Source organism: Nicotiana tabacum, chromosome 24, assembly GCF_000715075.1.
Source record: "Nicotiana tabacum cultivar K326 chromosome 24, ASM71507v2, whole genome shotgun sequence".
NCBI classification, from domain to species: domain Eukaryota; kingdom Viridiplantae; phylum Streptophyta; class Magnoliopsida; order Solanales; family Solanaceae; genus Nicotiana; species Nicotiana tabacum.
In genome coordinates, this window is record NC_134103.1 from 107969392 (window position 1) to 108041480 (window position 72089).

The following is a 72089-nucleotide window of genomic DNA, read 5'->3' on the forward strand; positions in this document are numbered from 1 at the left end:
CCGTGAGATTGTCAGGCTTCATGGAGTACCGATATCTATTATCTTTGACTAGGGTACACACTTTACATAACGGTTCTGGAGAGCCGTACATCATGAGTTGGGCACTAGAGTAGAGCTGAGCATAGAGTTTCACCCTCAGATGGACGGACAGTCCGAGCGTACTATTCAGATATTAGAGGATATGCTCCATGCGTGTGTGATAGAGTTTAGAAGGTCATGGGATCTGTTCTTGCCACTTGCAGAATTTGCCTACAACAACAATTATCAGTCGAGCACCCAGATGGCACCGTATGAGGCTCTGTATGGTAGCCGGTGTCGCCCTACAATGGGTTGGTTTGAGTCGGGCGAGACCAGATTATTAGGTACAGACTTGGTCCAGGATGCCCTGGATAAGGTGAAGGTGATTAAGGATCGACTTCGCACAGCTCAGTCCAGACATAAGAGTTTTGCAAACCGGAGGGTTCGCGATGTAGCATTCATGGTTGGAGAGCGGGTCTTGCTCCGGGTATCGCCTATGAAGGGTGTTATGAGGTTCAGAAAGAAGGTCAAGCTGAGCCCAAGGTACATTAGTCCTTTTGAGGTGTTGCGGCGTCTTGGGGAGGTTGCTTATGGGATTGCCTTGCCTCCCAGCCTTGCAGGGGTTCATCCGGTATTCCACGTTTCTATTCTTTGGAAGTATCACGGTGATCCGGCTCATGTATTGGATTTCAGCTCAGTCTAGTTGGATAAGGATCTATCTTATGTTAAGGAGCTAGTGGCTATTTTGGACAGGCAGGTCAGAAAGCTAAGGTCAAAGAACATTGCTTCCATGAAGGTACAGTGAAGGAGTCAACTGGTCGAGGAGACGACTTGGGAGACCGAGCAGGATATGCGCGACCATTATCCTCATCTTTTAACAGCTTCAGGTATGTCTCTATACTCATTCGAGGACGAATAGTTGTTTTTAGAGGGGGAAGATGTGATAACCCGGTCGGTCATTTTGAGAGTTATAGCCCCGATCCCCTGTCTACTATTTCCCAGTATCATTTTCTGCTTATGTGTCTTGCTGGGAGGTATTGGTCGGGGTTTCGGAGTGTTTTGGGACACTTAGTCCCTAAACAGAAACTTGAGCCTTAGGATTTTGACCGTAGTCAGAACTGTGTGAAGACGACTCCGGAATGGAGTGTTGTCGGTTCCGTTAGCTCCGTTAGGTGATTTTGGACTTAGGAGTCTGTCCGGATTGTGTTTTGGAGGTCTGTAGTTCATTCAAGCTTAAAATGAAGAAAGTCCAAGTTTTGGAGATTTTGACCGGTAGTGGAATTTTCGATATCGGGGTCAGATTCCGATTCTGAAAGTTGGAGTAGGTCTGTATTGTTGATTATGACTTGTGTGCAGAATTTGCGGTCAATCAGACGAGATTTGATAGGTTTTTGCATTGGTTGTCGAATTTGGAAGTTTCAAGTTCTTTAAGTTTGAATCGGAGGATGATTCGTGATTTTAGCATTGTTTGATGTGGTTTAAGGGCTCGACTAAGTTCTTATAGTATTTTAGGACTTGTTGGTATGTTTGTTTGAGGTCCCGGGGGCCTCGGGTTCATTTCGGATGGTTAACGGACCTTTTGAACTTAAGAAAAGATAGCAGATTTCTGGTGTTTTTATTGCAGACAATTCTTCATCGCGTTCGCGAGAGAGGTCTCAAGATTGCGTAGAGCATCTGGGAGGCAGCTCAAGTTTGTTCTTCACGTTCGTTCAAAGGATCCCGCATTCGTGAAGGTATGGTCAGTGGAAGCATCGCGAACGCGAAGAGTGGAACATGTTCGTGTAGAGGAAGTTAGGCAGCTGGGGACCCGTCATTTGGTCTACATGTTCGCGTAGTGGGTATCGCATTCACAAAGGACCAGAAAGTAAAATGTACGCGTTCGCGAAGAGGAAATTTGGTCAGTGGAATTTTTGTTATACGCGAACGCGAGAGAGTGGCCGCGTTCGTGAAGAAGGGAACACCTGGGTAGATTTAAAAGTTCAGAATCAAGGGTTTATGTCATTTTTTACCATTTGGACTTGAGAGCCCAGAATTAGGCAATTATTTGGAGGGACTTTCACGTGGGTGTTTGGGGTAAGTGATTCTTACCTAGTTTTGGTTAATTCCCATGATTATGTCTTTAATTTCATCATTAAATTAGTGATTCGGGTTAGAAAATTGGGGAAAAGTTGAGAAAAGTTCTTAGGCCGAATTTTGGGATTTTGAACTAGATTTTTGTATCAGATTTGAGTAATTTTGGTATGAGTGAACTCATGAGTGAATGAGTGTTCATATTTTGTGACGTTGACCCGATTCCGAGTCGTGGGTCCAGGGAGACCGTTTGGGGCTATTTTCTAATTTATTGCTTTAGCTTTGATTTCATTAATTAGATTAATATCTTATAGTTGTATTTATAGTATGTAATTGATTTTGGATATATTTGTGTCATTCAGAGCTAGATATTCGTGGAAAAGGCATTGTTACCGATTGATTGAGCTTGGTTCGAGGTAAGTGGCTTGCCTAACCTTGTGTGGGGGGAAATTCCCTTAGATTTGCCTAACATATTTACTTTTGAGACTACGAGGCGGTACCTCATGAGATCTCCTTGCACTTTTATTTTGGGACTATGAAACGGTATCTTGGGAGATCCCCTGCTGTTTATCCCTGTGTTCTGCGTTTCTACTTTTCTTTGTTCTCTTTGTTTAAATTCTAGTCTCTTATTATATCTGTGTATTCTCCTACTTATTTATTATATACATGTAAGGCCTTGACCTGATCTTGTCACTAGTCGGCCGAGGTTAGGCTCAGCACTTACTGGATACCGCTGTGGTGTACTCACGCCCTTTCCTGCACATGTTTTTGTGTGCAGATCCAGGTTCCTTTTACCAGCTTCGTCCTTAGTTGAAGTCGCTGCTGTTTCGGAGAACTTCAAGGTATATCTGCCCATGCCCGTAGATCCTCGGAGTCCCCCTCTACCCCCCCAATGTTGATTCTTCTCTTACTTCTATAGACACTGGTGTATAGAACACCAGTTAGAACTTTGTAGAAGCTTGTGACTTACGGTGTTCTGGGTCTTGGGAGTGTCATGTATATTTTGAGAGTTGAATATTGTATATGCCGAGCGACATCTCAATTGCTAATATCTATTACTGTTAGTTGTTAATTTTCATGTTTTTCATTTCATTTCCGTAAGTGTTAGGCTTACCAGTCGTAGCGACTATGCGTCATCACGGAAATTCACGGAGGGAGAATTTGATCGTGATAATGACTAACCTTGCGGTCTTAAATTTTCTTCCTTTAGACAACTAGGCCGACATGAGTATCTTTTGGAGCAACCTTTGTATTGCACGAATCCTCAAGATATGTCGATTATAACAACCGAGTGTGTTGCCCAAATTTACTTTGTGCAAACGAAAAGTTGGTAGTAGATTTTGAAATCTTTTCTTGCTTGTTTTGACAAGGACTGACTCAGAGCGAAGGACACAATGATGCAAAGAAATAATAGTAACAAGAAATTCCCATGTCGGGAAGGAAAGAAGGAGGAGCTTTTTCTTTTTTCTTTTCCCCCCAATAACTAGCCTTAGTGATCATAACATACATTTTGGACTCAACGTCTGATCTATCAAACTGATCTAATCTTTACTTTTACCATTCTTATGACCTTTGAAGACAGGCTTGTTTATGCCAATTCATTGCATCAACTTTATGACTCACTTTCGACTAGTGGTGCCCTGAGAGGTTTTCACCAACAAGTCTCTCTCATTTATTTATATCTACTTATCGTTGTCTTACAGTACCCATGATGATTTTCACTAGTAAGACTCTCATTTTTTCTTCTTCTATATATATATATATATATATATATATATATATATATATTGGTTTTATTTTTCTTTCTTGTGGGAGAAACTTGACATTGTTCTATGTCGTGTGACAAGTGTTGCTCATTACATGCTTCTCTTGGCATTCTTGAAGGCTTATTAGGAGGTCTTATTGAGAAGGTTTTTGGATATGGTTGGAAAGAAAGGACGACATAAAGACTCAAAGTAGACTCAATAGTCAATATGATGTGTTGTACATTTACAACTCTTGGAATCAATTCTTTCAACAAATACTAAAACAAACTCATGCCCCAGTTTTAGATACTAGATATTTTTTGAATTCTTATTTGGTTGGACCGAATCTTAGAGTAAGGCTGTCTACGTATCCTTTTTAAAGGAATCAGTTCAAACGTAGTTTAGACATCTGACCTAACTATTTTCTATTTTATTTTTTTAATCTTTCTTTCTGTTTCTCTTTTTATTTCCTTTTTTTTGTCTTCAAAACAAGTTTCCCCAACTTCTATTTTCTGGGGGCATAGACCTTTGATTGTTCTTTTCTTATTCTTTCTTTTTTTATTTGAATCTTCTAAGAGTTGTCCCAGTTTGTACTCTTAGGGCATGGACTTTTCTATTCATTTATTTCATTTTATTTTTTATACTTTTAACTCTAAACTTTATTCCAAAAAAGGGTGGTCAAAGAAAATAACACATACTCAAAAAGGGAAACGAAGGGTAAAAAGTGTTTCGATAGGAGAAAAAGGGCCTCCCAGCCTTAAGAACGCCAAACATAGTATCTTTAACGACCCCACCGGTCCTTTTGAGCATTTGCACTTCGCTTGGATCAGAAAGCTTTATGATGGCCCTTATGCGACTTGGATTGATTGCCCATTCTCACTGAAGGAGCAAATTTCAATAAATTTAAGGTATAAATGTTCTTTTAAACAGTTTAATAATTTATATTTATGATGTTTCCATCTAATATTTAACTTTTGAAATACAGAGCAAGTGTGTATGGGAAGACCGCTATAGCACGGAAGTGGCTGTAAATTTTCATCATAAAGCTCGCAAGAGATTGGCGGATGCTTTCTCGGATGCTAGAAAGAAGAACAAGAGGCGTGGCTGGTTACTTGAGAATTTGTGGAATGATTTGCAAAGGCAATGGCTTACCGCAGAGTTCTTAGAGAGGAGCGAAAAAGGAAAGAAAGCTCGCATATCCGAGAAGGGAGGCTCCTTGCACACTGGAGGTGCGATCAACCTAGGGACAATAAAAAGAAGATTGGTACGTAATTGCTTAAATTATTTTACTTTTCTAAGTATATCTATTCTGTTTATTAACTAAATTAATTTATTTTCAGGAAAAGAAGTATGGGCGTCCAATGAGTCATGATGAGTTATTCAAGGAGACGCATATTGTGAAGAAGAAGAAGAAAGGGGGGGATCAAGATAGGTGGGTTGAGGACCGGGCCTCGACTGCATATGTAAGCTTTTAATTTTCTTTAAGTATTATAATTTACTTTTATAAAAAAATTAAAATACTGATTTAATTTAAAATAATATAGGGTCGCTACCAAAGTAACGTGGAGGAATTCATCCGTAGTCATCCAGCTAGTGAATCGGGTGAGCCAACCCAACCTTCGGACGAGGATGCTGAAAGAATATGATTGGAGTTTGTTGGCGGTCCAAAATGGGGGAAGGTATACGGGCTTCCTACTAAAAACTTTCATCGCTATAAGTGTGGAATGCGAGGAATAGGGACTGCCTCGCAAGGCGAGCAACTTAATAGGGAGAGCCTCTCCGCTATGCGGGAGACAGTGACAAAGCTCACATCCGAGCTAGAAGCGGCCAAGGAAAGATAAGGGCTTAGAGATGCTCAATTCCTTGGCATGCAAGCTCAGATCAGAACTCTCCTATCTAGTGGAGCTTTTCCGTTGCCCCGATCTCGTGAGTCATCTCCAGAGGGCCGACCTCCACGTGATCGTTCCTCCCGTCCTGCTCGTGATTGTTCCTCCCGTCCTCCCCGTGATCGTTCTTCCTGTCCTCCACAAGACCGTTCTCTATACCGTCTTGTAAATGAAAGTTCATCAGACGGTGATGATGATGTTGTAGAAAATACCCCTTGACTTTTATATACTTTGAACTAGACAAATAGAACCAGTTTTGAACTAGTTGTAATTAGTTTTAACTTGGTTTTGGATTTTTATGTTCAATTGAACTTTAATTTGTTAGTTTTAAAGTATTTATTGAATGTTTTGGTTGTTGTTGTGTTGTTGTTGTTGTTGTTGTTGTTGTTGTGTTGTTGTTGTTGTTATTAGGTGTATTGGTATGCTGGCAGGTGGTGTAGCTGCCAAAATAGACATTTTATGCTAAAATTAAACCCAGAAAAACCGACCAAAGTTGGTCGGTTTTTAATATAAAAAAAATTATTCCAAAATACCGACCAAAGTTGGTCGGTTAATGAACATTGAATTCCCAGAATTCAACATTACCAACCAACTTTGGTCGGTATTTTGCCTGCACTGTTGAGATTACCGACCATAGTTGGTCGGTAATGTTTAATTTTAATTATTTTAAAATATATATATTTTTTCAATTACCGACCAAAGTTGGTCGGTTTTTTAAAATTTTAATAATTAATAAAAAATATAATTTAGTTAAACCGACCAACTTTGGTCGGTAAAATTAAATTAATAAAATATGTTTCCGGCCAAAGTTGGTCGGTAAGTACTTAAACTTGTCAGATGGTCGTTTTCGGTAATTTCCGACCAACTTTGATCGGTAAGCCATTCCGACCATCAAAACACCGTTCACACCCTAATGGTCGCGTTTTGGTCGGTAATTGGCCATAACCGACCAACTTTGATCGGTTTTTAGCGAATTTCTAGTAGTGTCAGAAGAATATGTCTAGTAAATTATGGTAGTTGCTCGGAAGAGAATTATGGCACCCGAAGTACTCACGATAGGTAGAGAATACTTAGGCGAAATTGAAGAAGATGTAGCGGGAAGGATTCCGACAATTAGGGAAATCATAACTCTAGACCTCCTTAATCTTGTCTCCAACCCTTAGTATCCCTAGTTGTTAATCTACTAATTTAATTTGTTAGTTAATTAGATACAATAATCTTAATATTTATAACTTAGGAATTGTCCGAACTTGTCTTCTTAGTGATTATAAACAGTTGTAGCTAAACCTTAGTTCTCTGTGGGATTCGACTCCGGACTTTTAGACCAGAATATATTTACAGCGATCGCTAGACCTCTTAGGAGGCATAGTTGGGCGTGATCAGTGGACACGAGAAAGATACTGGTATATATAAGAAAGCAAACTTTAGAACCTAGTTCCATATTTTAAGACCATGCAATCAGAAAATATCACTTGTGATTTAAGCTGTTAGATTTGGAAATGGACTGTTAAATTTGACTGACATGTTACAAACAAACATGATTTGGTTATCACCGAACACAGGGCCGATCTCTGGCGTATTCCTAAACACCAATGAGAAGAATGATATTTTCTTTTAATATGATAGGTGAATTATCACTGTCAACCTGCGTTGCTCTGATTAGCAGACAAGCAAGACGAAAGCAAACCAACACTGGTGTGATTAACGTGGTAATTTTGAGCAATATTGTGTGGGCAGGATCCTAAACTGATAATTACTGATCAAGACAACTCAGTCAAAGCAGTTATTAAAGAAGCATGAGTTAATCGAATTTTTCAGCAGGTGTATATATAATTAAGCCACTAACTAAACAATTTGATTTACAGTGGAAGTTGGTCAGTAGATTTTAACTACAAGAGAATGATAGTAATATAAAAGATGACACTAATGATAGTAATAATGGAATAAATAAGCGAACTAAGTGATGAAAACAGTTGCAGCACAGAAACTGAAAATCACTAATAAATAATTATATTGAAAACTCAGCGAATAATAATATCATATGGTTATTACATCAAATATCTAGCTTCTGCATTATGTCAAAACAACCGGTACCCATTTTCACCGGCAACCCTAGGCAAATTCTGGAGGATGGTGTCTCCAAGTTGTCAGTCAAACCATGAGATGCTGCTTCAACTATGAATTTTGATGCCGTTTCAAAAGACATCTTAAGGAACGGTGACAAAGACTCGGATATGCTTCCATGTCTGCTCATTGGCTGGTATCCACCCGTATGAGTCATGTAGTCAGCTATTAGGCTCAAATGCCGGAAATCAATCTCAACCCCATATATTCCAAAAACAGTCTTAACCTCTCGTATGATTGCTGCCCGAGCAGCTTCAACGCCATAAGTATTCAGCATAGAGCGAATATTATTTGTGTATATTCGATTAACATCAATGTCATCTTGCATTTCCCAAAAGGTACCAAAATCTACTCCAGCTGCCTTCAGGGCCCAATAAGCAGAATCAGTGTCTTGGCTTTGATTCTTTATTTGCTTTACATCCCACATCACAGTATTTTCACTAACATCATACTTGACCATTCTGCATTGCTCGATTTTACCGGCGTTCTTAATATATACTTTCTTTGCAGTCTTTTGGGCAACCTGCATGAGTTAGAAATTTAGAAGCTATCTCAGTGCAGCGCCACGTAGAGCATTTTGTATATGAAGGGTATTATAAACCACAAGAGTTCAAGGCAAACAATTTGCCAAGAGGTGCGCAATGATCAGACAGAAAATAACATTTGCACAATGAAGATCCAGTTGATCAACTCATGAGTCTACTCAACATAAGCTAGCTGACGGATGATTATATGGTAGGTAGTGCATAGCAAAGTGCTCAATTAAGTGCGGATTTAGGAAAAGAATGTAAGAGCATAAAAAGAAGGGTATGCAATGTCTTTCTTTAGGTAATAACTGAGAGAATAACAAAATTGATTGAAGATACCTGAGCTAACAAGATATGAGGTTCATTGACGAATCTAAAGTGGACCTCAAAATGCAATCCCTCCACAGCAATAAAGACAGACCTGTCTGAATCCTTTTTGCTACGTGTTTCCTTCTTTTTCTTCTGTTGGACAGTTGTTTTGGTCTTTGACTTAGCTGTTTTGATATTTGATTCCTCAGAGTGCAATTTAGTCGTTTGCTCTTCATTGCCATGGTCTCCAGTTTCCTCTTCATCCCCATTTCCAATCTCGTGTGTTTGGTCACTTTTCTCATCTTCAACTTCAGCAGTGGTCTCAGCTTCACTAGCTTCATCTTCAGGACCATCATCATAATCCATCTCATCAGTGGTTTGCTGTTTTCTTTTTTGTGCATCTGAACTAAGATCTTCTTCAGTTCTTTCGTCCTCAGCTTCATCATCATCATCCAACATCTCTTCTTCATGTCTGGTGCTGGAAGCATTTTCTTCAGTCTCATGTGAAGCCACTGAATCTGAGCTTGACTTGAAGTTCTTTATACCATTAATTTTAGAGAGCAAGGCCAAATGACTTTCTATTGCATCCTCCAACTCCCTTAAGAACACATATTTTAGGGTATAATCACAATCTTCTGATGACACAAACTCGTGCTCTTTGAGCTTAACTGTGAGCTTGTAAAGTTGAGAAACTTGATGGTTGTATATTGACAGTGGCAAAAGATTAACTTCCATACTCTCAATCATATCAGCGACAGTGATCTTCTTCACTTCGGCCAAAAGAGACTGGGCATCATCCCTGATGATCACTTAAATCTTTTAGATTTTGCAACAGATTTCAAGGAAGTGTCAACAAGAAAGACTACATAGAATCATTATCCATGAGAAAATGCAGTGTCTTTATATTGTCAATGTGGACTAGAGAACTATCAGCTCAAAGGGTTTCCAATCCAAAGACATACTTTACCCATCTCCAAACAACGAAGAGATCAATTCAACTTACTTTGATTTCCAGCCAAGGAAGGGGCATGTCATGATGGGAGTCTTAATAGCATCAGAGGCAGTCATCAGAATCTCCTGAAGACGTGGAATTCCAAGAGTGACATTCATTTCTCCACGGCCGGCAAGATGAAAAGTGTTCAGTCTGGAAATGATAACAGCATTTAATACTTTAAGGTTGCATTTGGATAAGTGAATTTCAAAACATTGTGTGTATCTGAAAACACTACCACTGTGATCTTCAATATTTAGGCAAAACACATGTTCCAACAAGATACCATTATCAATGAATCCCTGGAGATGCAAGCACAATATCTAAAATGTTTCGTCTATGACTCAGTGCATTCAATATTTTTTATTTCCATCTCACTTCGCCTTTGTGATATCAATTTTAACAAACTTTCACCAGAATTCATTCACAGCAGCAGTACTTTTGCACACAATTTCAATTTGCCAGTAATTGGCAAGTAAGCAAAATAATTGGGATGGCTGGGTGGAATTTTCAAAAAGTTGGATGACCAAGCTTCTAGACAGACTTTAATAGCTGACAATATGAAACTCTGTAACTAGAGAAAATCAAAATTTCACCAATACTGGCGTACAAAATCCTCAAACATCATGAGAACCATTTTAATATCAGACTAGATCGGATCAAAGCAGGCCACAATAATTCAAGCAAGTGTATCTGAAATGCATCAATCCAACTGGACATAGAGTCATAGAAAGCAGAAATTTAAAATATTGGACCAGCAGAATGGTCACTGATCGAAAACAAGAAAAACAGGCACACCCATAGACACACGGCCTCATTGTTTCTCATCGAAAAACAGGCACACCCAAGGTATTAACATGCAGAACGAACAATTAAGCCACTAAACAAGTTGCACATTCAGGGAAAGAAAAGATAAGAAAAAGAGGTTTGAAGCAGTGAAATACTAAATATCCATATAATTATTCTTCCATACACCTTTCTCCAGCTCTGATTATCTATTGGAGCAGTACAAACAAATAATTCAGTCACTATATTAATCATGTAGCTTCTAAAACCGACAGAAGCACTAAAGTCAGCAAATAATATTGTCTAATTTAGACCCAGTTAGAATTATTTCAAGTTCATAAACATTACATCCTACGAATAACATACATATTTGTACCAGTTGTTTTGTAAAGCTGCTACCAGGCTTCCCTCTTCTGCATCTTGTTACTTTCATTTTCTTTCGTGTGAATGTTAGAATGGGAGTGTTTAATTAATGCACTTCACCACCTTTAATGTTTTAGCAAATAGTAGTTGAAGTACAACCACAGTAACTTATTCCACAGACAGTATGTTACAAGAGCAATATTGGAGCAAAATGCCTGAATTCAAGTATTGATTGTTACAGTAACATGACATTTTGCCTTAATTTCATTTTATTTGCATCATATGTTAGCATTTCCATTAGGAGATATCAATTTCCGTTGCCATTTCCATCTCAACATCCCTCATGGTTCAAAAGTACTTAATAATAACAGAGTAAATAACCTATGTAGAGAAGAAAAGAGAAGCATATTGACTTACGTCATCTGGGTTGACGGTTCACCTACAGACTGACCAGCAAGGACACCAACTGGCTCTCCTGAATCTGCCAAACTTGAGAAGTATTTTTGTCCCACTAATTCTAGAAAGTCCACCTCCTCCTTTTTCAGTTGCTTCGATATCTCTTCCTTCTTCACTTGCTTCTCTAGTTTCTTCTCTAACTTTTTTGCTTTTTTACCCCAGAATTGCTTCACTTTTTCTTCCAGGCCATCAGGCAACCTTTCAATATAGGAATTGAGCTTCCGTCCTTGCCGCAACTTTTGGCAAATAGTTTCTTGATTCTAAAAATCAATAAATGGATAAATGAGTCATTTAATAATTCTGTCAATGACAAACTTCAATTATTACATGCTAAATACACAATTCCTCCCAGCAAGTTTCGAGCTTGAATAAGTCGCACTAGTTTGTACTGATCCTTTCTTTATATTCACTGTAGTATCTTAATGTACACTTTACTCAAATATCTTAGGTAATTATATTTATGCTTATTAAAAACTTACGAAATGTTAACATCCAGAATATACAACTTTGTTCAATAGAGTAACTGAATAAGTCCTTAAGAATTGTTTACATCTTCATCCAGTTTCGTAGGTACTTCACTGTTGCATAAAGTAAAATTCCAAAAATTCTAAATTTGAGAACTGTTATAGATTCATAATATCAAGATACTAAAACAAAAATGACTAAATGATGTTATACACAGCATTTGACATGAATTTTTACAACAACTAAATACAAATAATCAAAAGTGTGATGCATCGTTAAAGTTAATAAACTATTAGTATATTGGGAAAAAAATTGGATTATCTGTATGGCAAATCTTACACAATCAGCACACATTTTATTAGTCAATAAAGGAATTCGAAATCCAGTTCTTACATCTTTCAGTGCTTTGAAGTTTTTGAGAAAACTTGTTCGATGTACATCAACACCGTCTTCTCCATAATAAAATTGGATAATTGAACCATCTGCATCACGGACAGTATAATCATAACAGACTTTAAGAGATTCCAGATTTTTTATCAAGCACCTTTGTAGATATCCACTGCGAGATGTTTTGACAGCAGTATCAACTAATCTGTACACAAGGAGCCAACAGTGAGGCAAGTAAATGCAAATATGACCAACAGAACAGTGATTGATAGAGAACATGGTAATGGTTATCCATAAACACTAAATAAAGAGATATAGGTAGTCTCCAACCTTTTCCTCAGTAGCGGAAAGAGAATGGAATAAAGAAGTATTCTAAGCTATGGGTGTTAATAAATAAAAAGTCAAGCCACCATTCAATAACTAGATTATTCATATGCTTCAACAAAACATTAGAAGTAGCATACATAATGCCAAATCCTTAGAGAACCTAGGTAAGAGCTAGCTTTTGGGGTTGAGTTAGACCCTTGGTCTCCTTATATAACCTTGGGAGATCCTCAATGCAAGAGCTAGCTTTTGGGGTTGAGTTAGGCCCAAGGTCCATTTCTTTATCATAGGCTTGAAAAAGGATTTTGGAAATAGAATTTCACTTAGCAGTTCTACAAATAGAATTTATCGCTCAGCAATTATTAAATGACTCATTTATCCATAAACCCTCACCATATATGGGAGTTGATCCACATTTTTTGTACAGTTCATTTACAAGGCACTAAGTTTTATTCAGCTCATCACTCTTTAGAGTAATCTTCCCATTGAATTTTACTGCGCTTGGTGTAGCAGAGGAATATAGAGCCCTACCATCTGTACAAAAAGGTCTGGCTTCATTTTCTTAAATTACATGGCAAAGGCTCCTCTCAAATGAGAGCCTGAGCATACAATTGCTACATTTTTCCTGACCCAAGTGGGTAGAAGCCACAATGATAAATTCAAGAGGGAACAAATCATATATTTACCCTTCACGACCAGCCATGCAATGAAAGTAGTACTCCTGGGGACGAAGTCCAGAAAGAAATCGATCACTGACATAGCCTCCTGCCCTAGAAGCAAAATCCCATGGTGGAAAACAGGGCAATGTCTTTCCAGAAACCATCCGTGGCACTCGTTTTCCTTCCAACTCTTGTTGGCCCAGATAAGAGGAAATTTGTTGAAAATTAACCTAAAGAAATGACACAAAATCCATCAGTACTCAGCAAAGACAATGTGAAAATGACAGTTACGATAAAGCTGAACTAACAGTGTAGGCAAAATGATATGGAAATTTTTCTGGTCAACAATCGTGAGTCGTGCAAAACCATACAGATCATCCTTAAAAAACCCTACCAATCTGTGGCATGCAGCAGACACAAAAATGTGTACAATCATAAAGTCTAGCATAACAATATCCAAAACATAAAAGTGTGCACTGCTACAAATTTAGTTGGAAAGCATACTAACTATCAAAACCTATGTGAAAGTTAAAGGAAAACAAAAGCACTTAAATGATAGAGTTAACCATTTACTTTAAGCTTCAAAACAAAGTGTTTCCGGTTACGAACTTTTAGGTCGTGCCAAACAACATGTGACTCTTTTCTTATTAATTGCACCTTTTTTGTTGTATCAGAGAGCTTATGTAAATCATTACCCATTCCAGTACTTATTATCTAAACACACCTATTCCTCAAGAGGAACATCACACTAGTTAATAGATGCTACATGTGTCAACACCAGTCAGAAAGTGTAAACCACCTATTCCTCCAGTGCTCAGTTGCAAAAGAAATTTGGAACTTCTTCTACACTACCTTTGGTCTGAAATGGGTTATGTCACAATCAACAAAGAAAGCTTTTGAAAGTTGGTATCTTTGGAGAGTTGACAAATCCATCAGAAAAATCTGGAAAATGGTGCCGGCTGCAATGTTTTGGTGTATTTGGAAAGAAAGGAACCGAAGATGTTTTGATGGCATATCAACTCCACTCTACTCCCTCAAGGCTGCGTGTTTAATTAACTTATTAGCTGGAACTATCTCACCCCTATTAATAGTGCTGATACTTTTGTGGATTTCATTAGCTCCCTGATAGTAGCATAGGCTTTTGTAAATGGAGTTAATTATCCTATCTCTTCTGTACTCTTTGCATCTTCTTGATGCCTTTTAATGAATCTAATTTACTTCATCAAAAAAATCTAAACCCAGGCAATTCATAAACATTTTCACTCGAAAGCCAAGTTGCTCCGACATGGAGGTTTAGGTGCTGCACCCGTGTCGACACGACACTAGTATGGGTGTGGGTCTGGGATCCGTACCGGATCTGGTCAAACAATTTGGGTACTTTGACCACGACGGATGGAAAAATTCGAGACAACATACAATTTGATTCTCGAAATCAAAACCAAAACTGGGGAAGAAAATAGCTTACCGTATCTATGAAATCAATCTTTACTTATCTACAACTTGAGAATAAAAAAAAATCCACACTTTACAAGCTATACGTAAGTATTCATCAAAAATTGCTTATAATTTAGAGATATTTTTATATTTTTATTTTCTTGAATTATTTTTAGCCGGATCCTTGCACCCGTATCCGTACTAGGATCCAAATCCCCGAATCTTAGAAATTTACATCTTGAAGGATCCGACCTCTAGATCCGCACCCGTGTCCGAGCAACTTAGCTCGAAAGCAATCAGGAAGATCATGAACAATTAGATCTTCTCAAAGTATTTTTATCTATTCAAATGTGGAAGGTAGTTCACTATCAATTTATGACATTGACGATTTCTTCTAGGACCTAATCTAACCTTTTCAATTTTATAACAAGACACAAACATACAGTTGTTTACATGAGCTCCTAAATCTATTAAGGAATTCTGCAGACAGTGTAACAGGCAAGCTTCTCCAGAACACGGATCTACGTTCACGTAACATTTTATGAAAACCATAACTGATTTAAGCAGAACATGCAGCTATTACATAAATAGAGCAAGACAAAAAAATATCTGACAACTCAAGCAATATGGCAGCAGCAAAGCAAAAAGTCACCTTTTTTTTGGATACGCTAAGAAGTCACCTTACTTTCCCAAGCTTTTCTTTTAGGTTCAAGAACATGCTCCTTATAAGGATTTTGGACACTTACAGCCAGACACTATAAAATCATGTATCAAGAGTTTTTACCCCGTACTCACTCTTTCACTTAAAATACCACACTCATAAGCAAGATGTAACAGAAACAATACAGAAAATAATTATAAGTGTTAGTTTATAGATATGTATAGTGTAGTCTTGTCCCACATTGAAAAAGGAGTAATATCTCCTTGTAGTGTATAGCTATAAATAGGGACCTCTTGTATTGTATTTATCATCTAATATCAATAGCATCTTTTCTCCCGTGCCTTCTCACATGGTATCAGAGCATTAGTGAGAAAAGATCGATGTGCGTCATTCCAGCGTTAACCGGGAAGAAAGAACTTAGTCATCATGTAATTTTTCCGGTGACCTAAGGCTTGTCCAAGTGAAAGTCACTTTCTGTCGGTGTTGTGCTAAAACCAACACCACCACGAGGTAGATTACCCTCCGACTACCAACCCCTGAAATTTTATCCGGCAGAAAAGTCGCCACGCTCCTCCACGCGCCGGCAACAACTTTTCCGGCGAGGGTTTCGGCCACTTTCCGGCCATTTTTTCGCGAAGCTTCTTCAGGACAGTGTGCTCTCCTCAAAATTTCGAGCCTACCCATCTAATTCAAATCAAATTCCGGCCATTTTTATATTTTTCCGGCGTGAACAGTGACCTTTCTGGCCATTTTTTGAAAATATTTCTTCAAGACAGCTTGCTCGCAAAGGAATTCCGAGTCTATCCATCCTGGTTACAACAAATTCCGATAACTTTGGAATTTTCCGGCGAGCTACAGTGTTTCCGGCGTGAACTACAGTATAAAGCATGTAAGCAGACATCTTCTGAGATAGCTTCTGTTGTTCAAACAGGTAATAGCGTGACTTGTTTCTCCCAATCTTCATCCTCTGAGTCTTGGGTCATTGATTCAGGTGCATCAGATCATATTTCTGGTAACAAATCTCTTTTCACTACTATTTCGTATTCTCAATCTCTTCCAAAAGTCACAATGGCCAATGGGTCTCAAACCATGGCAACTGCAATAGGTCAAGCAAGCCCACTTCCTTCCTTACATTTAGATTCAGTCCTTTATGTTCCCAATAGTCCTTTTAATCTCATAGTTGTTAGTCGCTTAGCCAAATCACTTAAATGCGCTGTTTTATTTCTTGATGACCATGTTTTTATACAGGAACGCAGTACGGGACGGATCATTGATACCGGGCGTGAATCAAACGGACTTTATTACCTTATCCTTGCTAAATCACATGGACTCACATCTTGTCTTCCTTCTACAACTTGTCCTGTTACAGATTCACCAGATTTATTACATAAACGGTTGGGACATCCCAGTTTGTCAAAACTTCAGAAAATGGTATCTGGTTTATCTCACTTGTCAGCTCTAGAGTGTGAGTCATGTCAGCTCGGTAAGCATACCCGCTCTCATTTCCCTCGGCGTCTTGATAATCGAGCAGAGTCACCTTTTACTTTAGTCCATTCAGATGTTTGGGGTCCTAGTCGGGTCAGTTCCACCTTAGGATTCCGCTACTTTGTCAGTTTCATTGATGATTATTCCAGGTGCACTTAGATATTTTTGATAAAAAAATCGATCTGAGTTGTTTTCTATTTTCCACACCTTCCACGCTGAAATTCAAAATCAATTTGGGGTTTCTATTCGCACATTTCGTAGTGATAATGCCCGAGAGTATTTGTCTTTCCCATTTCAGCAGTTTATGAAATCTCATGGGATTATTCATCAAACATCTTGTCCGTACACATCTCAACAAAATGGGGTAGCTGAAAGAAAGAATAGACATCTTATTGAAACTGCTCGTACCCTACTCATACAATCTCATGCTCCGTTGCGTTTTTGGGGATGCAGTTCTTACATCTTGCTATCTTATTAATCGTATGCCATCTTCAGCTATCCAGAACCAAGTTCCATTCTCTGTCATGTTTCCCCATTTACCTTTGTTCTCTCTTCCACCCCGCATCTTTGGAAGCACTTGTTTTGTCCATAACCTTACTCCAGGAACAGATAAGTTAGCTCCTCGTGCTCTTAAGTGCGTATTTCTGGGTTTCTCGAGAACACAAAAGGGGTATCGATGCTACTCTCCTAACCTCCAGCGGTACCTTATGTCCGCTGATGTTACCTTCTTTGAAACCCAATCATACTTCACAGGTTCGGGTCATCACTTAGATATTTCTGAGGTACTACCAGTTTCATCTTTTGGAGATTCAGTCACTCCAGCTCCACCACCTACAGCTCCAGTTGTAGCTCCACCACCTATAGCTCCAGTTGTAGCTCTACCACCTATAGCTCCAGTTCCACCACCTACAGCTCCGGTTGTAGCTCCACCACCTATAGCTCCAGTTCCTCCACATAATCCAGTTCAACCTTCTGCAGCTCCACCACTCTTGACTTATCATCGTCGTCCACATCCAGCATCAGGCCCAGGTGATTCACGCCCCGCATCAGATTCTGCACCTACTGTGGACTTGTCTCCTCTTAGTCAACCAATTGCACTCCGCAAAGGTGTACGATCCACACTTAATCCTAATCCCCACTATGTCGGTTTAAGTTATCATCGTCTGTCGTCACCACATTATGCTTTTATATCTTCTTTGTCCATTGTTTCTATCCCTAAGTCTACAGGTGAGGCACTATCTCATCCAGGATGGCGACATGCTATGAATGACGAGATGTCTGCTTTACATGCGAGTGACACTTGGGAGCTTGTTCCTCTTCCTGCAGGTAAGTCTACTGTTGGTTGTCGTTGGGTTTATGCAGTCAAAGTCGGCCCGGATGGCCAGGTTGATCGGCTTAAGACTCGTCTTGTTGCAAAAGGATATACTCAGATTTTTGGGCTTGATTATAGTGATACTTTCTCTCCCGTGGCTAAAGTAAGCATCTGCTCGTCTCTTTTTGTCCATGGCTGATGTACGTCATTGGCCTCTTTATCAGTTAGACATTAAGAATGCTTTTCTCCACGGTGATCTTGAGGAAGAAGTTTATATGGAGCAACCACCTGGTTTTGTTGCTCAGGGGGAGTTTAATAGTTGTGTGTGCAGATTGCGCAAGTCACTATATGGTTGAAACAGTCCCCTCGAGCTTGGTTTGGTAAGTTCAGCACAATTATTCAGGAGTTCGGCATGACTCGTAGTGAGGCTGATCACTCTGTTTTTTATCGGCATTCTGCTCCTAATCTGTGTATTTATCTAGTGGTTTATGTTGATGATATTGTTATTACTGGTAATGATCAGGATGGTATTACTAATCTAAAGCAACATCTCTTTCAGCACTTCCAGACTAAGGATCTTGGCAGATTGAAGTATTTTCTAGGTATTGAGGTCGCTCAGTCTAGCTCAGGTATTGTTATTTCACAACGGAAGTATGCCTTAAACATTCTTGAGGAGACTGGAATGATGGGTTGCAGACCTATTGACTCTCCTATGGATCCGAATGCTAAGCTTCTGCCTGGACAGGGGGAGCCTCTTAGAGACCCTACGAGATATAGGAGGTTGGTTGGCAAATTGAATTACCTCACAGTGACTAGACCTGATATTTCTTTTCCGGTGAGTGTTGTAAGTCAGTTTATGAATTCTCCCTGTGATAGTCACTGGGATGCAGTTGTTCGCATTCTTCGGTATATAAAGTCAGCTCCAGGTAAAGGATTACTATTCGAGGATCGAGGCCACGAGCAGATTGTTGGGTACACAGATGCTGATTGGGCAGGATCACCTTTTGATAGACGTTCTACGTCTGAATATTGTGTTCTAGTAGGAGGTAATTTGGTCTCGTGGAAGAGCAAGAAACAGAATATAGTTACTCGATCTAGCGCCGAAGCCGAATATCGGGCCATGGCTATGGCGACGTGTGAGTTAGTTTGGGTCAAACAGTTGCTTAAGGAGTTAAAGTTCGGAGAAATTAGCAAGATGGAACTAGTGTGTAATAACCAAGCTGCTCTTCATATTGCGTCAAATCCGGTGTTCCATGAGAGGACTAAACACATTGAGATCGACTGTCACTTTGTCAGAGAAAAAATACTTTCAGGAGATATTGTTACAAAGTTTGTAAAGTCGAATGATCAACTAGCAGATATTTTCACTAAGTCTCTTACTGGTTCTCGTATTAGTTACATGTGTAACAAGCTCGGTACATATGATGTGTATGCACCGGCTTGAGGGGGAGTGTTAGTTTATAGATATGTATAGTGTAGTCTTATCCCACATTGGAAGAGGAGCAATATCTCCTTGTAGTGTATAGCTATAAATAGGGACCTCTTGTATTGTATTTATCATCTAATATCAATAACATATTTTCTCTCGTGCCTTCTCACTATAAGGAACTAAAAGGTTATCAAGAAATATAATCTACAATTAGTCATAGAAACCGCATGTCTTGAAATTAAGTTAAAAACTTATTGAGACCTTTTCTAAGAACTTTATACATATGATGAGACAGTAACACAGAACCAGCCTTAAAGTATGAGTGTTGTGAACTTTCCCATAATTAAATAGCACGATTTCAAAAAATTACCAACTTACCGTACTCCCCTTTGCCCCAGTAATTGTCATAAGGGCAATGCAGTTTCTGGGAAAAGGTTTCAGCAATCCCTTTAGCAGCAACTCTTTATTAAATTGTGAGCCTTTATTTGCCAATTTATTTTTCATCTTCATATCTAAGGCTGCTGTGGCAGCTTCTTTACTGCTGCTTATGGCTTTCTCAATTTCCAGTTGGAGCTCCAAAGGGCCTGCATGCCAAATTACCAACACGCAACAGTCATTTGATAAGCACATGCCAAGGAAGACTTCAATAGCAAACAATGGTACAGAACACTGATACTATATAACTCTTCATATAGAGCATACAAGACCTAAATGATTAATTTCCTTCATCCATTTTCCTTCAGATTTGATATATATTTGTTTATACAGCACAATGTAACTTAATTTTAATGTCACTATTAAATTCCTCATGCACGCTGGTAATGAATCTAGTTAGTGAAAAGTCAATTTGTTGCCTCCAGCTCACACATCAAAGATAGCTATATAGTAAGGGGTGTGTGTTTGTGTGCCCCCCCCCCCCCCCTCCTCTCTCTCTCTCTCTCTCTCTCTCTCTCTGTATGCAATAAAAAAAGTAATGAAACTGTTACAAAGAAAGCCATGCATAGCTATGATAAGGCAATATGTTTCTCGTCAGTTACCACACAATTCCTTAGCTCAATGAAGATAGAATAACACTTAAAACCTCAAAGAGCTTCATGACATGCTCACCTATTTCTCCAGGCTTGAACTTCACAAAATCACAATGAGCCTCCTCTCCAACATCCCCTCCTTCAAGTTCCTCCTTCCTCCGAATATCGTAATGTGGTAAGATGACAAGATCATCAATACCACAAGTGAAGCCATGAAGCTGAAGAGAATGAGTAAACTTAGATGAAAGATTTACCCAAGCACGCATGAAAAAGAAAACAAACGTGTCAGGAGAAAGAAATAACTAAAACAACATACTGAACCTGCAAGAAAATAGTAAATAAACGACTCAGAGCAGAAAGTAAAATCCCTGCTTTGTTGGCCCCATAAAGCTCCTGAATTGTATGAACTAAACCAAATTTTCCAAACTGAGCCTTGTCAATTACACCACGCACAAGCTCATTTTTCCAAATTAAGAACTTATTTTCAGCGGTTCTATCTTCTTCTTCTTCTCTTGACTGATACTCAGCTAGGCGACTCTGGCTCAGGAAATACGGATATGGAATTTTCCCTTTGTTTTTCACGGTACAAGGTGGACTACCCTTTGTCAGATGATTTAGTAATGCAGTGATGACCTACAAATAAGAAGCTAAAATGATCAGTTCACTATGAAGTTGACTTTTATGATTACTCTCAAATCATGTTGAAAGTCTCAAAATGAGTGCATAATGAGCTTGTTTTTGCTAGTCTTCACCTGCTTCCCTGTCCAAAGAGGCTTTGGTTTCCAGACAGCAGGCAAGATAGTTTGTACAACACCTTCAGAATCTACTACAGAAACTTTATTTGAATGATTTCCAGAAGTTGAACCGGGCCCAGCAGCAAACACACCAGATCCATACAGAAGCTGGTTGAACTCTTGAAGGGTTAAAAAAGTATTCTTCATGGTAAGAAGGACTGCACCTACAATATGATCCTGGAGAAATGAATACAAGTCAAAGAACTATTAAGAGAAATACAGAATAAACAGACAACAAGAACGAATCATAAAAATTTCTGGTGACAATGTCCAGTTTGGTTACTCAAACCTGAATCAGGCCTCTAACTGTATCTCCCTTAGTCGGAACAATGTACTGTTCGTTAGCATTTACAATGTTATATGCTTCAGCACGAGAAATTTCATCTTGTGGAAAGTGGACATTCATTTCATCACCGTCAAAATCGGCATTATAGGTACTGAAGCAATACAAGAACAGATTAGTTCTGGAAAGGTAATTTTGTACCATTACAAACAAGGAAAAACTGATAAGAGTTCCAACCTGCAATTAGCATAGTGCATGCGAAGAGTTTTTTCTCCTTTCAGTACACGGACAACATGAGCCATTATACTGGGCTTGTGTAGCGTAGGCTGCCATCAATTTTTTCCAGTTAGACCATGTGCAGCTATAAAACAACACGTAACAAGGCAACACAAAGGAGCTATGTATACCCTTTTCATTGATCACTGTCGTAAATATTTTTGTTTATGCAAGTGAAGCACCAAAGAGAAAACCAAACAATTATGTACCAAAAACTAGAACCAGCTCATTTTAGCCCGCAAAAGGTTAACACAGCGCAGTTATGGGTATTTTATCACTGTCCTCAATATTTTGTTTATGCAAGTGAAGCAACAAAGAGAAGAACCAAACAATTATGTACCAAAACTAGAAAGAGCTCATTTTAGCCCTGAAAGGTCTTCAACTTGGTCACCACATCAACATAAGTGGACCCAAGTCACACGTCACTGCTTCAAATATGTGAGATCCAAAAAGGAACCACAAGTATTCAGGATGTCCTTTGAATCCTCCAGGCAATTTAAGTGGTGCATTTAATAGGCCAATAGAACAGCTTGTCCAGAATACCTACCCCAAGGCCATGACAACTAATGCAACCTTTTTTAGGCAAGTAGTTTTGATCTACTACATTAATATTCTATCGCAAGCACTACAGTACAGCTACTATGAGGGCAATGAGGGCACTACAGTACCGCAACTATGAGGGCAATGGGAGGTTAGTCATCTAGCTTAACTCAAGATAATATGCAGAAAAGGGGAATTACACTTTGCTACAGATGCTACATATGTGAGGATGTTTTGGAATCTGTCAATCACCTCTTTTACATTGCAATCTTACATGGCAGAATGCTCCTCAACATCTTTGGAGCCAGCTGGTTATTGCAGTTCATTGCAAAGACTTGCAGCTTTGGAGCAGTTCCTATATGCATATTTTGGAGTATTTGTCTTGATCGAAATTGCAGATGCTTTAGTAAGAAGAAAGAGCTTATGTCCTCTGTACATCTAAGAGTCTTTTCTTATGGTGTAAGAAGAAAATGGTCACTGATTTTGCTTTTCTGTCTGAGCTTATGTACTTTTTCAACCTATAGAAGGAACAAAATTTCCTTGTACTACTTCAGTGCCTCCTTCGTACATATTTAATTAAACTTTTACCCTCTTCACAGGGAAAAAAAAAACAACACAGAAAACTGTTTACTATGGAAGGGCTACAGCAAATTCACAGTTAAGAGTGCTTATTCTTTATCGTCTTCTACAAAGAAAATGTTGGCCCTGGAAACATATTTGGAGAGTCTGACTACCATTTAAAGTGGCACGTTTTCCTGGTTGGTAACTAAATAGGCTTACCTGACCCAGGAAATCCGTAAAGGAGGGAAATACAACTAAGCTGCAGATGTTTTTTATGTCATGCAAATACAGAGAATAACAGCCATCTTTTTTTACATTGTAGAGTTTCAGACCAGCTGTGGCAGCTTTTTACTACACTGATTCGCTTCAAATCGGTTATGCCTAAGATTACATATGACCTTATGTGTTGGAATAATGTGGGAAGTAATGTTAGGCAGAAGTGGTGGAAAACAATCCCAGCATGTATATGGTGGACTGTGCGGGAGGAAAGGAATGCAAGGTAAAGAAAACTATGTAGAGGCAGCTGAAACTCTATTAGAATTTTTAGTACCCTAGTATGAAGAGCAAGCTCATATTTTTGCTTTTTAAAATTGTAAATATGGCTCCAGCACAGCCTTTGTGTTGATTATTAATATATTGTTACCTTTCTAAGAGAAATGAACAAGAAACAAAGGGAAGGACCACACGTTTATTGTAATTTTGCTTCGTTTGTGCTATGAATAAATTAATAAAAGCTTAGATACCATTATATTTAATGAGCTAAACTACTGAAATTGTTCCTTTGCATCTAAACCCAGGCAATCACATAGTTATCTCAATGAAATTTGATATCCTTGTATGATCCATGTTATAGCTAGCAAGAGTTACAGTGACATATCCATTAGAACTACTTTTTCCTTAATTACATCACATCATAGTTGCAGATGACTAATCTGTTAAACAACAGGTTATTTTGTTAATTTGAAAATAGTAATTGCACCTCTAGAAGGAAGCGTAAAATACTGCATACAATTGGCTCCGCAAACTGAAGCAAAAAGCTCTACCTGCCGATTCACAAGGACAATATCCCCATCTTGCAAGTGCCGGTAAACAACTTTGCCTTCAAATTCATACTCATCGTTCCTCCCAGACTGAGTCACTGCCCCCCTTGAAGAAGGCAATTTTCTAGATATTGCCATACGGACTTTTTTGATATTTGTACCATTGCCTGACGGCAGTTTCACAGTAGATATTCTATCAGCAAAAGAGAGAGCCCCAGGATGGTTTTCAGGCCCGTTGATGATAGCATCTCTCATTTTACCAGCATTCCAAGGAGTCACCCTCTGATAAAAGAATGAGATATCAGCACAGAACGAGCAAGTACAGGTAATGCCAAAAGTTAAGCATTCAGCTCGAATATAAAAAAAAGATGTTCAGAATGCTACTCTGCTTTTTTACTCTTTAGTCATTTTTTATTTTTCATTTTCTTGTTTTCAGGTAATTAATATAGCCAAATTGAACTACATGAGTATAACCTCGCAAAAAAAGTATAACTCGCTATTGAACAATACAGGCAAAGGGGATATATTTGCTCTAACTGGTTCATTATTCAACCCATGTAAATCGAATAGGAATCCTATAACAATCCTAGACACCTCCATCTAAGCAGCTTAGAAGAATCTCGGACATATTTAAGCAAAGACAATGTTTTCCATGGTTCCACTGTATGAAGCTTCGCTGACATTTATCTTTACAAAGCATCAAATATACCAGTAAATTAACAATTGGAAACCTTCCACTCAGTTGTTATCAACCCTTCCGCTCAACTAAAAGCACACACTGCAGGCGCTTCAACTTTAGAGCCATCATTTTAAAAAACATAACCTAATACCCCCACCTTTTTTCATTTATGATATACAAGCATGACCTTTGAAGACTTCTTGGTCCTGCCAAATAATTGTAATCTCTTCGTAATTTATTTTTTTGAGAAAGGAAACAATAAAGTTAATCTCTTAGTTAATAACACCAGCTTTAGTAGTTTTCTTTCCTGTTACAAGTGCATAATTAAACTAGGGCACATAATCAAGGATGCACAGAATATCTTGATAGATTCAAATCTGTTTGACTAAGAAAATCTTGTTGGTACAGGATCCAACACTATCCCCAGACAATAGCCTTGACAATAGCCTTTTGTCTTTGATTGCTTTTTGGTGCACCCATGAGATCCCTACTTGTGTAGATGATTGGTCCTCTTTCGTAGAGAATCATGTTTTGTTGTAGATTCTCTACCTTTTGATATACCTCCTGTTACGGGAATTTTCCAGTTGTTGATAATATTATTTGCCTTGTCAAAAAAAATCTTTAGTTGGTTTCCAATTGTTTTAGGGAAACAACACACTCTCTAGTTTCGTATTAGTTTAAGAGAAAAATGGAGTTCATTTTATAGCCTTAATGTACACTAGTCCTTCTACCACCCTCTACTCCTTTGCTCCAAAAATATCAGTACCACCAAACTGCCTTTAACCTCATATGAACCACTCGGGGACATTGGTTTTGATTTCACGTACTGTGGTAGCGAGATTAAAGTGTGCATGTAAGAGTTTGAGAAAGTTTTGCACAGGGTTAGAGGCTATGCAAGCCTACTGCGTATATTTTCTTTAATTTAGCCAAGACCATCAAGAAAAGGAATTTGAATACATTTAAGTTAAAGAACAGAGCACGATAAATACATTTTCTTTAATTCAGAATTTTCGCAGAATATGAGGAGAAATGCATATAATAAAAAAAAACCAAAACACAAATAAAAAAGAGATTAAATCTTTTTAATATTGTGCGAGCAGAAAGTTGAAAGTTGAATTTCTTGTTTTTTTAACTTTCTTGATAAATAGGGAACAGTAGAAACAGCACAGAAATTTTAAAATAAGTAAAATTAGCATATTCACCAATACCTCAGGATAGGTTAATCTTAAAGCAAAATATGGTGGAACTCCAATTTCATTGACAGACAAATACGGATCCGGAGATATAACTGATCGGCAGGCAAAATTGACTCTCTTTCCCATCATTTTCTGGCGGAAGATACCTTCTTTCTTTTCCAACAATTGACATATGCCCACACCAACATCTTTTTGACCTGGACCTGCCATTTAAAATAGAAGATGCTGCTAATCAGCCAAGAAAATGATTGTTGTCGGACCAACAGATCAGCAGCAATAGCAAATAAACTACAAATCAGCAGCAATAGCAAATAAACACTATAACAGCAGCAATAGCAAATAAACACTATAACATCATCACGCAGACAACAATGCAGAGAAAATTAAATGTTATTTTCAAAAGGAACACGTGTAGACCCTTGATTTATTTAGAGATTAAATACCCTGCCACATACATGCAAATCTACAGAAAAATAAACCAACTAAAATTCAGATAACAGGGATTCTCAGCTGCGGTCAAGTCTCAAGTCCATTTCTATTTGGATGGTTGTAGACCTAGCAAAGATGTTCACTCTAAAGATTAAACTTTTAGATGAAACAGTCACATAATTTAACATGATATCTAGGCAAAAGTCATGGGATCAAGTCTCATCGTCACCCATTAGCAAAAATATTTTCACGTGCTTGGTACTAGAAAAAAGAATTTAAACCCGTACAACATAAGGGGGGGGTGTTGAAGACCCAAAATAAATCAATAAACGTGTCCCATCTCTAAAAATTTAAATTTTTAAATTGAATATAGACGGATTATCAACAAACTGACAATTTTCCTACTTACGGTGGTCAACACAAGTGAATGCGACCTCTACAATTTTGCAAGACAAATCAGGATATGCCATCATAGGTCCCAACTGCATCACTTAAGGCGCTTACAAAATGCAGACCTAGTTCTCCTCTTCCAACCTACAAATGGCAGCTGTATCTGTCAGACTGTTCTCTGACAGGTTTGGGTAAGATATCTGTTTAGTGATGCCTATATAATAGTCTGGTAAAAGAAGAAGTAACTCCGGGATGTGACCAGCGTTGATAATACTCCGGATAGTATATGTAATAGTGTGTGTGTGTGTGTGTGTGTGTGTGTGTGTGTATGCTAGTTATTAGTATAGTTGTAACTTTTAAGGAGCACATGTGCAAGTCTTCTGTACATCATGGCACTTCCTTGGTGCTCTTATGAATAAAATAAAATTCCAAATTCACAAAAAAGGAACTTTTAAAGAGCACTTAGTACAACTTAAGCTTGTCGTGTAGGGATATTGTTGATGTTACAAATTTTTGCTCATTGATTATCAATTAAGGATTCCAAAACTTACTGAAAATTTCTTAATATTTGAAGAATGGCCATGAGATTTATGTTTACAACCATCCATTATTTGCCAACTAAGTTCTCAACTGAGGCTGGAAACCTAAAGTTCCCAAAATTTAGAACGTCGCCAATTCAAGAGCCTGAAAGATCCAGATGACAAGTATAAGCCACACATGAATCTTCCAGATCCAGAAGAGACGGGCAAGTCAAAGTTAAACTAAATACTGCCTTCCAATGGTTCTAGAAAAAGTACTAACTAACCAGGAAACAACCCCCGAGTCAAACAATTTCAAAAGCAGTGTCTTTTAAAGTGAAAAGCTCAAAAGAGTAACATGGTCCAAGGGTCTTGAAGCGAAAAGCGAGAAGTGAGGTGCACGCTTCTTTAAAGTGAAGCGCGCAATTTAAATAATAACGGAAAGTACCATACATGTATGAATTTAGTAATACGCTAATCAAATTTTCAATTAAAATGACTAATTTCAACATCTCATACACAATAAAGTTGATATTAATCCAATTCCTCAAAGTTGAGATTCAAAGAATAAATCGTTTCTCGTTGGATTACTTTGCGTGTCATTTTGAAGTGCATGCTTATCTAAAGTGCATGGCTTCGCCCATGAAGCGATGACCCTCAGTTTGCATCGCTTCATTGCTTTAAGCAACGGCTTTTAATAACACCGTTTAAAAGTAGCACTGGTAGCACAAAAGAGAAGAATAAACTCACCAGCAGCTGTTTTGCTATCAAACAGCACGTTTACAGATTGTTGAAGATCCATCAAGCGGTTAATGATCTTAGACCTTCCAGCCTGGTTGCTATGGGCATTTCCCAAAGCTATATTTGACTGAAGGACCTTGCCAAGAAGAACAGTATGTGGATGTTCCATAACCTGAAGAAACATCAAAACTTAAATGTAAGTTAACAAGGGATATAATTAGAAGGAGAAAAATTCACAAACCTCCCCTGAGGTTTTGGCAAGCACACAGCAAAGGTTAATTTACAATTAAGTCGTGTTATGAGTCATTGATAGAAGGACTTCCCTAGAAGAACAGTGGCCTACAAAAAGATATGGAAGTCAAATGCACCAACTAAAGTTGCTGTTTTCTCATGGATTATAGCCCACAACGGCTGTCTGATACAGGACAAACTACAGAGGAGGGGATTTCGACTATGTAATAGGTGTTCTTTAATAAGGTAATGTATATTGAAATGAGCGAGCAAAATGCTGGAAAAGAAATACAGGCAAAAGCCGAAAAACATTACAAAGAATGTAAAATGCAAAAATAAAATCAAGCATGGCTTCAGGCTCTTAACACATTTGACATTGCCATGCTGCACCAAAAACTAAGCAGGAATAGACAATTCTGTTTGAGCTTAAGTATATTGCCATTCTTGTCTTTAAAAATTCTAGCATTCCTTTCCTTCCAAATTACCCAGCAGATAGCTGCAGGAATAGTGTTCCACATGGGGAAGGAGGACTTAGCATTTGCTTCTCTCTGCCAAGCCATCAAAAAATCCAGAAGAGGTGGGATATCAACAGATGTGTTCTAGTAATCCCATGATAGATAACTGGCCCTGGAAACTTATTTGGAGAACCAAGCTGCCACCAAAGGTTATCTGTTACACCTGGACAGCATTATATGAGGCATGCCTCACACAAGATAACCGGATGAAAAGGAACTTCCAGTTACCTAACAGATGCTACATGTGTCAAAAGAAAGCTGAAAGTACCTGCCACTTGCTCCTACACTGTGAGGTGGCTTCAGACATATGGTACATGTTTTTTTGCCTTTTTGGTCTCAAATGGGTCATCCCTTACACAGTCAAGGACGCTTATAAGAGCTGGAGTTTATGGAGAGTCGATGAAGCCATCAGGAAAATCTGGTCAATGGTCCCTGCTTGTATTTTCTGGTGCATTTGGACAGAGAGAAACAAGAGATGTTTTGATGGAAACTCAACTTCTATAGGTTCTTTAAAGGCTATGTGTATTGCCAATTTGTTCTGTTGGTCTAGACTGTACCCTATCAACAATATTGATCATCTTTTGGATTTCATTAGTTCCTTAGCTCCATAGCCAATTAAGTATAGGAGCCGGAATACTTTTTGTAAGCTCAAATGCCAAATCATGTACTTCTTGCATCTTCTTGATGCCATCTATTGAAAGATTTGAATATGTGAGAAGATAACTCAAAAAAACTGTAGGCATGGGGACAAGAGGGTAGATGTGAATATGTGAAAGCTTATGAATGAGTTGAGGAGAGAAACATAAAGCTAGCATACCTCCATAAATAGAAACATAAAGCTACAGCTAACATCTACAGTATCCACCAAAAGTAGGGGACAAGACAGAAAAATATTCAAAGATTTTGAAAGATAAATTTCATTACTGCTGCTTACATACAGGATAAAGATAGAGTAGAGAGATTCAAGTAACCGTGAGATAAAGACCTAATGTGAAATATCATTTTTCAGAATCTGTTCATGATATAGCAAATATCAACCAAGTAAGAAGACATACTATACGCAATATGTGAAATTGGCAAATATAGATGCCAAAATAACCTCCAGAAAAGCTTCACTAGTCAAGAACTTTAATAGCATATGTTTTTGTGCTGTAATTATACCAGAAAAAACATTTTTTGACAAGGGACTATTACACACAAGTTTGAAGAGCACAACTTCTTGCAGTACATGATTCGTAGCCAGACTGACAAGACAAAAAGCATAAATACAAACTTAAGAAATTTTGGAAAGGTGTTCAAAATGCTTACTGAATCACCCCCTTTGGCTGGAGGGCGGAACCTGATTGGAGGTACAAGAATGGACTCCAAAAAGAACATAGAGGGCCCAGCCACCTTGATAGGTGTATTAAGGTGCTGACCCTGAATATTACAGAAGAATGCGCAAAGACGAGCTTCGTTTTCCCATAAATGCTCTATAATTTTCCTGACCTGTCAATTATAGCATAAAAAGATTGCTAAAGAGAGCACCAAATGTATATAGCAACTAAGGTATTATTATCATCATAATAATTATGCCAAGGACTATAAGCTAGAATATTGTAACTACTAGCTTATGGCTCACGGTGGAAGCCATACCTGAGATGGTAAATGAGCTACTGAAAATAAGTCTTTCTGCTGCATCACAATATACTCCTCATCCCCTTGCCTTCCACGTGCCATAGAATTTTCTAATCTATCCGAGGAAGCCATAGATAAGCTGGTTTCAGCTTCCCCTAATGGCTCAGTGCCATTTACCACCTCAGGGGAAAGATTTTCCTCGCTTCCACCAGTGCACTGCAGATTGAACGTTTGACTTTTTTTGATATAATTGAAAATAATTTGCTTACTTGAAATATCCTGCAGAAAACCAATTGAGCAGAAAGCAGCAGTTTAATACTTCATAACTGCAAGGTAATCTGTATGCCTGTAGAAGTAGTGCTGCTATTTATTTAATTCGAGAAAACATTTCACAAAAGAAATAAAAAATCATAGCAACTAATAGGCAAACTCCAGAAATTAACAGAAAACGTTGAGGATATATGATGCCTGCATCTGAACATGATCCCATGAGATCATGTTGAAAGCAGGTATTTCTGAAAACATTGTCTACAACAAACATAACAAGAGTTCCCAGACAACCCAATCAAGAGTATCTTCCCTTGTGGAAGTTCCACAGTAGGACAAATTTAAGAAAGGGTAGCTATAGAAAACACAAACATGTGAACTGTTACGCGGCGCCTTCCTGATGTTCTTTGGAAGGGCAACGTAAGGCTAAGCAACCAAGTACCAGTGGAAATGGAAAAATAGCCACAATTAGAACATGTTAATAACAAAAGTTTATCCAAATAGAGAAGCCCCCAGGGCCCTGGTGGCAAAAGAGCAGCTTGTGATTTGTGGGTTAAGCACACGTCACAGGTTTGAACCTTGCCGCAAACAAAAGCCTGGTATTTAAGTGGAGAAGGGTAGAAGGACAGGCTTATTATCCACTGAGTGTTCGAACTGTACAGGACCAAGACAGAATACTTGGAGTATAAGTTCAGCGGCGAGACTCTAGGAGGGAAGGGGGAGGTGAGGCTGGACTCGCAGGTCATCCCTAAGAGAGGGAGTTTTAAGTACCTCGGGTCTATTATTCAGGGGATGGGGAGATTGATGAAGATGTCGCACATCGTATTGGGGGGATGGATGAAATGGAAACTCGCTTCCGGTGTTTTGTGTGACAAGAAGGTGCCACCGAAACTCAAGGGTAAGTTCCACAGAGTGGTGGTCAAACCAACGATGTTGTATGGGGCTGAGTGTTGGCCAGTCAAGATTGCTTATGTCCATAAGATGAAGGTAGCAGAGATGAGTATGTTGAGATGGATGTGCGGGACACCAGGTTAGATAGGATCAGAAATGAGGTTATTCGCGATAAGGTGAGTGTGGCCTCTATTGAGGACAAGATGCGGGAAGCACGGCTTAGGTGGTTTGGTCATGTGAGGAGGAGGAGCACAGACGCCTCGGTGAGGAGGTGTGAGAGGTTGACATTGGAAGGCCTACGGAGAGGTAGAGGTAGGCCAAAGAAGAGGTGGGGAGAGGTGATTAGGCAAGACATGGCGCAACTTCAGCTGACCGAGGACATGACCCTTGATAGGAAGGTATGGAGGTCGAGAATTAGGGTAGTAGAGTAGGTAGCGTAGAATGTTCATAACAAGGACATGACCCTTGATAGGAAGGTATGGAGGTCGAGAATTAGGGTAGTAGAGTAGGTAGCGTAGAATGTTCATAACATTAGTATTGGCACGCATTCTCGTTTTCTGTTGGTAGTAGGTTTTTATGACTAACCGTTATTTTCTTTCATTGTTGATCACTTTACTGTCTTGTTGTTTTATTCTGCTTTTATATGGCTTTTTGATATTGCTCCTTCTTGCCTATATTTTCATTAATGTGGTACTTATACTATCCTGAGCCGAAGGTCTATTGGAAACAGCCTCTCTATCCTCACAAGGTAGGGGTAAGGTCTGCGTACACACTACCCTCCGCAGACCCCACGGTGTAGGATAATACTGGGTATGTTGTTGTTGTTGTTGTTGTTCGAACTGTGCATCACTGGTCCTTGGGATTTCTTGATTATCAAGAAAAAGTTTATCCAAATAGAGAATGTTAAGTTGAACATGTTATAGGCAGTGTTTTAAAAGGCGTGGGCGTAAGTCGAGGCGTTTTACATATGCCTCAGCGAGACGTAAGCCCCGAGGCACGGGGCGTAAGCCCCATAGGTATTTGATTTTTAATATTTTATAAAATAATATAATTAAAGTAAATATTTATAAACATGTAAAATTGCATAAAAATGAAGAAAACTATAAATATGTAATATATATATATGTGTGTGTGCGCGCGCGCGCTCTTCATCCCCACAAAAAACTAGTCAAAACAATCTATTATACGCTACTTAAAAGCTCAAGTAACTTGAGTCGAAAAGAATAAAGTTTTCTACATTGGAGGAACAAAAAGGATGACTAACCTTCAATTTGAACTTTGAACTTGCTGCTATGAAGGAGAATGGAGTTCTCTTTGTATTTGTAAAAAACAAATTGAATATACGTTGCTTTTGAGAGATATTAGTAGACTAGCGGACAAGATAAAGAATTGGGAAAGACCATGAATTGGGGTTTCGATCAATAAAAAAGGTCTTGACTTTTAAATGTAATACATTTTAGTTCCTTTTTAAAACTTTTGAGTAATTACTAAGCTTAATTTTGAAAATTTGGGTATTATATGAAGGATTTATTCAACAAATTTTGTTTTAATTTGAAAAAATCTCTAGGGCTTACGCCTCACTAAAAAAACTCGCCTCGAACGCCCGGGCATACGCCCCGAATTGCTGGGCGTACGCCTCTTGAGACTTTCGCCCCACACCATCGCCCCGGGGCGTTTTTGGTGCGCCTCGCCCCAGGGTTCGCCCCGAAAACGCCTTTTATAACACTGGTTATAGGAAGCTGCAATTATGGAAATTTGCAGGACGGCTAAAGCAACACTTGCAGATATAAACAAATAAATCATGCAATATAGACCGAGAAAAAGAACAGTTGTCAAGCTATTTAGTTCTTCACCTATTGAACACGGTTTTCTTTTTTTTCTTTTTGTTGTACTTTCACTGGGGATCGCAAGTTGCGGAGGGAGGCTAATTTTAAAAAAAGAATTTGTGATAGCTTATACTAGGGAAAGAGGACTTATGTTTCAACCTGAGGCTAAACTCTGTAGGGTTTGAATAAACACCTGTTTGACCACCACTAGATTAACATCTCACCAGTCATGCTCTCGAGGTTAACAACCTTTTTTAATCAGTAAAAGGTAAAATTTTATTTAAAAAAACTGTCAGCCAGTACCAAGATGATACTGCAGCATTCAAAAAATAGCCGACTGGAAGCAGATCCCTCAAACCTGAAGGGAATCTAGGAAATCCAGCATTACATCAACTGAAAAATCAAAAGAGGCACTACACCATAACTTTAGATTCCGAATACATCTATTTTTAACAAAACTGATATTCTCCTTGCTTCCTTTAAAGCACCTATAATTTCTTTCAAATCCAGCCATACTGTCCACACAACCAAGTCGTCTTCTGCTTTTCCTAAAAGGTTGTCCTTGTCATCTTCATAAAGCTTGCTTGATGTTGGCAGGTATCACCCGATGAATCCCCATACAAGTTCAAGAACATACACCATATTTGCCAAACAAACCTGAAATGCAACAGCAGATGATTCACTATCTCCCATTTTTTCTGCAAAAGTAGCACCAGCTGCAAAGATTAAATCCCCTTCTCTGCAAATTTTCCTGCCTCAAACATGCTTCATGTGTTGCAATCACCCAAAGCAAGAAACTTTGCTTGGAGCCATGGTTTTCAAATAACTTTCAAAGGCCACACACCATCATTTCTAGACAATTTCTTCAACAACAGCTTACAACAGGAGCTCGCAGAGAAAATTCCATCCTTCTTTCCTAACAAGAAAAATGAATCCCTTGCGAACTATCTACCACAATACCTTCTGCAGCATTTAGTAGAAGTCCAACTCTTTCTATTTCACAATCACAAAAAAAAACCTTCTAAAGAATTTGGACCATTTCTCGATTTGTGCGTCATCCTTGCGCAGGGGCCATGCTAATCTTAACAGCCTAGTGTACATGTAATAAAGCTTTTATGAAACTATCCATATCTTCAATTGGTTTCTCCCAAGGCAAAGAGGTGGGAAATGGTATTGACTTAAGGAGTATTTATTTGAAGAGGTGAGAGATAAAGTATTAGGAACGGAATGCTGGCTTGAAGAGGTAAGAGAGATTGTATTATTCTACCACATGCCCAACAGTCGATCAGGCAAGAACGAAGAGTAGACGACCATGGGAGATCAGAGTTTGAATCAACCGAGGCAAACAAGTGATTTCTTTCCATCTACTTAAACTAAACTTTAATGGGCAGAGTTACTCGATACTTTTCCTCGTGGAAGGATGTAGCACGCGTTGGACAGTCAAGGTACACGCAAGGTGACCTAGAAACCAACGTCATCCCCCAAAAGAGAAAAATTTGGTAATTCTTCCGCAGAACCATGAATGGCTACAAACTACAAATTTCCCATATGTACCTAAGTGCTGGATTTGTTTCAGAGCACTGTCGGCAATAAAATGATATGGCATGCTATTTTTTAGAAAATGATACGTCAAGCTTAGGACAAAAAGCATCTATTCTATAACACAATCAATACTTCATTCAGTAACATCAGAAGCTCATACAACATGACATCCAAGAAATCTGAACAATGCATCTTTTTTTAAAGGGAATCTGAACGACGCATTAAAGAGACCAATGTGATGCAATGAACCATACCATATGAAACCGTCCAAAACTCGGTTTATTGATCTTTGGATTTTTAGTTTCACAATTGCTGCATTTCTCAGATTTAGTCTTGAGAATTCTATCGATAACTGCCATAGCTTCAGTAAACTGGAAATTGTCCCAAGATGGCCTCTTATTGTACTCAGAACGATCTTGCAAATTTAAATCATCCGTTGTACATGACATATGGCTCCCTTCACTTTCCTCCCGATCAGCAGAGTTATCAGGAGAGAGAACATCCATGGTTTTGGCCCCAATAACGTCACCCTTTGCGATTAACTCTAATTCAGAGACACACTTTTCAACCTAACTCAGACAAAAAATGTAGAGTATTAGTAAGGAAAAAATATATTGCAATACAAGTGCTAAAGGAAAGAACTAATAATACTTTCTTAAAAAGACTTGCCTCTTCTTTTGATGCCCTAAAATGAAAGCAATAAAAGCATGTTCGTTGCAGAAGATTGTGCAGCATATTGAAAAGCAGGGGATTGAAGACCGGCGAAACAAGTTCAATATGACCACAGTGACCAGGGCAGCGAACTGTACCTTGACCACATGACTTACATCTGAACAGGTCATTAAATAGCGAAATCAACAGAAAGACATAAGAAAGAAAAAGCATCCAACAGAACAAGAACAAATTGAACTTCTTTTTTTGAGAAGGTAACATTTTTTGTATATGCATATATTTACTGGACCAAGGTACTACAGTCAAACAAATTGAACATAACGAGCTACAAACATTTTCCATGCACAAATATATTTCTCAAATATATTAACTTAACCAAAAGACAAACAGTACTATAATTATCAAATTCAAATCATTACACCAGCACTTTAGCATAGTGTGGCACTCAATAGAAAATACACTTCCCAATCAAGTTTGGATTTCCATAGAAAGAAATCCAAATAGTTAACAGGTGCTATATGTGTACAGAGGAGGCAGAAACTATCAATCATCTATTCCTATACTGCGGAGCTGCCACGCAGTTGAGGGCCTTGAGGCAATTATTCTTGAACATCTTGGGACTTAAATGGGTGATGTCAAGCATTACTGCTGAGTTACTGTCTTGCTGGAATAGAAAGAGACTATCAAAGCAAATGAAGAAAGATTGGAATACAATACCAGCAGCTATTTGGTGGCGCATACGGAAAGAGAAGGACATGAAAACTCATTCTTGAAGATCAAATCAGACTGCATTTTGTCAATATTTTTTGGTGTAAATATGATTGGACAGATGATAGTGAAACCCTGCTAGAATTCATAGAATCTTTTGTATGGACACACAGGGTTTTCTTTTTCTCTCTTTGGTTATTTTCTGGGATGTAACAACAGCACTCACTCAGTGCTGGTCTTTTGATATCTATAATACCTTACCATTTCTCAAAAAAAAAGTTAAACAGCATCTAAATCCAGATTTTAAGATATAGATGTTTATGCCTGTTAGCATCTTCCTGTAAGCTACAAGATGTGTCTGATGAGAACAGCACGGTTGATTTCGTTGACTCATTACAGGAGCACAAGGGGAGCCCTTTCCTTTTGTTTTTATATAGGGGAGCCTCCCATTTTTGTGATGTCCAGCACAAATTTTGTGCTCGGCTGCTTTCTGTTAATAGAATTTAACTACTGATCAAAAATATATATACACACACATCAATTTACTTATTAAAACAAATGTCAACTTATGATTAATACTAACAAAATTTACAAAAACTTACATCAATTTACCTATCTAAGCAAATATCAATTTATGATTGAAGGTAACAAAATTTACAGAAGCTTACTGAGATCTCTCACTAAGGGGACCCATTGCTGGATCGTAGAGCCCACCGGGCAGTGGTCCGCCTAATGTATCAAGCAAGTTAGGGCTTGTGACTTTTATAACACTATGCTTACGAACTTCTTCATCCGTCATAAAACTGAAGTGAACCGCCTCAACGGCCTCTGATGCACCCTATAAAAGCAGCAATCGTTCTTGTTACATAACCCCAAAAGAATATACATCCAGAATACATGTAGCCTAAAGTATTTTTCAGACAAAGCAGATAATGTTACTGATAGTATACTATCACCCTATTAGCACTTTGGGAATCAGTGGGAGATTATAAGTATAACAAATTAGTGACATGGAGCATTTACGTGAAGCTAACATGTTTCAAACAGTATGGCTAAGTGGTCAATAAAGTTGGGACGAACCATGGAAGACCAAACAACAACAACAACAACCCAGTAAAATCCCACTAATGGGGTCTGGGGAGGGTAGTGTGTAAGCAGACCTTACCCCTACCCCGAAGGAGTAGAGAGGTTGTTTCCGAAAGACCCTCGGCTCAAAAAAAATAAAAAGACAAAATGACAAAAAGGAGACAATATTAGTATCACAACAACAATCATAGGATAAATAGGAACACCATGAAATCTAGAAGAAAGATGCAAAGCAAAAGCGATAGCTAGTAAATAGGACATGCACTGAAAAGCGAAATAGTAAGCCACAACATTGCCACTAGCTATCTTACACAAAAACCCTACATGGCTAGTCCCACAATGGTACGAAGTAAGGCACGACTCAACTACCTCCTAACCTACGACCCTAATACTCGACCTCCACATCTTCCTATCAAGTGTCATGTCCTCGAAAATCTGGAGCCTCGCCATATACTGCCTGATCACCTCTCCCCAATACTTCTTAGACCATGGAAGACCAAGATTTGAATAAAAAACTAGGTAATTCTTCTCATCTGCCAAATTCTTGGTGAACAGAGTTACCGGGTATCTAGGTTCCAGAGGTAGGTGAGAGGAGCAACTACCAGGTGGAGGTAGGGGTAAGTTGACCGAACACCTCAAAACATAAACAAATAATAAAAATTACGTAAGTGGTGGAGCTAGCTCGGAGAAAGAGGGTTCATTCAAATCCCTTTTGATGAAAATTATACTGTGCAAATAGGTTAAAAAGAAGTTTTTTGAGCTATATATAAGCTGTTAAATCCACTGAGGAAAAATTATAATAATAAAGTGGCAAAGAAGGTTCAAAAATTCAAAAATCCTTTAGGTCATGACTTCAAATTCTAGGTGTGACATTTTTCGAATCCTCTTTATATAAGATCCTGGCTCCACCACTGGTATACACAGCTCAGAACTTCAAATTCACTAAAAATTATGTTTTATCGTTGAAAATCATTAAGAAAAAGGATAGTTAAGCATATAGATACCATTGATTCTGCCGGAGAAAGAATAATACGAGGAGAGGTTCGGCAAAAAAATCAAAAGAACAAAAACAAATATAAACTAAAAGTTTGAAAATAAAAAGAGATACCTGAGCCATCTTCAAGTTCCAGTTGGAACAATTTAAACTTCAATATTCAACCCCAGCTTGGGAAAATTAAGCCTGTAAATATTTGAGCTGGAAGGGGTGAAGCAATACTTGTGGAAAATTTTTGTAAGAGAAAAACAACTAAACCCACTTCTCTCTGCGCCGTTAGAGGGAGGGAAATTGACGAGATGTTTTTTTGTACTTTGGCTTGGAGGCTGTGGAGGAGGTTTGAAGAAAAGGGGTTTAACACCAAGGGTTTAGTAGCAAGTAGCAACAGCAGTATTAATATTTCTTTTGCTGCTTTAATAAATAAAAAATAAAAATTCCTCTCCCCATTTCCACTGTCCTCACTCGTTTTCTTTGTTCTTTTTTCTTTTTCTTAAACTAATTTTAGGATATAGGTTTTGCGTGTATCTCATATTAATGATTATGAATACACATTTTAAAAAAATATTATTAAGCATTGTATTTACATATTTTACTGGATACGAAATTTAAAAAAACAGAGAAGACTTTAGTACTTATAATGTAAAATGAGGCACATATATTTTGTGTAGATATAAGGGTAAATTATTTTTAAATAAAGAAAAGAATTTTTTTTTACGGGCTAAAAAAAAAATAATTTCACGTAAATTAAAACGAAATAAGTATTTAGCTAATTCAATAAAGGAAAATGTTGGTCGGCTCGGCGAAGGAATATGTCTTATTGTGATTTTTGCCGTTGTCTCCAATTAATGAAGTTATATGGTAGTCTTCTTTTCTTTCTCTCCAAATCCATCTCTCTTTCTCTCTTTCTTTTAATATTCTTAATTATTTTTTTGTTATTTATTCTAATTGTTGATTATAATTTTTAAATATTGTGCAGAAAAGCTTGATAAGGAAAAATATATTACTCGACTATAAAGTTAAAAGAGTTCAAATATTAAACTATAGTCATGTTATATTATTTAAATAAAAAAATTATACTATAAGATAATTTTAATTGATTTTGAAATTCTAAATAACAAGACTTTTGACACAGTTTACATAAAGAAGGATTTACAAACTTTTTGTTGGTTTTAAAATTGGATATGAAACCATTTTTGTTACCAAAACTACCTAGCTTTCAACTTCTTGATTTTGAAATTCATATAGTAGGACTTGTAAATAGTTCAATAAAAGAAACGTTTAATAATCAATATCTTTGTTGATATCAAAGTCCTATATATAGAAAAATAATTAAATGGCATTTTTTACCAAAAAATATTGAATGAGATTTTTATTCAATGTGAAATATTTTTTTTAATAACGTTGATTCATATTATAATTTCGTGCTTTTATAATAGTACATTGTATTTTCTCTGAAACAACAAAATTATATTTTTTTGGAATATTTTATGAATATTATTGTTATTTATACAACCTAATAACTAAAAAGATCGAATATTTGTAGCAAGAGATGATCATGAACAGGATACATAAAATATTATTCATTATTTACCTGAAATAATAAAAATTGACAAAATTCTGGGTGGATGCAAAGTCACTAATTGCCAAAATACTTTATACAATGTTTGGATAGATTGTGTCGTTTGTCATCGTTTCATGATATCACACACCAGCAATATGAAGAATAAACTTGCAATATTATAAAGAAAAATTATTATACAGGGTAAAACTACTATATAAAAAAGTAGGGTAAATGATAAAATAAAATTATTTAATAATAATGAAGGGTGAGATTGAGATAAAAAGACAAGGTAACGACGCGATCACAACAAATCAGTCATTACATAAAGTGGCACATTTCGTCGTTATGTAACGACGGATTTATGTAATAACCCGAAAAATTTTGAAGTACTTAATCGCTATTAAGAAAGTTGATGTGCGCTAATTATATTATTTTGTGTGCAGACGAGGACTATTAATATGATGAATATCAATCGGATATGATAATAAGTGTACGAGGCATATTATAAGTGGTGTGGGGTCTAAGGAGAGCCCTAAGTCTAAGTTAAGTTGGAAATTGCATGATAGATTAAAAGTTCCAAATGAGTATGCACAAGACCAAACTTTGGACGAGTATATCTACATATATAAGGAGTTATGTGATGTATAATCTATCAAATGAAAGATCTTTGAGTCTAGTTTCTAACGCTTCAAATCGTTCATCATTTGGACACACCTACAAGAAGTTATGACCAAACTACCAAAGGGTGGAAGAATGTGATTCTGCGGTCAAATGTGCGACCGCAGAATCATTATGCGGACCGCAAAAGTGGTCTGCGGACCTGTGATGACCCAAAATATCATATTTAAATTTAATAAGTAATTCTGTGTTCTAAGACCTCGAAAAGCACCATTTATCCTTTCTCGACTTACGTGCGCAGTCCGTAAAATTTTCTGGAAAGTTTTCATGTGAAAAATGAATTAAAACGTGAAATAGAGCTTTAAAATTCAAGTGAGTTGACTTTGGTCAATATTTTTAGCAAACGGACCCGGATAAGTATTTTAACAGTTCCGGTAGCTCCGTATCGTGATTTGGGATTTGGGCGTATGCCCGAAATTTAATTTGGAGGTCCCTAGCTCAAGTTATGACCATTTAACGGAACTAGCAATTTAAAGGCTAAATATTTCAAGTTTGACCACGGGGTTGACTTTTTGATATCGGAGCCAAAATCCGATTCTGAAAATTTGAACAGCTCCGTTATGTCATTTATGACTTGTGTGCCAAATTTGAAGTCATTCCGGATTCATTTAATATGTTTTGGCACGAGATTTGCAATTTGAAAGTTTAAAACTCAAAGTTCGAATCGGGGTGTGAATTGTAATTTCAGTGTTGTTTGACGTGATTTTAGACCCCGAGTCAGTCTGTATTATGTTACGTGACTTGTTGGTATATTCGAACGGGGTCCCGAATACCCCGAGAGTAAAACGGATCGAAATCGGAACAAGAATTGGACTTAAGCAAAATCTGAAATTTTGAGTTCCGGTGTAATCGCACCTGCGGAATTTTGACCGCAGGTGCGAGCTCGCAGAAGCGAGACTTCCATCGCATATGCAGCCTTCGCAGGTGCGGCCCTTTTGCGCAGAAGCGGACGTCGCAGGTGCGACATTTTGTCCGCAGATGCGGAACCTCGCCTGGCAGCCCCTTTTCGCATATGCGAGATTTTTCTCGCAGGTGCGAGCTCGCATGTGCGAGTCCGGGCACCGCAGATGCGAAAATGCTGGGCAGAATACATAAAATCGGGTCTTAGCCATTTTTACTCATTTTTGAGTTTTGAAGCTCGGATTTGGGCGATTTCAAGGGGAATTTTTACGACTTTAAACTGAGTAAGTGTTCTTTATCATATAGTGATTGTATTTCACAAATCCATGTCTATATTCATCATTTATTTCGGATTTAGATGGAAGAAATTAAAATTTTCGTAAAACTTTCCAAAAACAAAAAATTAAGATTTGAAGGTCCATTTGATATCAGAATTGGACAAATTTGGTATGGTTGAACTCGTATCGGAACGGGTGTTCGAATTTCGCGAGTTTTTCTGGGATTTAAGACGTGGGTCCCATTGCCGAATATTTTAATGAATAAAAGGAAAAGGTGTGGTTGAATAATTGATTGAAATTTTCAAAGTGAGGTAAGTGTCGGGGTTAACCTTGACTTGAGGGAATAGAACCCTTAAATTATTTGTTATGTGAATTGCATGTAAACGACGTATAGGCGAGGTGACGAGTGTCTATACGTCGTCAAATTAATTGTTTGCCTGCTTAATTGAAAAATCATAAATTATTTTTAATCATAAAGTAATTATTATAATGATTGTTTCTCTCTTATTCTTTGCAAATATAAATTCTTAAATTCCTGCATTAATTGTTACATGCTATTTGAATTATGTGCCTTAATTGTTATTTGACATTTAGCATAATAAATATTAAACTGCCTAATTGCTCCCTGATTTTCATAATAATTTGCCATTTGTCATTGTTTGCTTCATAATTAAACCATAATTATTGTATGCTTGTTGTCTCGTAATTTTATATTAATTGTTACTTTTATTGGGAAAATTTCTTCTATAAGAATTAATAAATAAAATTGTTGGAGGAGCGGGTTGCACGCCGCAACATGATTGATTATAATGACGATACTGCTAGGACCCATAGTGGTCGTTTCTTGCTGTCATTTCACTGATTTCATTGATATTTCGTACTCAGTCATATTCATACATTCATATCATATCTCAGTCTCAGTTGTTATTTATTGATACATTATATCATTGTTGCCGGGCTAGTTTCATGACATTGTGTGCCCGTAAGTGAGACTGGAAAGATTGATGAGTGAGTGAGGCCGGGGCCTGTTTGTGAGGATATTGATACTATAGCACGTGAGTTGTCCGTGCGGATTATAGCGCTTGGGCTGTAGGAGGCTAGGAGCCCCTCCGGAGTCTGCACACCCCGAGTGAGCACAGTTGATTTATATATATATATCATGAAAACATGCCGTAGGAGGAGTAAAGTTATTCGGTGATAAATCGTGATAAATCGTGAAGTCTCTACAATAACAAGTCTAGTCTCAAGTAGAAATGTAAAATAAGGAATTAAACAAGCAAGGATAATACCTATAGTACAAGTACAACATGTGTGAACCTAAGTCTACCCGGACAACAATATGAATCTAACTACGTATGGATTCTCGTCACCTCTTGCGTACGTAGTCCCCGCAACAAGTTGCACCCATTAAATACATCACCTAGGGGTAGTTTCCCCCCTCATAGAGTTAGATAGGAGACTTACCTCGCTCCGAAGTTCCATAACCAGCTCCAAAACCCTCTAACACCTCAAACTGATGTCCGTCACTCCAAAACTAGTCAATTAAGATGCAACCCAATCAAAATGTACTCTAATACTCATAATTAATCAATTTATAACAATTTTCATCTTCGCTCAAAAAATTGATAAAGCAACCCTCGGGCCCACGTGCCCGGATTCCGAAAATTTTTCAAAGAAAAACACTACCCATAGCACTACGAACTCAAATATATAAATTATTCTCAATTTCATGCCCAAATTCGTGATCAAAATCCAAGAATACGAATTTCTAAGTTTTTCTTCAAAATTCCAAATTTCCACAAATTTTCAAGTTTAAATCCTTATATAATCCAAATATTTAACTTGAAATAGGTGGGAATCACTTACCATGACATAGATGACGAAAATCTCCCTTCCAAGAGCTCCAACAATCGCCCAACCAAATGAAAAATGGGTGAAATGAACCCAAACCCCATTTTAAAAACATTCTGTCCAGCCCCACCTTCGCATATGCGGTCAAATAGCCGCTTCTGCGGCTTCGCACCTGCGGAAATTCCATCGCAGGTCCGGCTCCAGCTTGGCCCAATAGTCCCGCATCTGCGCTCCATGTAGCGCATCTGCGCGTCCGCTTCTGCGGTCCATGCGCTGCACTTGCGCCCATCGCCCGCTCCTGCGTTGCCCACTTCGCACTTGTGCCTTTGCAGGTGCGTCCAAATGTTCCGCACCTGCGGTTACTGACCAGCCTCCTCTCCTTCGCACCTGCAACTCGTGGCTAGCACCTACGACCCTTTTTCACGTAGGTGCGATTGCACCAGGTATCAACTGCCTCAGCATTTCATCCAAGTTCAACTCTATCCGTTAACCATCCTCTATCCACCCGAGGCCCTCGGGACCTCAACCAAATATACCAACACATCCCAAAATACCTTACGAACTTAGTCGAGCCTTTAAATCACATCAAACAACGCTAAAAACACAAATCACCCTCCAATTCAAACTTTGTGAACTTTGAAACTTCAACTTCTACAATCGATGTCGAAACCTGTCAAATCACGTCCGATTGACCTTAAATTTTGCTCACAAGTCATAATTGACATTATGGACCTACTCCAACTTCCGGAATCGGAATCCGACCCCGATATCAAAAAGTCCACTTCCGGTCAAACTTCTTAAAAACCTTCAAAGTTCCAACTTCCGCCAAATGACCCCGACATGACCTACGGACCTCCAAATCCACATCCGGACGCGCTCCCAGTACCAGAATCACCATACAGAGCTATTCCCATACTCAGAAATCCCAAACAGACATCGATAGTATTGAAATGCACTCCAACCCAAATTTATTAAATCCTTCCAAAATGCCAAGTTCCACAATAGGAGCCGAAACGTTTCCGGGTCATCCAAAATCCGATCCGGATATACGCCCAAGTCCAAAATCATCATACAAATCTGTTTAAACCTTCAAATCCCGATTCCGAGGTCGCTTACTACAAAAATCACCATTTAGTCAATTCCTTCAACTTAAAACTTCCGCAATTAGAATTTTCTTTCCAAATCAACTCCAAACTTCCCGAAATTAAATTCCGACCATGCGTACAAGTCATAATACCTGAAGTGAAGCTACTCAGGGTCTTAAACCGCTGAATGACGCGCTAAAGCTCAAAACGACCGGTCGGGTCGTTACATTTTCTCCCACTTAAACATACGTTCGTCTGCGAACGTGCTAAGAGCTGCTCTAGAGTTGTCTGAAATTGCTGTTTAACACCTCCTGCACCTACCCGTGCTACCATAACCCAGTTGAGCATATTAGCTCGAGCGAACCTGAATATCCTTCCTTTTATCTGGTCAAATAAATCTTAGAACCAAATTCAAACATCTGAAATCCCCTTCCAGGTCTGTTTCCAACATACGAACACCGTATTAATCACTACACGATGTACCAATACATGTTTGCATACCTTCGCGGAATCCACACCATACACCGCATAATTCACATGACCATAATAACATCCCCTGATAACAACAACCGAAATTCCACGAATCCGATGCTCACAACACACCTCACGACCCATATAAGTCTTGTTCCAACTCTTGCAATACTGCCACGACAGAGAAGATGTGTAGAACTCATAACTACCTGCCGAATCACAATTTATGGAGTCTCTCCTCCCGACAAGAACCATTACCTCATTCTGGACTAAATAACAATATTTACTTTTTAATATGCTTCATATAAATCTGATCGGACTGATCCCAGGTCCAATAATCTCGTCTCACCCAGTACAACCTGCTCGGGCAATAAGCCACCTCAGACACTGCCAAAAATCTCATATGATGCCACAATGTGCCAACAAGCTACATACTCGAAGGCAATACATAAGGAAAAACGAACTCTAGAAAGAACTACTCACCCCACGTAACTAATTAAACAACCGAAAGGATGTTATGAACCTTCCTCAGGAAATGAGAAGCAAAACACGCAATAATAGATATGGGAAACTGTACTCAATAACACACTGTTGCGTCGTGCAACCCGATCCATACATGAAACTGTTGCGGCGTGCAACCCGATCCAACCATGATACCCGTGGCGGCGTGCCACCCGATCCAATCAATATATCCGTGGCGGCATGCCACCCGATCCAACCATATACCCGTGGCGGCGTGCCATCCAATCCACACATAATAATCTAAAGAAAACACACATCGAGCCGTAAAGCTCATATACACGAAATGCCCGAACAACCATAAGCACGCCAAGTGCATAAGACAAATCCTGGGGGGACGGGTAGCGTCACGCGCTACAAAACTCAAGCACCACTAAGGTGCGATATATGACCTGCAACTCGAGAGCCATCCTGCTCACATAATACCACAAACCATACGGGACCTCAATACGAGTGCGAATAATCAAACCACCTCACAACCCACCTAGTATAATATAGATTACACGAAATAGTTAACGATAAAAATAACATCCAAGGCCCGAGGACCCTTCCGAAAACAATGCTAAGCTAAGATGAGCACATCCGGCCTGATATATAGCCCACATTCACATTTAGATCTATCCACGGACCTCAAACTGATTCTGATCATACCATGCTTGGCTAAATAGACTCTCAAGGACCCACAATGACCTATTCACGACACATAAGAACAACCGTCAAATTCGGAACAAACTTCCACATTCCACAGCCAAATGAACCGAGCGCCCTTTAGGCATAAATTCTCACATTAGCGATAGTACCACGATCTCCATACTTAGTTTTAAATCTTTAATCAATCCAGTGATTACATGTCACACTTATACAATATTCCCGTGGGATACACTCCTACGACCTTCACCAGGTAACAAGTCTGCACATCCATACCACCGGTCATACTAAGGCTGTAAAGCAAATCGGGGATCCGCAAATCAGAACACAAAGCCCCCTACACAAGACACTGATCTCAGGTGACGCTAAAGGCAATACCAGCTCACTCTAAACATATGAATTCTTCCATACTCATCCAAGCTCTTGACATTCTTATCAATACCGAGCCGCAACCTTGATACTCAACTTCCAATTCCCATGCTACCCACTGCACTTAATCATGCCAATACGCAATAGTACAAGAATTTCATCATAACTCCTGAACCACTAATAGGGTACACCCATTCTGAAACCCCCTTATGAATCTGAAGTTATTTTCTCCTATTCCTCCAATGCTATATCGCAGATTGAAGACAACATAAAATATTCCAAGCTCCTTTTCATAATCTGCCGCAAAAGCTCGATACTCAGCCATACTATGGACTCGAAATCCTTAGGTACCGCACTTCAACTTTTGAATCCACTAGGACCGTTGTTGAGAGTCACCCATTCTGACTTGGTCCCAAATATAATCAACTCCAAGGCCCTGCTAGCACAGGTATACCCTTTCAAAGAAGCAACCGACTAAATTCCTTTTCCTTGTACATCACATCCCCACGAAGCATAAATTCTGAGTCTTCCCAAAACCTGAACATGAATCGATATGGCCAATTACAACACACATTCCTCAAATCCTTTGCTCAAATTACCACTGATGTTCTCTTTCCTTAGTCATGATAACCCGCCAATACACCGATAACCAGAAACCGCACAAGTTGACAACTACGCAATCCAATCATAGACGGTGGGGCCCTCCCACTTAGCTTGAATCTACCATTGCATAACTCTAGAACCCACCAAGATTCCTTATCCCCTATTGACATGATCTTGCACAACCAACCCGCCAAATTCCTCAAAATCCTTAGGTTAAACATTTCATGAACGTCCTAAATCACTAGCCACATTCACATATTCGACCTCTTACTGGATAGCCAGTAAAATTCTTTGTAGAAGCTTCATCAACACCACGCAACTGCTAACCTTCTCACAGGAGATATCTCACCTGTGGAAATTTCATGCCGACATCCTCCAACAACGCTGCACCGAGTACAATTACCATGAAACCAATAAACCATCCTGAGCCCGTGCTCGTTCACCAGCTGTACAAGTCCGTTCACTCCTCATGGACAACAACTAAATTTGCGAAAATACATTCCAATCCAAAGTCATGTTGTATCCTGCTTCATATTAAGCAACTCCCTCCCGTCACACCCAATCTTTCTCAATATAGCATCCAATATTCCAAATTAAGCCCGTAGACCTAGTCACTGCCCATCATGGTTCCCAAATTGCTCTAAGCTTCCCTCAAGGCGTGTGGCTATCCTACCACAGAACCCATATGCTACTCTGCCACTCTCCCACTTTGGTCAAACCCTCTCCTTTAAGCAACTACTCGGCTTCATCTTCACACACTTGGCCTCCTAAACATTTAACCACCACAAGACACCTCCCACATGTCCTTCCTCATAAATGCCCAGTTGTGGCCGTAAATTAACTCCATCTCTGTAGCACTTTGAACCAATAGATCTCTACCACTCTAAACCTCTCCGAAGATCATCCTTCTCGAGCCATCAACATTAGGATTACCGATTCGATTCTGAACCACAGCACACTGCGACATCTGACAGCTTCTTCCCCGGCACCATTCACAATACTCTGCCCCAAAGGCGATTTGAAGAAGGCCATAACACCGGCAAACTTAACACATTCAATCAAGGACGACGACACCACATCTAAGATGAAGATTCCACCACACTCGAAAATACCAAGTCTCGTCACTCCATCAACCCAAACCTGAACATTCTCAGTCTGATTGCCTTTCCTCCGCCGGAAATAAAATACTTAATCTCTGAATCATGCACTGAGTAAAATCTCCTTTCAAGTTATTCTCTACCTCGACGCATAGGCAAGCGTCCCACCATTACACAAATACTGTGCGATAGAAACACACGAATTTTCATAACAATTAATGACAAATCTCAAAACCATAGGAAATACTGATGCTGAGCTGAAACGACAGGACGACCTTCCGCAAGGCGACGGTAATAGCCCAATCAAACACGCAGGCAGAGACATCCTACACCACATCCATAGTACCATGACAATTCCTCGATTCTCAATCTATAATAAGCGCTTCATGTCGCATAAGATTGAATAGGAAAGAAATAAAGGTACATGCCTCAAAAGAATTAATTCGCACGATGAGGAATCAAGAAGGGAAGTGCTCCTAATAGCCTTGTAGCCTCTCGAAGATAAGTACAGACGTCTCTGTACCGATCTGCAATACTCTACTAGACTCGCTCATGACTCGTGAGACCTAAGTGAACCTAGCGCTCTGATACCACGTTGTCACGACCCAAAATCCATAAAGGTCGTGATGGTGCCGGACACCACTGTCAGGCAAGCCAACAATAATAACTTAATTTGGGTTCTCATTTTATTAATTTTGAAATCATATTTTTCCTTCAATTTAAATAGTAAAGAATGGGGATTTACAGGAAAAATAATAATACTTTTAACAAATTCAATATAGAACAACCCATAATCATCCCAAAATCCGGTGTCACAAATGCATAAGCATTAACTAGGAATATAAAATAAAATACAGCAGCTGTTCGGAATACAAATTGGAAAGGAAAAATGTAAATACTCTGAAGGAGACTCTGCTGGTTGCGGGTCGACAAATGGAATGCAGCTCACCTAGGTCCCCGCATGTATACACGCCTTTGCTCTCATATGGCCTCTAGGCATATATGTACCTGCACAAAAATATGCGGCAAGTGTAGTATGAGTACGTAAGCAACATGTAACCAGTAAGTATCTAGCCTAACTCCAGAGAAGTAGTGACGAGGGGTCGACATCGACACTCACTAGTGGTCCAACAACATAAGGTATAGTAAAGAGGTAGCAAATATGAGGCAGAGTAATTAAGTGAAATAGACAAATACAGACCACGTGATACAAATCCCCTCTCTTTACGAGGAACTCAAGCTCTTCTTTAGAAATTCTCTCCTTAACCGGAGCATATATATAGGTATAGTGAAACTCATCAAGTGGCTACTATAATTCAAATCCGAAATTATAGATACACTAGCTTCTTGCCAAGGTTTTACACACGATTTCATGGGAATGTGATATAGGAAATGCCGACGCGTACGACCCGATCCAACATAATAATAAAACTGTACATTGCCGAGGGTCGAACGGCCCGAACCATATGATAAATCAATTAACCTGCCGAGGCGAACGACCCGCTCCCACGAGAGTGTGGTACATAATTCCTGCCGAGGCGAACAACCCGATCCCATAAGAAGTGAAATATAAATTCTTGCCCAGGCGAATGGCCCGATCCCATAAGAGTGAAATACAATTTCCTTCCGAGGCGAACGACCCGATCCCATAAGAGTGAAATACAATTTTCTGCCGAGGCAAACGGCCCGATCCCATAAAAATAAGAATATTTGACGGGTCCTTGACCCCACTCATGAATAAACGTGTGAGTTATAATTTCTATAACAAAAGCCTATATATATATATATATATATATATATATATATATATATATATATATATATATATATATATATATATAAAGATACACGGAAACATGCCGTAGGAGGAGTAAAGTTATTCGGTGACAAATTCTGAAATCGTGAAGTCTCTATAATAGCAAGTCTAGTCTCAAGTAGAAATGTAAAATAAGGAATTAAACAAGCAAGGATAATCCCTATAGTACAAGTACAATATGGTGTGAACCTAAGTTTACCCGGACAATAACATGAATCTAACTACGTACGGACTCTCGTCACCTCGTGCGTACGTAGTCCCTGCAACAAGTTGCACGCATTAAAAACATAACCTAGGGGTAGTTTTCCCCTTCATAGAGTTAGACAGGAGACTTACCTTGCTCCGAAGTTCCATAACCAGCTCCAAAGCTCTCTAACACCTCAAACCGATGCCCGTCGCTCCAAAACTAGTCTATTAAGATGCAACCCAATCAAAATGTACTCTAATACTTATAATTAATCAATTTATAATAATTTTCAACTCCGCTCGAAAAATTGATAAAGCAACCCTCAGGCCCATATGCCCGGATTCCAAAAATATTTCGAAGACAAACACTACCCATAGCACTACGAACTTAAATATATAATTTATTCTCAATTTCATGCTCAAATTCGTGATCAAAATTCAAGAATATCAATTTTTAGGTTTTTCTTCAAAATCCCAAATTTTCACAAATGTTCATGTCTAATTCCTTATATAATCCAAATATTTAACTTGCAATAGGTGGGAATCACTTACCTTGACATAGATGACGAAAATCTCCCTTCTAAGAGCTCCAAAAATAGCCCAACCAAATGAAAAATGGGTAAAATGAACCCAAACCCCATTTTAAAAATATTCTGCCCAGCCCGACCTTCGCACATGTGGTCAAATAGCCGCTTCTGCGGCTCCGCACCTGCGGAGATTCCATCTTAGGTGCGGCTCCAGCTCAGCCCAACAGTCCCGCATCTGCGCTCCATATAGCGCATCTGCGCGTCCGCTTCTACGGTCCATGCGCCGCACCTGCGCCCATCGCCCGCTCCTGCGTTGCCCACTTCGCACATGCGCCCAAATGTTCCGTACCTGCGGTTGCTGACCAGCCTCCTCTCGTTCGCACCTGTGACTCGTGGCTCGCACCTGCGGCCCTTTTCACGCAGGTGCGATTGCACCAGGTATCAGCTGCCTCAGCATTTCGTCCAAATTCAAACTCGATCCGTTAACCATCCGAAATCCACCCAAGGCCCTCGCGACCTCAACCAAATATACCAACACGTCCCAAAACACATCACGAACTTAGTCGATACGAATCACCCTCTAATTCAAACTTAGTGAACGTTGAAACTTCAACTTCTACAATCGATGCCGACACCTATCAAATCACGTCCGATTGACCTCAAATTTTGCGCAGAAGTCATAATTGACATTACGAACCTACTCCAACTTCTGGAATCGGAATCCGACCCCGATATCAAAAAGTCCACTTCCGGTCAAACGTCTCAAAAACCTTCAAAGTTCCAACTTACGCCAAATGACCCCGAAATGACCTACGGACCTCCAATTCCACATCTGGACGTGCTCCCAGTACCAGAATTACCATACAGAGCTATTCCCAGACTCAGAAATCCCAAACAGACATCGATAGTATTGAAATGCACTCCAACCCAAATTTATTAAATCCTTCCAAAATGCCAAGTTCCACAATAGGAGCCGAAATGTTCCCGGGTCATCCAAAATCCGATCCGGACATACGCCCAAGTCCAAAATCATCATACAAATCTGTTTGAACCTTCAAATCCCGATTCCGAGGTCGTTTAACTCCAAAAAATACCCTTTAGTCAATTCCTCCACATTAAAGCTTCCAAAATTAGAATTTTCTTTCTAAATTAACTCCGAACTTCCCGAAATTAAATTCCGACCACACGTACAAGTCATAATACCTGAAGTGAAGCTGCTCAGGGTCTCAAATCGCTGAATGACATGCTAGAGCTCAAAACGACCGGTCGGATCATTATACCAAAGACCTATATTTTTAACTTTATAACTTGTGAAATTCAAGCTTTAACGAAAGTATCAAATAAGAACGATTCATATCATTCATTCGAGTTAGAGTATTTTACGTTAAGTTATTCACATAAATATATTCTACTTATATGAAAATTATAAAAATCTATCTTTATCCATGCAAAGATTTAAAAAAAAGAAAAAGAAAAAGAAATTAAGTAAAAGCGGGAAAATACAAAGTTGTAGATAGCAAGACAAACTTGATAATTGCTCAAATATGATTCTCTCCAAAGTTGTACCTGTTGCAAATTTAACAATAAAATTAGTGTATGAAGAGATAGAAAAAAAAATTATCTTTCACTGTCTTTCCTCTTATTCCCAGTCTTCTTTCTTCTGCCACAAATCTAAATAACTTCTTTTACTCTCTCTAATATGCAATAGAAAAAAATAAAGCTCTAATTCATAAAAGAAACTACTTACATAAAACAAATTAAGGAGAAAGGCTCATCACAGACTTGTAAATATTGAGGCTCATCACAGACTTGTAAATATTGTGGCCAATCACTAACGGAGAAAAGTGAAACTTTTAAAACGTAAAGAATTAATGAAATTTTTTAGTCTCCTAAACCTAAAAGGATTTCAAAGTCTTCCACTCCTAAACCTTAAAGGAATTCAAAAGTGCTCCAAATTTTACCTAAAATAATCTAAGGAATTAATCGGTTAAAATTTAATAACAAACAATAAGACTCCTAAGACTAAAAGGAGGTCAAGGTGATGTAAACGACTTTATAAAATAATTTGATTTTTATGAGTTAGGTTTTTTTTTCCCACACAAATCTATTATATGACACAATTCAAATTAGGAAGGATTCAAGACACCTAATTTAGTTGGTTTAGAAATCCTAAATATTAGGTAAATAATTAAATAACTATTTATAAAAATTAGGAATCTAACTTAAATTACAATATTGTCCAATATAAAATTTATTTTATAAGGATAAAAATGGTAAACGATATTTCACTAAAGACTTTCGTGCTTTTAATATAGTATAGATATAGATAGATATAGATTTTTATTTGAATTGAATGAATCCTTTTATTTGTTGTAATATTTTGTACTTCTTACATTACTAAAAGAATGACACACATTTACCTTTGAAAAGTCAAAAGAAAAAGGAAATTTTAATCGAACGAAAAGAAAAACATATAAATAGAAAAATAGAAGATAAAATAATCTCTAATAGAAAAAAATAACTTTATAAAGATCTAATTTGTTTTATTTACTAAAAATATGTATTATGTTTTTAGTGATCTCTTGTGAAAATGATTTATATAACTAAAATAATATTGATAGTGAACTACGAACCAAATATTTTGTTATAGAAACGGTATTTTTTATGTAAAATAGAAAAATAACCCATGATATGTGAAAGTAGGTCCACTTACAATTTGGAAGGGGGTGTCACGACCCGAAATTCCCACCTTCGAACCGTGATGACGCTTAACATTTTACTTGCCCGGCAAGTCAATGTTAAAATAATATTATCCATTTTTAAAATAATTTTAAATTTATTAATAACAAGGAAACGAATGCGGAAGCAAAGTTTGAAATATAGTAAAATAATCCATAAAAACAACGGTGTCTAAATACCATCCCAGAATTTGTGTCACAAGTGCACGAGCTTCTAGAATAAATACAAATAAAGGTCTGAATAAAATAAAGCTGTCTGAAATCAAACACACTGCTAAAGTAAAGTAGACGGGGACTTCAGAACTGCGAACGCCGTGCAGTTATACCTCAAGTCTCCTCTGAATAGCTGAAATCCGAGCAAGTCTACGGTATGTTGCTGGGACCAACTCCAAAATCTGCACAAGAAGTGCATAGTATAGTATCAGTACAACCGACCCCATGTACTAGTAAGTGCTGAGCCTAACCTCGACGAAGTAGTGACGAGGCTAAGGCGGTTCACTTACATTAACCTGTACGCAATACTGATAACAACAACAATAATAGAAATAAATTAAGTAACTTATTTATAATAATTGAAGCCAATTCAGCAGTCATAACCAATTATCATTTCAACCAATTATGTTGTAGCGTGCAACCCGCTCTCACAACATATTCACATTCAATTCTGTTGCAGCGTGCAACCCGCTCTCACAATATATTCATTTTAATCAAGTCTATTGCGGTATGTAATCCGATATTTTAATATGGACTTTTAATAAGTCTGTTGCGATGTGCAACCCGATCCTCCAATATGGACTTTTAATAAGTCTGTTGCGGCGTGCAACCCGATCCTCCAATATTGACTTTTTAATAAGTCTGTTGCGGCGTGCAACCCGATCTTCCAATATTGACTTCTTAATAAGTCTGTTGCGGCGTACAACCCGATCCTCCAATATATCCATTTCAATCAATTCTGTTGCGGCGTGCAACCCGCTCCTCCAGTATATCCATTTCAATCAATTCTGTTGCAGCGTGCAACCAGCTCCTCCAGTATATTCATTTACCAATTCTTATAGAAAGAATTTTTCCAATAAATGCAATAATTAATATGAAATCATAAGACAACAAGCATACAACAATTATGATTAAATTATAAAACAAACAATGACAAATAATAAATTATTATAGAAATCAGGAAGAAAATAGGCAGTTTAATATTTAATATGCTAAATATCAAATAACAATTAAAACACATAATTCAAATAGCATGTAACAATTAATGCAGGAATTCAAGAATTAATATTTGACAAAGAATAAGAGAGAAACAATTATTATGATAATTAATTTATGATTAAAAATAATATATATTTTTTCAAGTAAGCAGGCAAATAATTAATTTGACGACGTATAGACACTCGTCACCTCGCCTATACGTTGTTCACATGCAATTCACATAATAAATAATTTAAGGGTTCTATTCCCTCAAGTCAAGGTTAACTTTGACACTTACCTCACTTTGCAAATTCCAATCAATTATTCAACCACAGCTTTTCCTTTTAAATTTACCTCCGAAAGCTTCAAATCTATTCACAAACAATTCGATATATTCAATACGAATCATAGGAATTAATTCCATATGAATTTACAAATTTTTCAGATAAAAATCCGAAATTTATTAAAATATTCGGCTGTGGGACCCACATCTCAAATTCTGGAAAAACTTACGAAATCTGAACACCCGTTCCGATACGAGTTCAACCATATAAAATTTGTCCAATTCCGATATCAAATGGACCTTCAAATCTTAAATTTTTATTTTTGGAAGATTTTTGAAAAATCTGATTTTTCTTCCATAAATTCACGGATTCATGATATAAACGAGTATGGAATCATGAAATATAATCAATATAGGATAAGGAATACTTACCCCAATGTTTTACCGTGAAAATCGCCCAAAAATCGTCTTACCCGAGCTAAAAAATGGGTCGAAACCCCATTTCCAGAACTTAAGTTTTGTTTCTGGGATTTGTACCCTTCGTGAACGCGGTCAGTGCCTCGCGTTCGTGAAGCACAAATTTGTGCTGTCGAAACTTTGCTCTTCGCGAACGCGAAGGCAATGTCGCGAACGCGAACGCTTCCACGCGTTCGCGATGAACACTGCCCTCTTCCCTTCGCGAACGCGTCCCCCTCTTCGTGAACGCGAAGAGTAAATTTCACCTGCCTCCAGTTTCTTCTTCACGAACGCGAGCCACCTCTCGCGAACGCGAAAAAGGATACCAGAAGCAGATTTCTGCAGTTTTTTCCAAGTCCAAAAATGGTCTGTTAACCACCCAAAATCAACGCGAGCCCTCTGGGCTCCAAACCAAACATGCACCCAAGTCCTAAAACATCATACGAACTTGCTTGCGCGATCAAATCGCCAAAATAACACCTAAAACTACGAATCGGACACTAAATCAAAGGAAGTTTTCAAGAAAACTTTGAAGCTTATATTCTTACAACCGGACGTCTGAATCACGTCAAATCACCTCCGATTCTCACCAAATTTGGCAGACACGTCATAAAGTTTATAGTGGACCTACACCGAGCTCCGGAACCCAAATACGGACCCGAGGTCAATAAATCCAACATCAGTAATTTCTTAGAAATCATTAAGCTTTCAAGCTTTTAATTTTTCTTCAAAATTCCATATCTCGAGCTAGGGACCTCGGAATTTGATTACGGGCATACGCGCAAGTCCCAAATCATGATACGGACCTACCGGAATTTTTAAAATACTGATCCGGATTCGTTTGCTCAAAATATTGACCAAAGTCAACTTAGTTGAGTTTTAAAGCTCTATCTCATATTTTAATCTATTTTTCACATCAAAACTTTTCGAAAAATTGTACGGACTGCGTACGCAAGTCGAGGAATGATAAATGGTGCTTTTAGAGGTCTTAGAACATAGAATTACTTATTAAATTTAAAGATGACATTTTGGGTCATCACATTCTCCATCTCTAAAACAAACGTTCGTCCTCGAACGGAATTAGAAAAAGTACCTGAGCTGGAGAAAAGGTGTGGATATTTACTCCGCATGTACGACTCGGACTCCCAGGTAGATGCCTCTACCGGCTGACCTCTCCATTGCACCCGAACTGAAGGATAACTCTTAGACCTTAACTGTCGGACCTGCCGGGCTAGAATAGCCACCGACTCTTCCTCGTAGGTCAAATCTTTGTCCAATTGGACTGAGCTGAAATCTAACACATGGGGCGGATCACCATGATATTTTCGGAGCATAGACACATGGAACACCAGATGAACCGCTGATAAACTAGGTGGCAATGCAAGCCTGTAGGCTACTTCACCCACCCTTTCAAGAATTTCAAAGGGTCCGATATACCTAGGGCTCAACTTGCCCTTCTTTCTGAACCTCATTACACCTTTCATAGGTGAAACTCGGAGCAATATTTGTTCTCCAACCATGAATGCAATATCACGAACTTTACGGTCGGCATAACGCTTTTGCCTAGACTGAGCTGTGCGAAGTCGATACTGAATAATCTTGGCCTTATCCAAGGCATCTTGTACCAAATCGGTACCCAACAATCGAGCCTCTCCCGGTTCAAACCAACCAACTGGCGATCGGCATCGCCTTCCATATAATGCCTCATATGGAGCCATATGAATGCTCTACTGGTTGCTATTATTATAAGAAAACTCCGCAAGTGGTAAGAAATGATCCCAAGAACCTCCAAAGTCTATAACACGAGCGCGAAGCATATATTCCAATATCTGAATAGTGCGCTCTGACTGTCCGTCTGTCTGTGGATGGAATGCTGTACTCAACTCCACTCGTGTGCCTAACTTACGCTGTACAGGTCTCCAGAAATGTGAGGTAAACTACGTACCTTGATCTGAAATAATAGACACAGGTACACCGTGAAGGCGGACAATCTCACGAATGTAAATTTCAGCTAACCTCTCTGAAGAATAGGTAACTGCCATTGGAATGAAATGGGCTGATTTGGTCAACCTGTCCACAATGACCCAAACTGCGTCAAATTTTCTCTGAGTCCGTGGGAGCCCAACAACAAAATCCATAGTGATATGCTCCCACTTCCACTTAGGAATTTCTAACTTCTGAAGCAAACCACCAGGTCTCTGATGTTCGTACTTAACTTGCTGACAATTCAGACACCGAGCTACATATGCAACTATATCCTTTTTCATTCTCCTCCACCAATAATGTTGCCGCAAATCTTGATACATTTTAGCGGTACCTGGATGAATAGAATACCTGGAACTGTGTGCCTCTTCAAGAATTAATTCACGAAGCCCATCCACATTAGGCACACAAATACGACCCTGCATTCGCAGAACACCATCTTTCCCTACAGTAACCTGTTTGGCATCACCGTGCTGCACTGTGTCCTTAAGGATAAGTAAGTGAGGATCATCATACTGCCTCTCTCCTATGTGCTCATATAAAGAAGACTGAGCGGCTGTGCAAGCTAGAACCCGACTGGGTTCTGAAACGTCTAACCTCACGAACTGATTAGCCAGAGTTTGAACATCTACAGCTAATGGCCTCTCACCAACCGGAATATACGCAAGACTGCCTATACTCATAGCCTTTCTACTCAAAGCATCAACCACCACATTGGCCTTTCCGGGGTGATACAAAATGGTGATATCATAGTCTTTCAACAACTCCAACCATCTTCTCTGCCTCAAATTAAGATCCTTTTGTTTGAACAGATACTGAAGGCTACGATGATTAGTAAATACCTCACACGAGATGCCGTAGTGGTAATGCCTCCAAATCTTCAGCGCATGAACAATGACTGCCAATTCTAAGTCATGAACAAGATAATTCTTCTCGTGAACTTTCAACTGCCGCGACGCATATGCAATTACCTTGCCATTTTGCATTAATACTGCACCAAGCCCAATGTGAGATGCGTCACAATATACCGTATACGATCCTGAACCTGTGGGTAATACCAACACTGGCACCGTAGTCAAAGTGGTCTTGAGCTTCTGAAAGCTCATCTCATACTCATCTGACCATCTGAATGGGACACCTTTCTGGGTCAATCTGGTCAATGGGCTTGCTATGGATGAAAACCCTTCCACGAACCGACGATAATAACCTGCTAAACCCAGGAAACTCCAGATCTCTGTAACTGAAGTAGGTCTAGGCCAATTCTGAACAGCCTCAATCTTCTTAGGATCCACCTTTATGGCTTCTGCCGATACAACATGCCCCAAAAAGGCAACTGAGTCTAACCAAAACTCACATTTTGAAAACTTGGCATATAACTGATTATTCTTCAATGTGTGCAGCACACTTCGAAGATGCTGCTCTTGCTCCTCTCGACTGCTGGAGTAAATCAAGATATCATCAATGAATACAACCATAAAAGAATCCAAATAAGACTTGAACACCCGATTCATCAAATCCATAAATGTTGTTGGAGCATTTGTCAACCCAAATGACATCACTAGGAACTCGTAATGCCTATACCGAGTCCGAAAAGCTATCTAAGGGACATCAGATGCCCTAATCTTCAACTGATGGTAACCAGATCTCAAATCAATCTTCGAAAATACCTTGGCACCCTGAAGCTGATCAAATAAGTCATCAATTCTTGGCAGCGAATATTTGTTTTTGATAGTGGCCTTGTTCAACTGCCGATAGTCTATACACATCCACATAGAGCCATCTTTCTTCTTTACAAATAATACTGGTGCACCCCAGGGCGAGACACTAGGTCTAATGAATCCCTGATCAAGCAAGTCTTGTAACTGCTCTTTCAATTCTTTCAACTCCGAAGGGGCTATACGGTATGGTGGAATAGAAATGGGCTGAGTGCCCGGAGCCAAATCAATACAGAAGTCAATATCTCTGTCGGGTGGCATCCTCGACAGATCTGCAGGAAATACTTCTGAAAATTCACGAAAATTGGTACTGAGTCCATAGAAGGGACATCCGCACTGGGATCATGAATATAAGCTAAATAGGCTAGACACCCTTTTTCTACCATACGCCGAGCTTTCATATAAGAAATAACCCTGCTGGCAGAATGACCAGGAGTTCCTTTTCACTCTAACTGAGGTAACCCCGGCATAGCTAGGGTCACTATCTTGGCATGACAGTCCAATATAGCATGATAAGGAGACAACCAATCCATACCCAATATGACATCAAAATCTACCATATCAAGAAGTAGAAGATCCACACTAGTCTTAAGATTACCAATAGTAACCACAAACGAACAATAGACATGATCTACTGCAACAGAGTCTCCCACCAGTGTAGATACACATACAGAAGCACTCAGAGAATCATAAGGCACAACCAAATATGAAGCAAAATAGGAGGACACATAGGAATAAGTAGATCCTGGATCAAATAGAACTGAAGCATCTCTATGGCAAACTGGAATAATACCTGTGATCACAGCATCAGATGACTCAGCCTCAGGCCTAGCTGGAAAAGCATAAAATTGGGGCTGGGCCCCACTACCCTAAACTGCGTCCCTGGGACGGCCTCTGACTGGCTAGCCTCCACCTCTAACGGTCTGACCTCTACCTCTAATAGCCTGACCTCCACCTCTAATAGTCTGACCTCCACCTCTAGCTGCCCGACCCCTACCTCTAGCTGGCTGAGCAGGCGGTGAAGCAACCGGTGCCGGTATGATGGCACGAGAATCTTATCGAGATCTGTTACTCGCCAATCTAGGGCAATACCTCCTAATGTGACCAATGTTACCACACTTATAACACCCATCCTGATGCCGTGGCTGTTGAAGCTGAAGTTGACCCAGATGGGCCGGATAACCACTGTAGTAACTCTGGAGTGGTGGTGCACTGATAGGAGCTGAATGTGCACTGAATACTGGCTGCCCAGAGTAAGGCATAATAGGACCGTGACTCCTTGAAGCACCGAGAGATACATGAAGTGCTGAATGAAATGGTCTGGGAGGATGACCCCTACCAAAATTACTCTTGCCTCCCGACGAGGCACCACTGAAACCACTGAACTGATGAGGCATCTTATCAGACCTCTACCCTCTCTCCTATGCAAGAACCATCTCGATCCTCCTGGCGACATTAGCAGCCACCTAAAAAGAAATCTCATTTCCGATTTCATTGGCCATTTGAAGTCTGATAGGGTGAGTGAGTCCCTCAATAAACCTCCTCACTCTCTCTCCCTCCGTAGGTAGTAAAAGGAGAGCATGACGGGCCAAATCCACAAAACGGAACATATACTGAGTAACATTCATATTTCCCTACTGTAGACGCTCAAATTGCTTGCGGAATTCCTCTCTCAGTGTGATAGGGAGGAACTTCTCCAGAAATAGGTGAGAGAACTACTCCCAGGTAAGTGCAGGTGATCCGACTGGTCGGATCAATGTATAATCTCTCCACCACATCTTGGTGGAACCCATCATCGGGAATACAGCAAAATTAACTCCATTGGTCTCAACTATACCCATGTTCCGCAATACCTTATGGCAACGTTCAAGATAATCCTGTGGGTCCTCAGAAGGTGAACCACTGAAGTGAACTAGAAAGAGCTTAGTGAACCTATCCAGTCTCAATAAGGCCTCAAAAGACATGGCGGGCCTATCACCGATCTATGCCGCAATAACTGGCTGAACTACCCTAACTAGCGGGGCTGCTAGAGCTTGATTATGGGAAGCCATATGCTCCGGAGCGGGAGTAGTGGGAGTTTGTTCTCCTCCCCCAATCCTGTGAGATGGCTGGTGCCACTAGAAATGTACCATTCTGGGCTACGCCCTCCATAAGACTTACCAAACGGACTAGAGCGTCCTGAAGTACTAGAGTGGCTATGAATCCTTCCGGGACCTGAACTGGTCCAACTGGTACATTCTGAACTGGAACCTCCTCCTGAAGGTCCACCTAAGGTTCTCCAACAGGTGCAGCTGCTCGAGCTCTGGACTGAGCTCTACCTCGGCCTCTGCATCGGCCTCTAGCATGACCTCGACCTCGACCTCTACCCCTGGCCATAGTTGCCACCGGGGGGTCTGGTCCATGTCTATCGGTAGAGGTATTACGTGTTCTCACCATCTGTGAGAGAATACGAGTAGAATGGTTCAATCATCAATGATAGAATAAAATCGCATGACAGAATAAGAAAGAAGTGATATTGTTCCTAAACTTCATAGCCTCTGAGAGATAAGTACAGACGTCTCCGTACCGATCCTTCAGACTCTACTATGCTTGCTCGTGACTCATGAGACCTACGACCCGAAATTCTCACCTTCGGACCGTGATGGCGCCTAATATTTTACTTGCTAGGCAAGCCAACGTTATAATAATATTATCCATTTTTAAAACAATTTTAAATTTATTAATAACAAGGAAACGAATGCGGAAGCAAAGTTTGAAATGTAGTGAAATAATCCATAAAAATAATGGTGTCTAAATACCATCCCATAATTGGTGTCACAAGTGCACGAGCTTCTAGAATAAATACAAATAAAGGTCTGAATAAAATAAAGCTGTCTGGAAACAAACACACAGCTAAAGTAAAGTTGATGGGGACTTCAGAACTGCGAACGCCGTGCAGTTATACCTCAAGTCTCCTCTGAATAGCTGAAATCCTAGCAAGTCTACGGTACGCCGCTGGGACCAACTCCAAAATATGCACAAGAAGTGCAGAGTGTAGTATCAGTACAACCGACCCCATGTACTTGTAAGTGTTGAGTCTAACCTCGATGAAGTAGTGACGAGGCTAAGGCGGTTCACTTACATTAACATGTACGCAATATTGATAACAACAACAATAATAGAAATAAATCAAGTAACTCATTTATAATAATTGAAGCCAACTCATTAGTCATAACCAATTATCATTTCAATCATTCTGTTGCAGCGTGCAACCCGCTCTCACAACATATTCACATTCAATTCTGTTGCAACGTGCAACCCGTTCTCACAATATATTCATTTTAATCAAGTCTGTTGCGGCGTGTAACCCGATCCTCCAATATGGACTATTAATAAGTCTGTTGCGGCGTGCAACCCGATCCTCCAATATGGACTTTTAATAAGTCTGTTGCGGCGTGCAACCCGATCCTCCAATATTGACTTTTTAATAAGTCTATTGCGGCGTGCAACCCGATCCTCCAATATTGACTTCTTAATAAGTCTGTTGCGGCGTGCAACCCGATCCTCCAATATATCCATTTCAATTAATTCTGTTGCGGCGTGCAACCCGTTCCTCCAGTATTTTCATTTACCAATTCTTATCGAAGGAATTTTCCCAATAAATGCAACAATTAATATGAAATCATAAGACAACAAGCATACAACAATTATGATTAAATTATAAAACAAATAATGACAAATAACAAATTATTATAGAAATTAGGGAGAAATAGGCAGTTTAATATTTAATATGCTAAATATCAAATAACAATTAAAACACATAATTCAAATAGCATGTAACAATTAATGCAGGAATTCAAGAATTAATATTTGACAAGAATAAGACAGAAACAATTATTATAATAATTAATTTATGATTAAAAATAATATATAATTTTTCAAGTAAGTACACAAACAATTAATTTGATGATGTATAGACACTCGTCACCTCGCCTATACATCGTTCACATGCAATTCACATAACAAATAATTTAAGGGTTCTATTCCCTCAAGTCAAGGTTAACCCCGACACTTACCTCGCTTTGCAAATTTCAATCAATTATTCAACCACAACTTTTCCTTTTAAATTTACCTCCAAAAGCTTCAAATATATTCAAAAACAATTCGATATATTCAATACGAATCATAGGAATTAATTCCATATGAATTTACAAATGTTCCGGATAAAAATCCGAAATTCATTAAAATATTTGACAGTGGGACCCACGTCTCAAATCTCGAAAAAAATTATGAAATCCGAACACCCGTTTCGATACGAGTTCAACCATACAAAATTTTTCCAATTCCGATATCAAATGGACCTTCAAATCTTAAAGTTTCATTTTTGGAAGATTTTTGAAAAATCTGATTTTTCTTCCATAAATTCACGGATTCATGATATAAACGAGTATGGAATCATGAAATATAATCAGTGTAGGATAAAGAACACTTACCCCAATGTTTTCCAGTAAAAATCGCCTAAAAATCATCTTACCCGAGCTCAAAAATGGGAAGGAGTTGAAAATGGGTCGAAACCCCATTTTCAGAACTTAAGTTCTGTTTCTGGGATTTTTACCCTTCGCGAACGCGGTCAGTGTGAACACCTAATTTTTGACCGCACCCAAATTCGATACTATTTTAGTGTAAAATATTTCTTTTAGGTCTAATCTTAATATTTTAAACTTTTATCTTACTCTTAATAGGTTTTATTTGGAAAAAAATTTTAAAAACTACAAAAATATTCACATACTTATAGTACAAATTTCATTTTTATTTATAAAGAGAAAAAGAAATTTTACAAAAAAAAAATATTTGCTATCTTTTAATTAGTATTTTATTAAGCAAGTTATAGAATCTTTCTTAGTATCATTTAAAGTATATGTAAATATTTAATTTTCTTATATTGTAAGAATTGTTGGTTATTCTTCTTATCTTCATAATTTAATTAGCTTTTAAAATAAAAGAAAAAAATCAAAAATGAAGTAAAATCACGTTAAAGTGATAAAGTTTATTATCAAACTTTATTTAAAATCTGATTTTTGCTTTAAAAATAAAATACCATAATCCGCATTTTTCCCATATCCCTCACGTATCCCCACATATCCACCCCTCACTTCCCATTTCTCCCACTCTTCTCACCACTTTCTCACATTAGTTATACAATATACACCTCTATATAACACACTTCAGAAGAAAAAAAGAAAAGGACGGAAAAATTGAGAGAAAACATAAAGGAAAAAGTATGACTTTCTTCTTCGGATGAAGCTCTAGTTCAAAAAGAAAGACATCACCTCTGTTTTCCTTTTATCAAAAGAAATAGAAATTCTATATTTGTGGTCCGAGTTCGAAAGATTGCGGGTTTGCTCGAGTTTATCGCCGTTGAGGTTCGTTTTTTGGTCGTGGTTCGCCTTTATTGATCTAATTCAGTCTCCGAAAGTTGTTGTATTCCAGATTCTCTCTATATATAGTAAAATCTCCTTAAGGTCCGTTCTTCCCCACTTTCCTTTTGCTAATAATGCTTGACGATGATGAATGAGATAATTATTTTGAACATCTCTTGTTCCTCCTTGAATGATTTGTTGTGAAGTTTTCTTTTGATTTGATATGTTTCACTAAATTAGTTTAAAGAATATCTAAGTTATTTAGATGTGTGTATTTCTATGCATAATATACGAGGGAATCAGATGATTCAATAGAATAGACTAACAGAGATAATAATAATATGTAAAAAATTTCTAAGTTACTTTCTGGGTTTTCTCATATGAATCAATATACTAGGAGTGGTAGTCTTCCTTTAGTCATACTTTGTGAATTATTTAAAGATCTTAATTTTGCAATTCTTATCTCATTTGTTAGGTTCGTTAGTTTTGTTTTTAGCAGTTTAAGTCTTAGACATTACCAAATTCGTGATCAAGTGCAGTACATCATGTCTATCAACTTTGTGTTTGGTTGAGGTAATTATACTTTGTTAGGTTGTTCTTTACTATATATTTCAACTCATCTTAGTCTTAAATGAATAATCTCATTGTATAGATATGTTCTCATTGAGTAAGTTCGGCTTCGTTAATTTTGTTCAACATGAAAATGATAATATTTTTAAGCTTGTTTATGAGGTGCTAAATCCCTACGGCCTAAGTCGAGATTTGAGTAAACAATTTTAAGAGGAACGACCATTTGGTAAACCTATATAAAAGTTGGGTGAATTGAGTTCGGCACACTGTCCAGTTTAGTGTAGAGCAAATTTTAAAATTTTGTTATTTATGTGTATTTAGATCCACTTGTTTCATTAGACCGTAGCCTTTGAAGAAAATTTAAGAAAATAAAAGTCACAAAAAAAAAGTTCACTTCTATCTCACTTTATTATATCTCATTTTGTGTTATTGATATACCTAATATTAGCCATTTTCTATGTATCTAGGTATTTGTTATCGTATCTCATTTTTGTGTTGTGATGGAACCTTACTCGTTATTAAGAGACCTATTAGCTTTGTTGATAAATAGATATGAAAAATTGTTTGGATATGACTGAGATGAGAGTTGGGAATAAGAACATTTTTATTGCTCTTGCTATATTGTCTCCATTCTCTTTTAATCTGCCAAATTCGCTAGGAAAAAGTTAGTTACAATTTTATTTTTTATTTTATAACGTAGTGGTATAATCGACCTTGTAAATAATTTAGCAAAAAGATTTCATATTCCTTCCATAACCATATATCCATAAATCATGGCCTCAAAATAATCTCAAACTTAGGAAAAAAACAAATCATGAATACGCTAGAAAAGTTTTAGACGCACTTTAAATATTAGCCCATGTATTCATACCCGAACTTTGGATTGATATGCTTAAATAATAAAAGGATCATGTGAGCATTCCGCGTCTCGATACCTTTAAATTTAAAATAATTATGTTATAATCACGTATACATTCTGTACCTTGGTTTAACATTTAATTTCAAAGAAGTACCTTGTGTGCGTACCGCATCTTGGTGAACACAATTAATAAAATATAATAATTAATTAAGTGATAATAGGAAAACCATAACCAGTACAATACAAGAATAGTCAAAAATTAATTTAAGCCGGATATATGTCAATAAAAGCGACCATGCTAGAACCACGGGACTCGAGGGGTGCCTCACACCTTCCCCTCGGTCAACAGAATTTCTTACTCAGTCTTCTGTTTTCATAGACCATAATAAGGAGTCAAATCTTCCGTTTGAGGAGGGATTCAAATAAAAAGTGACTTGAAACACCAAAACTCAATTCCAAGTGGCGACTCCAAATAATAAATAATCTCTTTTCAAATCGTCACTTTAATTGGAAAAACTCTTCTAACCCAACCTCGTAATAAGGGTTGCGTGAGAAAAAAAAGGTGTGACAGCTCTGGCGACTCTGCCGGGGACCAATTAATAAGAATTCGAGCTTTGTATATTGATTCTTATTTGGCTTTTATTATGTTTTGGATATTATTGTGTTTAGGAGCCTAATGTGTTATTTGTCGCTTATTTACCGCTTTAATATTTATGTGAACTGTGATATAAATTGTATCCTCTCTCGCATCTCTCTGAGTCTTCTGATAGGTAGTTATGTTGTGTTTGCCTACCAGCATCACAAAATTTCTGTCTTGAGATAAAGCCAGTTAGCCTACCAGCTTCTGATGAAGGATTTAGTCACACATGTTTAGGCGGAAGAGCCGTTAGCTAGCCAGTGCTGTTCTACTACTGGTGACGCTTGACGCTCCTCGGCTCGGGTCGTCCACTCGGATAAGCCAGGTCTAGATACCATCTCATTTAGGATTTGAAAACTTAGAAGAACAAGCTACCAGCAATGAATATCCCTAGTAGGCTACGCTTTATTTGCATCATGTGCATTGGACATAGCGGGACTCGGCACAGGGGTCGGGCCCGTATAGGACAGGTACCAATTTTTTAGACCAACATGTTCATTTTTCTATGCTACATGTAACATTATTTGGTAGGCTTTACTGAAATGTTGACCGGCTTTAGGATAGATTGATTGAACAGGGAAGAGAGAAAGAGAAAATTTCCTCAAAATTTTCATAAAAGACCCATTTATTTTTTTTAAAAAAACAAAATTTTGAAGGGTTCTAATGTGTAAAATCACAATTTTTAAAATGGTTTTATTTATTTATTTATTTAGACCGAACTACGCGGGTTTGATTCTCACCAGATGTGAGATTCGTAGGCAACCTTCATCAGGTTCGACCCTCCCCCCCCCCCCCCCAAAAAAAAACAAAAAAAAAAGTGTCTATGGACTGTTATTGTTTTTTTTTCAAATAATAATAATAATAATAATATAGTCACTTTGTCAGTTTTATCTCTTTTGACTAGTTTTATCCTTGCGTCCGGTCCTTTTGTCGAAATAGCCTTGAAACATTCCTTAGAAATGTGAAATGGTCGTTTTAACAAAAGAGGCCAGTTTTTTTTTCTGTTCACTTGTTTTTACGAAAAAATAGTTATTTTGAGCCTTTTATTTTTTAATTTCATGATTATTTTACTAATGTAATTAATTTTTTAGTCCCACAGTTTGGATTTTATTTTTTATTTTTATAGAGTCAAAATCCAAGAAATCAGATTTTTTGTGTCAATAATATATTTGATTAAAGTCTAACCTCGTGTCTGGGTAAACAGGTACACCATGAGTGAAAAAAGAGATAAATCTGAAAAGAGGCCCAGATCAGAAGGGATACCGGATTTTCTGATTGTCGATCAGATACCACAGTTGTTGTGGGATTGGTAGAGAGACTTTAAGGAATATGAGCAAAACCAAATAAAGAAGTATTTGGGACATTTGGTTCACATGATGACAATCAAGCCCAGGAGGGATGTGATCGAAGCTTTAATTCCGCACTGGGATCCTGAAAATAATGTGTTCCGTTTTACCGACTGTGAAATGACTTCGAATTTGGAGGAAATCGCCCATTTTCAGGGGTGGGGCCACAATCTTCGCCGCTAAAGGCCCGTAGTACCAAAAAATGTGAATGAGGGTAAGTTTCTGAAGCTCCTGAATATAAATTACGGACAATATGAAGGTTTAGGAGGCAAGTGGGTTAAGTTGGGATTTCTGTTTCACTTGTATGGCCTAGAATGCAATTTTGAAAGGAATGTGGAAAAATTAAAATCAAAGAAAAATAAAGAAACATGAAAGGTTCACAGAAGGTTTGCATTTATGGTTGCGTTTTTGGGGCGCGTAATTTTCCCGGAAAGGGAAGGACGCATTGACCTCCGCTTGGCAGGTGTAGTTGAGGCTCTGACTTCAGAAGGGGATGATTATACTTTGGTCCCTATGATTCTTTCTTGTATTTTTCATGCTTTAACTAGATGTAAATTGGGCGCGCGAAACTTTGATGGTTGCAACATTTTGCTACAGATATGGTTTTTGGAGCATTTTTATCGTCATCCTACGATCACTGATTTTAGGGAGCTATGGCCCAATCATACTTATGATCACTAGAAAAGAATTGACGAATGTGACTTACCAGAAGGGATAGATGCCTGGAAAGAACTATCTTACTCTGTACGCCAAACGGATCACTTGGAATTACGATTGGTTTTCCTCTAAAGAGGTCATCTGTGAGTCTGCATACCATTCTTATTTGGTACTCATAGGATTGGATGGTGTTCAGCCCTATGCTCCACTTCGGGTAATGCTCCAGTTTGCACGACTACAAGAGGTGCCACCAACACGAGATATGAGCAAGTTCTGTTATGATTTTGGTAAAGATCAACCTCATGATGAAGAAGAAATTATAAAAATTTGGTATGCAAGTAAAGTCTCGGAGTTGAATGAGATGGTAGAAGACCGAGATCGTGGAGAGGTGATCCCTGAATATATTACCTGGTTTAATGATCCTTCGCCGTTTGGAGATAGGCCTGAGGGGTCGAACAGGAGGAGAAATGATCAAAGAACTATAGAAAGGCTGAAAGAGGAATTGGAGCATGCTCAAATGACCATAGCCAAACAACAAGCCCAGCAGCAAGCCGGAGTCGCTCAGATTCGTTTAAATATTGAGAAAAATTATCAACTTGCCTTACGGGTCATGGATAAAGATCTAAAATATGCTAAAAATGAGGCGGCCTGCTTAGAAGAAGAACTGGCACACACGATTGGTTTAGTTAGAAGAGTTGAGGCGAACAAAAATGCTGAAATACATAAGCTGCAAGAAGACTTGAGTATCATTGAAAAAGATGCGAACCAACAACAATTGGAGTTTGATTAGCAGAAAGAGTTGTTTGAAAGAGAAAGGGCCCACTGGATACGCTCAAAGGGTCAGCTTCATGCACAATTAGAAGAAATAAAAAGGCAGAAGAAGGGTCATCAACATGCAGATTTCGAGGCAGAGTGGCATCAGTGGATGATTGAGAGAGGTGTTCTAAACCGTCGCATTGAAGAATATAAGGGACGGGAGGCTCAGATGGGGCACGCCTTCAACACCACCCAGATATGGTTGCAGAATTATCACGTGAATATGGGGCAAGCTAGAGAGCAAGTACTTCGATTGGCAGAAAAAGCAGCATATATTCATGATGATCATCGCCATCTAAACAATGAGAAAGTTGGTCAACAGGCACGTGCTCTAGTCCCACAGTTGCCAGTAGTGTTTCAAAATTTGTACGAGACTTTGGGGGGAGAATGGAGGCCAAGAGATGTAGATCATTGATGATATCAATTTAAGTAAGAAGACCATTGAAGACTTAAGTTTTAGTGCAATCAATTAGCTTTTAGTTTCATTTTCGTTTATCGCATTTTAATTTTATATTTGGAGTCTTTTATTCTTATCAATATTTATTTTATTCCAGTCATGTTCATGTCTTTAGAGTCAGTAGAGTCAGTTTTTATATATTTCCTTTTATCTCATTGTATATATATAAAAAATTGGTTGAAAATGAATGAAAAATATTTTAGTCTGTTCTATTTTATTTTATTTTTTTTTAAAAAAATAAAAAAATAAATCAAAAAAATCAAAATTGTTATTATTTCTCCCCTGAACTACGTAATGGTTTGATTCATGCGGCGTCATGATATGTAGGCAATCCTCATCGGATGCAATCATAGCCATAATTAATCTTAAAAGAAATAAAAAAGAAAAGAAAAAAATCCGTTAAATTCAAGAGGAAATAAATCAATAAGCCAGGATGAAGCATAAAGCCTTCCAAGATCATTTTAGAAATGAAAATGGCATTAGGTGCATGACATATAATGTGTGATTAATATCTGCAAAATGCCTAACTCTAACACGTTTATTGTTTGTCATTTTAAAAGATAAAGTAAAACAGATGTGGTTGGTTTGTGGTTTAAACTGGCGACTCACTCTTACAACACGAGATCAAAAGGAAAATGTAGAATGGCAAACAACAGTGAGAATGAGTCAAATAATGATGATGTCCATGGACAATTGGTTGAACAAGATTCATGACTGGTTGAAGAAGTAAGAGTGTTGAAGCAACAATTGGCAGAGATGTACCAAGCCTGGGTGAATGGACAAGCACCGCCCTCACTACCCATAGGGCCCTCGGATAATCTTCATAATGTGTCAGTTGCCACTCAAGTGCCTATCTCTATAACAAGTAACCCATTGTACCAACCTGGATTCAGTCCGAGCATTAACCTTCCCCACTATCCCCAGTACCTCCATTCCACGTCCTCCAATCGCACCCCTCAGAAATGACCCACCTACTATACCCATTGTCCATACTTTCACTGTCCCTCAACCGGCTCTTGCTCAAAAGTCCAATAATGATCCACAACTGGATGCTCATGATGCCCAACATTACTCTCCAGAACTGACTTTAAAGGTTCCAGATTCATACAAGCATACTCCTCATAACATGTTCCCAATTTAGATCGAAATGCCCGAAAAGAATATGGAACAAGAGGAAATAACCAGAAAAATGAAGAGCTTGATAAAAACCATGAGAAACATACAAGGTTTGGGGGGCTACAAGAGTGTTTCGTTTAATGATCTATGCATGTTTCCCCATGTTCATTTGCCACCTAGCTTCAAGACCCCCAAGTTTGATAAGTATGATGGGCATGGTGATCCCGTTGCCCATTTGAAGAGGTATTGTAACCAATTAAGGGGAGCGGGAGGCAAAGAAGAATTGCTCATGGCTTATTTTGGGGAAAGTTTGACAGGAATTGCTTCAGAGTGGTTCATAGATCAAGACATCTCTCACTGGCACGTTTGGAATGACATGGCTCAAGATTTTGTCCAACAGTTTCAGTACAACATTGATATAGTGCCAGACCGCTCCTCTTTCGTCAACATAAAGAAGAAACCAACAGAAAGCTTCAGAGAATATGCAATCAAGTGGAGAGAGCAGGCTGCTAGGGTCAAACCACCAATGAAAGAGGCAGAAATGATTGACTATTTTCTCCAAGATCAGGATCCTGATTACCTCCATTACATGTTGGCCGCCATTGGTAAACCTTTCGCTGAGGTGATTAAGATTGGTGAAATAGTTGAGAATGGCATGCAGTCAGGCAGCCCTTAAGGCGACCACAAAAGCAATTCAAAGCGGGTCAGGCAGTTTCAGAAATCGGAAAATGAAGGAGGAAGGATCCATGATGGCATCTAGGTTCGGGGGAGTTCAAAGAGGAATAGCTCCTTCTTATGTGCAATTCCAACAAGGACAATCCAATTCTCCTCAACATTATTATCCGCCTCAAGGTCCCCGATACTCAGTTCCCCTATAACAATACACAGTGTTTAATGCTCAGGCTTATGCTAGGCCTCCTAATCACCAACAATGGCGGGTACCGATTCCACAAGGCTCCCGTCAACTCCGACCGAATTTTCAGGCACCATATAATCCTCGTCCCCGACAAGAATATGTGAGA

The 72089-nt window shown here is 38.5% G+C and overlaps 1 protein-coding gene and 1 non-coding gene across 2 annotated transcripts; both read right to left on the reverse strand.

Moving 5' to 3' along the window:
- Positions 1-7707: 7707 nt before the first annotated feature.
- LOC107816097 (DNA-directed RNA polymerase I subunit 1) lies at positions 7708-38625 on the reverse strand. Its single transcript, XM_075247053.1, has 21 exons — positions 38370-38625; positions 36844-37013; positions 35465-35624; positions 35050-35364; positions 30288-30548; positions 29961-30140; positions 27916-28078; positions 25841-26031; positions 23957-24235; positions 21774-21862; positions 21543-21690; positions 21212-21430; positions 20781-21092; positions 20539-20677; positions 19810-20015; positions 13138-13340; positions 12134-12332; positions 11237-11535; positions 9683-9823; positions 8710-9478; positions 7708-8366 (listed from the first exon to the last, which is right to left on the reverse strand). The coding sequence occupies exons 1-21, from the start codon at positions 38376-38378 to the stop codon at positions 7773-7775; spliced, it is 5046 nt and encodes a 1681-aa protein (XP_075103154.1). The 5' UTR covers positions 38379-38625; the 3' UTR covers positions 7708-7772.
- LOC142178768 (U6 spliceosomal RNA) lies at positions 34278-34376 on the reverse strand. The gene has a single exon (XR_012707021.1). It is a non-coding gene; the product is annotated as a U6 spliceosomal RNA (small nuclear RNA).
- Positions 38626-72089: the final 33464 nt, after the last annotated feature.

Bases quoted from the DNA above. Each gene is read 5' to 3' on its own strand.
- LOC107816097 (XM_075247053.1), bottom strand. The intron at 21,691-21,773 runs GTTGGAACTCTT...GTATTGCTTCAG, and splicing joins ATGCACTATGCTAATTGCAG to TACCTATAATGCCGATTTTG. The intron at 20,678-20,780 runs GTTCAGTATGTT...CATTCTCTTCAG, and splicing joins TATTTACTATTTTCTTGCAG to CTTCATGGCTTCACTTGTGG.